Source organism: Lissotriton vulgaris, unplaced genomic scaffold (genome assembly GCF_964263255.1).
Source record: "Lissotriton vulgaris unplaced genomic scaffold, aLisVul1.2 SCAFFOLD_3920, whole genome shotgun sequence".
NCBI classification, from domain to species: domain Eukaryota; kingdom Metazoa; phylum Chordata; class Amphibia; order Caudata; family Salamandridae; genus Lissotriton; species Lissotriton vulgaris.
Window position 1 is genome coordinate 20821 of NW_028254031.1, and position 72089 is coordinate 92909.

Below are 72089 nucleotides of genomic sequence, written 5' to 3' on the forward strand. Positions count from 1 at the left end.
CAAAAAGATGTTAATATTTCACTTCTGCTCTTGGATTTTCGTCACAATAAAATACACTGAACATAATCTTCACAAAAGTTATTTACAAAAGTTTAAGCTATTGCCATTATAAATTAAAATCACTTTTATTTAAGTATTAATTATTTTAAAAAATTAAAAGCCATTGTAATTTGTAATATCAATACAGCTAAGTCACGTAAATACAAAACATGTTGCATTACAAATGCTATAGGTGTCACATTTGCGAAAGTTATAACTATTGGTATTGTAAATGACAAAGCTATTAATTTAGCTATTTTCAAAACCAACACATAAATAAAAAAAATTGTCATTTACAAGACCAATAGCTCAAACTTTCCTAATGCGAGCCCTATTGCATTGCAAATGCTTGTTTTTATATCTGGCAGTGCTTCCTGTTGAGGTTTAATTTTCGTGACAGGCGCCTCATTGCCTACTTGTAACTATTCTCTGACCCTGCTTCAAGGGTCAGAGCAGGGTCAGAGAATAGTTGCAAGTAGGCAAGGAGGCGCCAGGAAGCACTTACAGGCTTACAGCAGCAGGTGCCCAAGTTGAAGTTAATTTCTTTGTAACCCTTTGTAAAAGGTTACAAAAAATTAGCTTCAACTTTTGCACCTGCTGCTGTAACCCTGTAAGTGCTTGGCTGAAAATTCTCCCCGCTGATTCGCAGATTTTACCGTGAATTTCGCGAGATTCGCTGAAAATCCGCAAATTCCACGAGCGGAACAAATTTTCAGCCCATGCTTACACAGAAGTGCCATGCCAAGGTGTCAGCTGACTTTTGTCTGTGGTAGGGTAAGACTCTTGGAAGTGAACTTAGTTCCTGGACAAACCTCAGATAGTCATTCTGCCAAAGGAACAGAAACACCAACCCACACCAAAGGCCTTTGTCCTGCTCAGGGAGAAAATTTCACACTTCATCACGGAGGCTATTCAACTTCCAGGTGAAAGCTGGAACTCATGCTCATAGGCCTTCAGAGGCTTAAGGTGGTTAAAAGATAGCTTTCTAAAAGTAGCCTTTCCGTATAATTGTTAAAAATTGATTCTACCATTAAATCAGATTTGAAATAACTACTAAAGGGCCTTTAAATTAGATTTCTAGCTGTGTCATAACTGACGTTAGCATTATTAAATGTAATAATGTAATTCAGTGTCTTCCTGTGGGGCGTGGCCACGGAGGCCAAAATGGCGGACATGGATTAGATGAGCTCTGCGGCGCGATCCCATAATCTGCATTTTTATCCTCAACCCGACGGCCATCGACTCCACTGATTGACCACAGAAGCTGTCATCGGAGCTGGGAACCAGCTGCAGCATGAGCGACCTCCGTGGGGCCCATGGATAGGTAGCTCTCAACAGCAGCCCGCTCTGAAGCCACGTGGCCATTGGTATCCGCGGAAACACACAGCCTTGTTAGACTGTTGCCGGACGGGGCTCTCTTCATCCCACCTCACAACTCCCTGCTCTGCACTCTCCCCTTGTTCGTCCAGAGAAGAAAACTTGCTGTATATTGGTCAGGGTCCCAAGGCCTCTGAAGCAGCGACTGCCACGGTGTAGCAAATAAAGTTCTTGAATCCAGTAAGTATAAATAGGTTTGATTTATTGTAGGTTAATAAAAGTTAAGTAACAATAAAATGATCTATAGATGTAATAATAAAAACCCTACCAGGAGCAGTTCTTCTCTCGCTCAGCCTGCCTGCCATCAACTGCCTCTACTCAGAGCAGTCAGGTACCAAACATTCTACGGTGTCATAAACATTCTACCAGATGCAGTGGCTAAGCAAAGGGGAAATCTATGCAAGGGAAATGCAACAAATAAGCAAGATGTAACACACGGCCTGAGACATTCGCCCCCTGTGGTAATTATCAACAAGTGGGGAACACCCCACATGGGTAGCATACATCTCTCTGGACCAGCAAGACCTTTCATCACGTGTCTGGGTGTGGGGCTAATGCAATTGTTTGATTCACCTGGTCTGCGCTTGGGTTGACAGTAGGTCTGGAGGCCTGTATTACGGGACAGCACAAACTGTAGGTCCTACATGACGCATTCTGGCCAAACGGCCCACATTACATAGACTCCAAATGGAACCTCTGCTTACACGATATTTCTTCACTGGGGCTCCCTTCTGGTGCACACCATCTGCAGGGGTGTACTAGTGTCTTTTACTGACCACTGTGGACTACACAGATGGACCGCTCCGAGGTGCCTGACCGGTGCCTGACAGGGACCTGACTGCCCTCAATCAAATATTGCGGGAGCCTTAACCTGATGACGTTGGCTGGAGGCCGCCGCTGTTTCTACCTTCCCTATAGGGCACAATACCAGACTGTTTCCAGGACCTGTTGTGGCCTACATACCTGTTTCTCCCCTGACACCATCTGCCGCTCTGGGCTTCTCTTGCTGTGGGGTGTCGCTGCCTGAGCTGGCACCTGCAAGCCAGCCTAAATCCGGAATATGCCACTGAACCCTTAAGCAAAGCTGAAACCACAGATGCAAAGATGTAACTCCTCCGATCCGGTGCCCAGCTCGTACACTCATGACCACTGATGCCGCTGTTGGGTGTTCAGCAGCCTGCAGAATCCAATCTTGCCTCAGTTCTAGGTAAACTTGATGTGGTGCTTGCAGGAATAGATCCCTGGAAAATAAAATAGATGCTCTAGCTATAGATCTCACACTATTGAGAGGTTATCATCGGAAACTCTAACACAGCGCTCACTTAAAGGAACAATCACGGGCAACTATCCAACCTCCAAGACCTGGCTTTTCGATCAGTAATTTATGACAATTTTCATTATGAGCCTCCTGGGAAAACTAGGGATTATTTAGCGCCGAGACGCCTACGGGTATTCGTTCGCGCTTAACAAATTGTACAAATAAATAAATAAATAAACACAGCACATGCAGTCCCACCTGCGTACACTATGCTAGGAGGTACGCACCCAATTGCAACATCTCATTCTGAGAAAGTATTTATGATGCCTACTTGTGGTTCTAAAATAAACAACTATATATTTTTATGTACAAAACAATTGGCCTAGAGTTCAGTTCTCGAGTGTGTGAGACCATTTGCTGACTGAGTGTGTACATCAGATGCTTTACACTGTCCTCTGGTACTGCCTCACTACTCGACCAAGCTACCACTTTAGAAGTTATATGTAACTTTAGCCTCTGCCATACCTCTGGGGACTGTGGACTCTGTGCACACTGCACCTTACTTTGGTCCAGTATATACAGAGCCACTTTCTTACAATGGGCGCCTTGCAGGTCCTTTCTGCCAGGGACTCCTTTTAGAGACAACAGTCTAAAGGCAGCTCTAAGCCACTTGCCCAGAATCTGCCTAATCCTACTAAAGGCAGCAACAGGGCTATCACCAGCAGGGTTGTAGGGGTTTCACAAGAGGCTCCTTTATGGGGGATAAGCTCTAAGGGCAGAGGCACCCCATTAAGGAGGCTTACCCTATATCCCCCACCACACAAGACCTGTCGGTGGAAGTTTGCAGCGTTTTCTTCCCTGCAAGGAGATCTCCCCTGACCAGTGACTCTTGCCCGTACTGGAGCACGGTTACTGCCTAGAGCTCGTTGCCACCCCACCAAACATTCCTCTTCTCACCTACACCCTGAGACCGACACACCTTACACTGCAACACTAGGAGGTTCAGGCGCTCCTGTCCTAAGGAGCCATTGAGCTAGTGCCCATGACCAACAGGGCAAAGGCGCCTACTCCATATACTTCCCCATTCCCAAAAAGGACAGAACTCTCTGGCCAATCCTCGCCCTCCACCCTCTCCATAGATCAATCCTGCCAGAATACTTTCACGTGTGCAAGGTGAGTTCATGGCCATTCTTGATCTGAAGGACACCTACTTCCACATCTAGATTCATCCATCTCATCTTTGCCACCTCCACTTCACAGTTAGTGGCCAGCACTTCCAGTACTACCCTTCGGAGTCACTACTGCCTGAGAGTCTTTACCAAACATTTAGCGTTAGTATGTGCTCACCTCCGAAGTAAGAGAAATCACATATTCCCCTACCTAGATGACTGGCTGATCAAGAACGCAAGCAGACAAAAATGCCTGACTCACACTCGAATCCCTCCTACGAAGTCTAGGTTTCATGGTGCATGCCAGCACGCTTCACTCTCTGCCGCTATGGAACAGCAAAAACCTTTTGCAAGGTGGTCGATATGCAGACCCAATTCTGCAGGTGACCATCACAATGAACACATCGCTAGCTGGCTTGGGGGCCCATCGCAACAATATGAGAGTCCAATGTCTTTGTTCAATGTGTTTGGCCACCTCATTGCAGGCGTCTACACATCAACCACTTGGAACTGTTAGCCATTTATCTAGCACTCCAGCTTTTCTCCAACAGATCCAAGACAAGGTAGTTGTGGTTTATACACACTACACAGCCGTGTTCTACCTTCATAAACAAGGAGACACATTCGCACCCCACCTGTCATCCCTAGCACAACAGATTTACAGTTGCACCATCTACCATTCACCTCCTGGCACAATGCCTTCCGGAGTGGACAACAATTTTGCAGGCCTGCTCAGGAGGACTCAGCAACAAGCCCACAAGTGGAAACTGCACCCGCAAGTCCTGCTTCATTACTTCCACAGGGGGAGCTCCCCAGACAAAGACCTTTTTACCTCCGCAGAAAATGCGTAATGCTAAAACTTCGCCAACAGGTTTCTAAACACCCAGTCCAAGGGCAGTGCTCTGTGGATGAACTGGCAACGGATCTTTGCCTACGCTTATCCTCATCTCCTCCTATTCTGTTTGGTGAGGAAGACAACCATGATTCTGAACCCTGCTAGAGATATCCATTGTTCCACCTGAGTAGCTCCTCAACAGGCCAAACCTACTTCCTCAAGACCAAGGCAAAGTCCGGTACCAAAACTCCAGGCACCTCAATCTAGTGATTTGACTCCTGAGGTCCTAGAGTTCGGTTACCTTGGTCTGCTCCTGGAGGGCATGAACATTCTCAGAGAGGCTCGTAGCCCACCACACACTTGCTGCACTGCAAAGTGGAAGTGTTTTGTGCACTACTGTATACCAAACAACATCAATCTGTCAACCCCTCCAGTGACATTATTTGTAACTCCCTACATCTTCAAAGAACAGATTTGGGTTGCACATCCATCAGGCTGCATCTAGCTGCCATTGCTAATATATGCAGAACAGAAAGTATTCTCTCCTCTTCAAAATCCCTGCAATGAAAGCATTCGTGGAGGGCCTTATGTATGTTATTTTATTGCAGGTGCTCTCTTGTCCTGGTTTGGAACCTTAAAATTGTCCTTACTAAACTTCCGGGACTCCCTTTCGAGACACTGCATCCTTGCCCCATTCAGTTCCTGTCCTGGAAGATTGCCTTCCTCATATCAATCGCGTCACTTAGGTGTGTCAGTGAGTTGCAGGCTCTCATTCTTTAATAATCTTTTTTCCAACTCCATAAAGACAAAGTGGTTCTTAGAAGCAATCGTAAGGTTTTGTCCAAAGTGGTCTTCCCTTCCCACCTTAATTTGTCTATATTATTCCCAGTGTTTTCCCTCAACCTGACTCTGTCGCTGAAAGGGCTCTCCACACACTTGACGTTAAGCGTGCTCTTTTGTATTACACAGTCAGGACCAAATCGCTGTTTGTATGTTTTTGCCAGCCTGATAATTCCATCCCATGTCAAAGGCAGTAATTGGCAGACCTGCTATACTGACACTAAAAGCGCCCTACCTTCCCGACCCAGGCCACACTCCACTCGCAAACAGGGAGCTACCATGGCGCTCTTGGGCAGTATACCCTTTGCTGATATTGTGGAGCTGCTCTGTGGTCCACTCCGCACATATTTGCAAAACACTGTGGACGTTCAGGCAAAGTAGCAGGCTTGCGTTGGTCAAGCTGTCCTCAAGACATTGTTTCAGACCTTTGCACCAAGCACTGTCTAGCCACCGCTTAAGGGTGTACTGCTGTACAGTCTTTGCGCAGCATGTGTTTCTACAGCCACTCATGCAATGAATAGAATATGTGCTTAGCCAGTAAGCATCTGTTCGATGCTTGTAGTGCTTTAGATTCACATGTGCCCGCCCACCTTCCCGGAAGCCAGTGGATGCTGCAGATATCTTTTAATTTTAATGTCTTTCTTTTCTACTTGCATGGTCACTTAACTTCTATACTCACTACTCCATACATACTCTCACCTGCTGGGCGAAAAGTAAATTAACAATGGAGTTAGTGACATGTCGGTGAGTGGCGCATTTACCGCCAGAGGAGTTACTGAAACCTCAGGACTCAAAAGCTTTCATCGAAGAAAAACAACTTGCAACATCTGACCCAAACACTAAATGGCAGGAGTATGTCCAGCATGGGAATCTACAGCACTACATGCCAAGGACAGGTGCTTACAGGGTACGTTGCATTTTTCCTTCTGTATGTTACCCATATTTAAAAATACAGATAGGAAACATGATGGTTTTCTGTCCATATTTATGTATAAAAATGAGTTCAAACTGAAAATCGGGAGCCCTAGTTATAATTATAATACGCAGTGATTAGGTTTATGCCTCTCTGGGATATTCACATATACCTGTATTCTTTTTTATAATCAGCAGTTATTGGCATCATGACTCTGCAATATTCACACATGCAAACACGCACGCATACACACACACTTTGATCTGTTTTATAATCAGCAGTTAGTGGGTTTAAGACTGCAATATTCACACACACAAGCATACACACACACACTTAGCTCTGTTTTATATTCAGCAGTTAAGGGTGTTAATGACTGCGATATTCGCACATTGATTTGTTTTATAGTCTGCAGAATAGGGGTTTATGACTGTGATAGTCACCCACAAACACACACACTTTAATCTGTTTTATAATCATCAGTGATAAGCAGGAGTGCTCGTGTGTATGCGTCTGTGGGATGTTCGCCTACTTGTAGAACAATTGTGTAACCAGCACATAGAAGGGTTTCTGTCGCATGATGAGCAGTTGTGGTGTTCATGCTTAACTGGAATACTTGCCTACGCTTAGAACTGTTTTCTCATTTCAGAGCTTGTAGTCGACAGTGGAGGTGCAACGGCTGGTGTTAATGCTGATGAAGAGACGCAGGCCAATGCTGTCCAGGCCTATCGAAGACGAGAACGCTGGAGCAGTCCTTCAGGTGCAGACATTGTGCTATTTAGAATTGATTCAATAATCTGTGCAGAAGACAATTTAGAAGTCTTTTAAATCTTGTATAGTGAGCGAGAGCCAAGGTGTTCAATTGGACTACCCTTTTTAGCTCATACTTTTTTAAGGTGACTGGTTCTGATTCTCACACTTCAGCCTTTAGGAACGACCCGCTTGTTAGTACCAGTGCTACAATATATGAGAGGTTTAGTTAAGTGACAGAGGAGCTAGGGGCCAGTTTATAATTCCAACAGATAGCAGGTAGGTTTACAATTGGAGACATGTTCCAGTCTCCTGGATGTGGCATCAGTGGTTTGTGCAGATGTGTTGTGTGTGCACCCTGATAGTTCAGAGCGCTGCAATATGAAAGCAATTGGTGGATAATGTTTCTGTTTAAAAGCAGGCTTTACAACTCTTTATAATCTGCCTAGGTGCTTAGGGGCTGTACTAGATCGAGGTGTCCAATGTTGGTCTGCCTAGGCCAGACCTAACCCAAATTTGAAAATCCTAATGAGGATATTAGGGAAATCTGGAATGGATTTAGCCCTCGCGGATCAGTGCTGCTCACCCCTCCTTCAGCTATAGGTGAAGGTCGCTGCTACAAAGAAGCAGTTGACACGTTCTAGTTCGAAGAGATGATTTCCTGCTTTCTCCATCCTCACATGGATACTTCTGCAGTGTGGTAAATATTTGATTTACCGTCTTAATTTCTATGCAGGTAAGTACTTAAACAAAAATAACTCAATCGGAAAGAAAGAGGCAGAGTCCGTGGTGTTAGAGTTCTTAGGGGTTTTATTCCTTAAAAAGGAATGGTCATGGTACCAGATCGGATATCGGGTTCCTGCCACCACTGGGGTGCAGGAAGGGATAGAGCAATATTTTATTGACAATACATAGCTTATATACTTAAATCATATAATGAATACCAATACAGTAGGCGTAACAGCTGGGAGAAACAAGATAAGAGCACACACGTGGTAGTGATACGTAATTAGAAGGCGTGAACTAGGCGTGAACATAGAGGCGTGTGCTAGAAACGTCATATGTAAGTGTCACGAGTAGGTGGGTACAAAGCAGAATTTGGCAATGTCAGCAGAAATCTGAGGCCTGGATGCGCGCGCAGCTGCATGACGTGTGATTGACGTGAAACTGGAGGGTGCAGGGGACTTGACATTTACACTGGCGGAAAGAGACAGAAGTCTGGCATGTCAGATCAACTCGTACCTCTATCATATCTGGTATCTGATGTTTAGGAACCATATTATCTAGAAGGAAAAGGTCTCTGGGGCAGAAGCTATTCTATACTGACTGTGAGTGCGTGTATAAGCGTCTAAGTGTCTGCATGAGATGCGAGGGGGCATGGGCCTACCATAGTAACAGAGGCTATGAATTACTTGCACGGAGACAGTGAGGCCGGGCCCTTTGCTCTGCAGCTGGGGGGATGTTTACTTAAACTAGTAGGTAGGAATGCATTTTCGAGGAGCGGAACAGATAATTCGAAGGTTGAATTCAGTCTTGGCAGGCAGCAGGCTGAGCTAAGCGCCGTTAGCCGCACAGGGAGTAAGGCAGAGGTCACGGGTACAGAGGCAGCCCCGGCTGAGGCGTTCAGAGTCAGAAGGCAGAAAAAGGCTCGATGGCAGAATTCAGGGCCTACTTCGCCAGAGCTGAAAAACGTGTAAAGTACACCACAAAAAGACGTTGGCATGGCATACTTAGGAACGGAATATTCAACCCATTCAGGGTGGGTCTGAAAGAGGACATGTTAACGTTGGATGCAAATGTATTTGCGTCTTCATAGCTGGCACAGGAGGGAAGTTACATGCACTTTAAGCTCGTACATGGAGACGGTGGGGTACACGTTAGGGAACATTTCTTGACCATAAAATTTATATTTCCTCATTCCCTCCTTGTTCCCTACGGACCCTTCATGATATATCGATCCTCATGAATCGATCAGTCTGTTCTTGTAACATCATTTGCTCTTCCTTCTTATTTTCGCGTTTTGAGTGAAAACTGGAATGTGCAATGCACGATGTGGCGCACAGACCACAAATCGCTGGCCCACACTGTAGGCACAGGCAGCAACTGAATACTATGACAAGGGCAATGCCTAGGAAGGATAGGATCTTCCATCCCCAAGCGGTCAACGTTGTCCAGAACCAACCGGACCAAGTCCAGGTGCCTGGATTCTGATGTATCAAACTTGCAATTTTATGAAGACGTGTAATAGCTTGGTATACCGTTGGCGCGTTTTCTGGAATGAAAACACAGCAACTTGACCCGATGACCTTACAAGCTCCGCCTCTATCTGCCAAGATGACGTCAATAACAAGACGATTCTGAAGAACAACAACCCGCATGGCGGACTGCTCCTCTGTTAAGTTGCCTAGAGCGGAGGTAGTTTCATTCACTACTGCTTCAAGTGTTCTAGTTAATCTACGTATTAGTTTACTATTTTGGACGGGGCCTGTGAAGAAAAAGAATCCTTTATTGAAATCTGTGTATTGCTCCCATGCCGTTTCAGTATAGTCGACAATCGGGAGATCTCTTCGGAGTCTATTCTTTACTAGATTTGTATTTCTGTGATAATCAGGAGGGGCTAGAAAAACAGGTGGCAGAAGGAATGCAATGTAACAGGTACCATCCCAATCTAGAGGTAAGCGTATGTATGCAGTATGGCCACAAACAAAATAGGAATGACGAGTAGCTCTAAAGGAAGACTTGCCTTGATCACTGAATTCGACCACAGTAGTACATTTACTATGACCTAAGTGTACTGAACCCTTCTTTCTGACACATAAATCACCAGTGACTGGTAATACTGACATAGCAGGGAGAACTGGTGCAGCTTCGGATTCGACAGTAAGAATCATAAGGTTAATTGTATAATTACCTAATCCATATACTTCATTTTCTAGATCAGTTCCTATTCTAATGGGGAGTCCCTTCTTGTCAGGGTAACAGGCATTGAGCAGAACTAGGTTCAGGTTTCCCCAAATCCAATTTCCCTCGAAAACAGCAATATCAGGATTTAAAGAATTAATTAATCTAAACCATGCACCACAGGAGCCATTGTGAGTGAACGGGTACGGAAAGAGAGGCAGAACTCCCTTGTATTTCTGATAGGGAGGGAGTCGGCCACATATCCAACAGTTTGTAGCATTGTTAGTCTGATGGGAGTGATGTAACATACTAATGAATGTATTGTTGCGCAGCGCAAGTCTGTAAGATAGTTCATGAGGAGGTAATTCACTAAAAGAATGTTCGGCAGTGACATTGAAATGAAATGAAATGAAATGAAAATTGCACTTGTATAGCGCTATCTACCCGGAGGCCTCGTAGCGCTTATGACTGAAAGCTTACTTAACGCAGGCTCGGGCAGATCAGCAGGGTTTAGCATACAAGTGGGTTTTCAGAGCTTTCCTGAAGGCGAGATGATTAGTGGTTTCTCGCAGGGGTAAAGGAAGAGTGTTCCAAAGCTTAGCCGCAGTGTGTGAGAAAGAGCGGCCTCCCCAACGGGCTTTCTTGATTCTTGATTGTAGAGAGGTGTGGCTCACTGGTTAGAGGCGGCAGACCCGAGTGCAGAGAACGGCCCGGGACCAGGGTTCGATTCCCGACGCGGCATGGTCTTGGACCAGGATCAGCGGACTGATAATTCTCGCATCGGTGCCCACTCCGACCAGGGAGCACACTCGGCAACTCTGGGCATTAGCTTGCCTCATCTCTACAACGGCCCCCACAGACGCCAGGGATGCCTGGTTTCACCCTGGAGACACCCAAATGGGACCATCTCACAGGGAAAACCAGGACGGGTTCCCCAGCAGTCTACAGCGCCGGGACACTCGGGTAGAGTAACTGTGCGCTATACAAGTACCCCACATTTACATTTACATCTAGTCAAGGTAGCCAATTGGAGGGTCCCGGATCGTAGGGCGCGGGGTGGAACATAGGGAGTGACCATGGGCTGTAAGATTGCAGGGCCTTAGCGAAAAAAGGCTTTGTGTAGAATACACATGGCCTTGAATTGAACTCTGGCCGCTATGGGGAGCCAGTGAAGTTCCCTTAGGGCATTCCTTGCTGACTGCCAGCGAGGGAGATTGTAGAGCAGCCGGGCCACACTGTTTTGGGCGACTTGGAGCTTCTGGGTGACAAAGGATGGGGCTCCCATATAGAGGGCGTTCCCATAGTCCAGGCGAGATAGTACGAGGGCCTGGACCAGGATCCTCCTTGCTTGAAATGGAAGCAGAGGGAGCACTTTCCGCAGCATCCTCATCAATCCAAAACATGTAGCGGATGTTTTTATGGCTTGGGCTGAGAAGTTCAAGGCCGTGTCAAGCCAGATCCCCAGGCTTTTTATTTGGGGCTTGGGGGCAGGAGGTGGACCCAAACATGGTGGCCAGATGGATGCAAAGACAGAGGGCGAAGGATTACCCAATAGCATGACATCTGTCTTCTCCCCATTTAGTTTTAAACAGGAAGATTGCATCCATCTGGCAACAGCCTCTAGACAGGGGCCTAAGGTGTTGGACGATCCCTCCGAGTGGTCTAACGAGACCACCAGTTGGGTATCGTCTGCGTAGGTGACAATACGCACACCGAAGGGTTGGACTATCCTGTCTAGGGGTTCCATGTAGGTGTTAAACAGGGTGGGGCTCAGGGATGAGCCCTGGGGAACCCCACACCTGAGTGGGTGTTTAGGTGACACCACCTCGCCCTCGAAGACCTGGAAAAAGCGGTCAGCCAGGAAGGAAGTCAGCCATTCCAGGGCCGCGCCCGACACGCCCATGTCCGCCAGACGTTGTAATAGCGTGACATGGTTTACCGTGTCGAACGCGGCGCTGAGGTCTAATAAGATAATGGCGACTTTTCCTCCCCGGTCTAACACTGCTCTTGCCTCCTCTGTTACTGCCAGAAGGGCGGTTTCAGTCCCATGTAGAGGGCGAAACCCTGTTTGGGAGGCACGTAGAAGGCTATTTGATTCCAAATAGCTCATCAAGGTGTTATTTACGTGCCTCTCCAGCAGTTTGCTTAGCCAGGGAAGCAAGGAGACAGGACGGTAGTTCGCCAAATTGGACTGGTCAAGATTGGGCTTCTTCAACAAAGCCCTCACCATCGCACTTTGTAAGCAGATTGTTCACGCTTGAAGATAGGGTAGTATATGGGAAGCAATATACTGGCAACAATAATCAGAAGACTTAGAAAAAACATAATCAATAATGTCACTATACAGTGACTGCGGAGTGATTTACAATATGTACGTTTCTTGAGTTGTCTCTCTCTCTCTCTATCTCGATCTAGGGGATACATGTCAGAAACTATTTAACCGATTCACCTAGGGGAGGACTTAAACAATTAAACTGTCTGACTTGCTAGATCGAAGTTTTGTTCGATACTCTTCTTGGGGAGTTTTCTCTCTTTTTGCAACTTTGAAGTCTTTAGTATCGAGGCAGTCCTTTGAGGGGGTGGACGAGTCAGTTTCTGGCAACAGTTCATTACATTTTTTTAATATGACTCGTGTGGATCCACCCCTTTCGGCCTTCCACTTTGATTGCGGTCCTTGTGGTAAGAAGGACGATCTTCGGCTCCTTCCAGCGGGGCTCCAGCGGGCTTTTCCTGTCGAAGTTGCGAATTAACACCGTATCCCCGGGACGGACATCGTGTGGCTTTACATCAGTGTTGTCGGGAAAGGCTGCAGCAACCTGTGAACGACATTATTGGAGTGCAGACATCAAGGAGGCAAGGTAATCTGTCAGCATGTTACAATCAACATCAGTTATTTTCTTAGGCATGGGCGTCCCCCACATATTCGGTGGTCGGCCAAAGACCACTTCATACGGGGATAGTCCTGATCTCGAATGGGGGACCATTCTCATATAGAACAGTGCAACGGGCAGGGCGACTATCCAGTCGACCCCTTTCTCTTTACATATTTTAGCAAGGCGCGTTTTCAGTGTCTGGTTATGCCTTTCTACAAGGCCAGCGGCCTTGGGATGTCGGACACAATGGAATCTCCACTGATATCCTAGCAGGAGGGAAACCTGTTTCATGAGCTCGGATGAGAATGGCTGTCCGTTATCTGAGTACACGATACGAGGCAAGCCGTACCGTGGGAAGAATTCTCGAACCAGCTGCCTGGCAGTGGTCGGAGCAGTGTAATCTGGGACTGGATATGCTTCGGTCCAACGGGAAAGTGCACAAACAACTACGAGGACGTACTTGAATCCTCAACAACGGTCCATCTGGATATAATCCATCTGGAGGACTTCAAAAGGGTGATCGGGAGGATGGAATCCACCTTGCTCTACAGGGACGCTTTTACCTGGATTGAACTGACAACAGATCATGCAAGTACGCACTTTCTGTTTTGCTGCTGCTCGTAAGTGTTTGTTGTACCAGAGATTCTGTAAACTGTCTAACATAGCTTTTTCTCCTAGATGTGCTGGACTATGTGCTGTATTTATTATGACTTGAACCATAGAGTCGGGGAGAAACCATGTAGATTTTCCCTTCGTCATCCAACCTTGATCTGTCTGAATCCCTCCTAGTTCAGTCCATTTCTTTATTTCATCTGGAGTAGCATGTGTCTGAATATCGATTACATCTAGTGTCGGATCCCTAACTGCCATACAATGTGTCGGTACTATGATCTTTGTCACGTCAGTTGTCTGGGTGTGAGTCAATGCTGTATGTTTTGCTGTTTGGTCTGCCAGGTCGTTACCCTGGGAAACAGAATCTGTAACTTTAGTATGTGCTTTACACTTCATGATGGATATGCCTGAAGGCAGATGTATTGCTTCTAACAGTGCTTGAATGAGGGGACCGTGTTGGATCTTGGCACCGTGAGAGGTCAAAAACCCTCGTTCTTGCCATAACACTCCGAAGTCGTGTACGACTCCGAAAGCATAACGTGAATCTGTGTATATGTTAACATTTCTGTTCTTGGCTAGTATACAGGCTCGGGTCAGAGCGATGAGCTCCGCTGCTTGAGCAGACAGTGTATCAATACGATATGTTTCTTTAACTTCAGTTTCAGTGGTCACTGCATACGCGGCCACTAGTTCTCCTGTGTTTGTTCTCATACATGAACCATCCACATAAAGTGTCAGGTCTGGATTTGTCAGTGGAACATCTGTTAAGTCTCGTCGGGGCTTTGTTACTGCATTAATGATCTCTATACAATCATGCGGGGCTGAATTAGTCATACTCGAAGGTAACAATGTTGCGGGATTCAGAATGCTGCAGCGTCTGATTTCTATGTGTGGCTGGAATAGTGTGGCTGGAATAGTGTCAATTCATAACCTGTCAATCGTGCTATAGTCAAGTGTTGAGTCTGGGTTCGGTTTAGAAGAACCTCTACAGAATGTGGAACTTGTACTGTTAATTGATGTCCTAAAACAATTGAGTCGCTCTGTCTGATTGCTAGGGCTGTTGCTGCTACTGACTTTAAGCACGCAGGGAGTGCCTGGGCTACTGAATCCAATGTACTTGAAAAATAAGCGCAAGGCTTATGTGATCCCGCTTGAACTTGAGTGAGGACAGACAACGCTGTACCATCACGTTCTGTAACAAAAAGTGTAAAAGGTTTGCTGTAACACGGTGTCGCTAAAACTGGTGCTTGGCATAAAGCTTTCTTTAATTCCTCAAAGGCCTGTGTATGTTCCTGAGTCCAAGGAAGGACAGTCGAAGTCGCTGCCTCCTGTGTTGTCAACTGAATGAGTGGTTTAGCTAGAAATGCATACTGAGGAATCCATTGTCTGCAGTACGAGGTGAGGCCTATAAAGGCCCGCACTTCCTTTTGTGTCTGGGGTTGTGGCATATTTACAATTAACTGGATACGGTCAGGAGTGAGCTGTCTCCCCACTTTGGACAGCAAGTGACCCAAGTACACAACTTGCTGAACACAGAATTGTAGCTTCGAAGGAGACACCTTGTGTCCCTTGTCGGCCAGAAAATGTAAAACTGTCAGGGATGCTTGTTCACATTCGGGCTCACTTCGTGCGGTGATCAGCAGATCATCGACGTATTGCAGTAAGGCGGTGTTAACTGGCATTTGAATACAATCAAGTTGTCTTTTCAGTGCTTGACTATAGATGCTGGGGCTTTCTGTGAATCCTTGAGGTGCGCGTGAAAATTTGAAACTTCGTCCATTTAAACTGAATCCGAAGAGGTATTGGCTCTCTGGATCAATGGGCACACTGAAGAAGGCGTTCTTGAGGTCAATTACAGTAAAGAACGTTGCTTCTGAGTCAATAGCCGTCAATAGGGAAGAGATGTCAGGAACCACAGGGTACTGTGGAACGATGCATTTATTCAGTTCTCGTAAATCAATCACCAGCCGATATACTGGTGGTGCATTGGAATCAGTACGTTTAAGAATCGGAATGATAGGGGAATTACAGATATTGGAGTCGGTCTCTACGACCACTCCTTGGGCAATGAGCTCTTCAATGATTTCCAGTAAAGCCACTACAGCATCGGGTGGTAACTTGTATTGTCTTATTCTCGGTAAAACAACTCCTTGTTTGAGTGTAACACGGTATGGTGTGATGTGCATGCAACCTACATCGGTCGGGCCTTGTGCCCACAGGTGTTCTGGTACATTTTTCAATCTGACATCAAACTCTCGTAATACATAGTGACCCTTAAAGTCACGCAGGAAAAGTCTAACTCCTTCCGGAGAACAACATATCACAGCTCCTAGAGCCTTCAATGTTTTGATACCTAACAGATTTTCTGGACATGATTTCGTAAGTAACAAGTCTGTAACACGTGATAATGGACCCACAGCCAGGGGGACGGGTTTCGATACCTCATTTACAATAGGCTGTCCTGAAAAACCAAGGGAAACATTCTGTAAGCCTGAGAGGGGTGCCCCTGGGACTTCATTATGGCTGATGGTTGTGCGGCTTGCCCCTGTGTCAATTAAAAACTTTCTGTCTTTTCCCAATACTTGACTGTGTACATAAGGACCCTCTTGATCTACAGGAACCTCAATGAGAGGCAAGCCAACCTCCCTCTCTAGGCTGTTTCATGTGTATCGTTGATAATCGGGATAATCAGATTGGGCATACTGGCACATCTGCCGTGAAACTTGCTGCGTCGCGGCTATGGGCTGTGGCTGTGGCTGTGATACCGTTGCGTTTTGTCCTGTATGTGGTGGGGCATGCATAGGTTGTGCATTCTGTGAAGTCTGTTGCTGGCCCTGGTCTTGTCTAGGCGGATGCGGTCTTTCCTTAGTTTTACCTGTTGCTATATTGTGTTTCAGGACTGGGCATTCATGTATGTAGTGACCTGGCTGCTTGCAATAATTGCATGTCCCTTTAACGGGAGCTGCTGCATTTCCTGTCTGGGCCGTACCCTTTCTCTGGCCGTCGGCTGGAACCGACTGGGCCACTAACATTTTCATTTTTGTGTCTTTCATGCGTCTCTGTTCATGATCCTGTTCTTCTCTGATTCTGTTCTGATGGTACTGTAACATCTGTAACATCTGGGATGGCGTATTTGCTTGCCATGTACTCTCAACCTTATATACACGGTTCTTAACTGATGTCAAGGAATTCTCGACTAATTTCGTTACAAAAAGATGCGGGTACGACTCGCTACCTGGTTTTAGGCCACTATTAATAATGAAACATTTCTCGAATCTTGAATAGAAGTCACTAGTATCTTCATCGTGTTTCTGTTTACAGGCTGAGATTGCGTCCCAGTCTTCCTTTTTAGTGGTCAGTAATCTTGGTAGAACCTGTACTATCAAACCTGGTAATGCTTTAGCTTTCTCCCCAAGGCCTAGCCCTGGAGTACGAAGTTTTTCCTCGTCTTCTATTTCTGTCCATATAATCTTTTTGTCTCCCACCTCCCATTCTCTTTCCTTGAGTTTCTCGTAGATGCCGGTGGGCAACAATACCTTTAACAATTTCATAACATCAGTATATGTGTAATCTCCCATCAGTAACATGTCTTTAAGTTCTCTGTGAAAACCTGCAGGGTCTTTATCGTGACAGGGCACTAGTTTCTTCATCTCCAATAGTTCTAACTTGGTCAGAGGTGTGTATACATACACACGTTTCAAGGTATTATCGGCACCCATAACTGGATGTACTTCTCGTAATGGGTTCTGCCTTTCAAAACGCTCCATATGAAACATTTTTCTGTCTGGGGGCGGAGCGGAAACATATTGTGGGCCTAAGAAAGTGTTGTATCTGTGCCGTTGTTCTAGAATTATTTGGATTAACTTGGTACTTAGGCCTCTCCATCTATCCATGAGTAGTGCTTCTAATGTATCGTGTAAGGGACCTGGATCAGAATGTTTATTTCTGTATAACGTGAGGAGGTGCTGAATCATATATATACCTGCTAATTTCTGCTCGTCTGGGGATAGGTTCAGAAATGTCTGCGCTACTGTGTCATCATTGTATATATTAGCATTGTCAGCCCATAGTACTGCTGACCGGGCTAGTTCTTGTTCATCCATAGAATTGAGTACATGGTACCCCATTCGTTCTCGAAGCATTTTATCAGTGTCTTGAAACAGATATTCAGGAGAATTCGGTTTTGATATGCCAGAGAGAAAAACTCTCTTGCTTTCTGGACGAATGCCTTTCCTAAGGTAAGTTCCCTTACCTACATACGCTATCGTATTGGTAGTTGTTTCTGGTTCTTCAGGTCCTTCCTCCTCCTCGGAGGAGGCATTTTCTTTTTCTTTTTCGTGTATTTCTATTACTGTTTTCCTTATTTTCTTGTACATACTAGCTATACAATTCACTTTATCATGTTTTCCTTCGGCTATATTTTGACCCCACTTGTTTAGTGCTTCCATTTCATCCTGGTCTGTCTCAGGCCTGTCTCGGTCTCTTATTAAGCAATTTATGAAAAAACGTAATATATATGCTTGAGTGTCAACTTTCTGATGTGCCAGGGCCTCCTTAATACTTTCAGGATTTTCCACAGTCTGGACAAAATGATATATTCTATCTAGGTGATCAGTCATCCCTGAGAATAACACTAGATAATCTGTAGCTTGTCGCAAGCGTAGTGATGCTATCAACATTCTATCGTCTTTGCCGGGTACTGGATCGTATCTGCAAACTGGAAGGGGTTCTTTGAGTATGTCGAGACGGGGTGATTGGAATGTAGGGTGCTTCTGCATGTCCCTAAGGTGTAATCTGTGTGTTGCTGGCGGGGTCTGGAAACCCCCGGTCGCACCTCCTGAGGCGGAGGCTTGGGCATTTTCCCTCTGTGGAGTCTGTATGTGTACTTGAACTTGTCTCTTAATAGGATCAGGCAAAAACGGATTTGGTATCTTAACCTTAGGTGTGGGAAGTGGTGGGGGTGGAGGGACAGGCTGTCGGACGGGGGAACTTTGTTGCGGTAATGGCGGGATATGGTCTTGAGGTGGGTTGCCATCTCCGTCACCGTCAGTAGGCGGGGCGCGTGAATTGGTGTAAGCGGGTGCTACATCATCTAGATAGGAATTCAGAAATATGTCTTTAGTAGTCCTGTGATTTACTTTAGTTGGAACCAATGGTGGCGGCAGATCTTTCGGTATGTCTGAAGTGGCTTCAGGCGAACCCTCGGCCACTAAGTACATGCCATTTACAAGATTGTTTCGTGCGCGGTCTACTTGTTCTGCTTTTACTCGGATTCCTTCATTAACTAATTCATTTTCTCGGACTTTATCCGACGCCTCTCTAAGTCTGTCTTCTTTTCGTAGTTCTTTCTCGGCTCGTTTATGTGATTCTTTACGCCATAATTCTATGGCATCTTTCTGTGATTGTCTGGCTTTCTTTCTCCATAGTGCTTCTTCTACTTTCAGGATGCACTCAGCATCCCACGTTCCTGTAACGGGCCATCTGTGTTTTTCTTCTAGGTGCTTAGTATAATCGGCCCATAAATCTAGATACAGTATGGCGTCTATGCCATGCTTATGGTACATGAAATTTCCAGGCGTGTCCCTAGGGGGGATAGGAATTTCTTCCTCTAGTATCCCTTTCCTAGTTCCTATCTGCTTTAACTTATTGAAAAACTGCATCTTGTTTACTTAGTACTGTATATTCAATCCTTGCTACTTAACTCTGAACACAACTAGTTACACAAAAACACAATAATGTACATTAAACAATCACTCATACCACGACATTAATCACATGAAAAAACATTTTGAACATATATCTCTACCCTAGATACTGGATGTACTGCTAAACAGCACAGATACACTGTCGAAGATAGTGCAAGAACTTGAATAACTGATATACTGCTAAACAGTACAGATACACTGTCTAAAACAGTGCAGACCGCGTTTGTGTACCCAAACCCGTCTTTACCGGATACATAATAATGCACCCGTCTAGATACGTCCCAGCAATGGTACTCACCGGGAAGCACGGAATCGGAAGGCCTCGGAAAACTCGACTGGACTGGACCGGACTGGACTCGACTCGACTCGACTCGACACGTGGATACTTCGGAAACTGGTGGGCCTCTTGACACCTCGGACCTTGCTTCTTTCGGCTAGGCTCTGGTCGGGATCCTCCGCACTCCTCACCGCCTCGTCTGGGTGCTGATCGCAGTCTCCGTCACCTCCGTGGGCCAGAGGGAGATACAGGAAATCCTGCGGGTACGCGTAGTTCCGTCTTGACTGATGGCAGGGGGCAAAGCTTGCAACGCACCAACCGGCGCGTGGGGTGGGGGAGGGGTCCCTGTTCGGGCGCCAAAATAATGTGGTAAATATTTGATTTACTGTCTTAATTTCTATGCAGGTAAGTACTTAAACAAAAATAACTCAATCGGAAAGAAAGAGGCAGAGTCCGTGGTGTTAGAGTTCTTAGGGGTTTTATTCCTTAAAAAGGAATGGTCATGGTACCAGATCGGATATCGGGTTCCTGCCACCACTGGGGTGCAGGAAGGGATAGAGCAATATTTTATTGACAATACATAGCTTATATACTTAAATCATATAATGAATACCAATACAGTAGGCGTAACAGCTGGGAGAAACAAGATAAGAGCACACACGTGGTAGTGATACGTAATTAGAAGGCGTGAACTAGGCGTGAACATAGAGGCGTGTGCTAGAAACGTCATATGTAAGTGTCACAAGTAGGTGGGTACAAAGCAGAATTTGGCAATGTCAGCAGAAATCTGAGGCCTGGATGCGCGCGCAGCTGCATGACGTGTGATTGACGTGAAACTGGAGGGTGCAGGGGACTTGACATTTACACTGGCGGAAAGAGACAGAAGTCTGGCATGTCAGATCAACTCGTACCTCTATCATATCTGGTATCTGATGTTTAGGAACCATATTATCTAGAAGGAAAAGGTCTCTGGGGCAGAAGCTATTCTATACTGACTGTGAGTGCGTGTATAAGCGTCTAAGTGTCTGCATGAGATGCGAGGGGGCATGGGCCTACCATAGTAACAGAGGCTATGAATTACTTGCACGGAGACAGTGAGGCCGGGCCCTTTGCTCTGCAGCTGGGGGGATGTTTACTTAAACTAGTAGGTAGGAATGCATTTTCGAGGAGCGGAACAGATAATTCGAAGGTTGAATTCAGTCTTGGCAGGCAGCAGGCTGAGCTAAGCGCCGTTAGCCGCACAGGGAGTAAGGCAGAGGTCACGGGTACAGAGGCAGACCCGGCTGAGGCGTTCAGAGTCAGAAGGCAGAAAAAGGCTCGATGGCAGAATTCAGGGCCTACTTCGCCAGAGCTGAAAACGTGTAAAGTACACCACAAAAAGACGTTGGCATGGCATACTTAGGAACGGAATATTCAACCCATTCAGGGTGGGTCTGAAAGAGGACATGTTAACGTTGGACGCAAATGTATTTGCGTCTTCATAGCTTGCACAGGAGGGAAGTTACATGCACTTTAAGCTCGTACATGGAGACGGTGGGGTACACGTTAGGGAACATTTCTTGACCATAAAATTTATATTTCCTCAGCAGGAGGGTTGTTCATGATGACAGTGACGCCTTTGAGGTATGGTTTTATTTGTTTACATATGTTCTTATTTGTTTACCCATAATAAGTGAGTTTTGACATGTGTTTTGTGCATTCTTAAACATAACTGGGAATTTCAGTGGTTTTCCACGTTTGAGCCTCATTCACAGCTTACCTTTTAACTGTGTTTTTTTTTCCAGTGAACATAAATATGTGCACGAAGCTCGGATCCTATGACAACAACAGCGCTCACTCCAAGGTGCTCAGTTAATTTATTAGTGCCCATTCACTATCCAATTTGGTGATGCGGTTGGCACTATGGCCTTAGTCATGGATGACATTGGCAAACAATACGTCACTATATATATTTACACCAATGTAAAACATTTGAAACATACTATGTGTCCATCACACGAGCAACCAGGGCACCATCTTGGAGTGTTCCTGATTCACCGCGCCAGATTACTTCTCTCCATCTGGGGGTGATCAGCGTTCATGTCCCATACATTTTCCACTGCATACTCATTTTGGTTAAAAGGAGAACCGCTGCCAAATCAGTCAATGCATTAATAGATCGGTTTTGTTGAGTACAGTGACGACTCTTATCATGCCCCCGTGGGCCAAGTCTGCTGCCACTCTTGTAGGTGAAACTTAGGTTAATCACATCTTAATGGATCAATGCCAGTCCATACTGCTGGCTCAATAAATATATGTGTGTGTGTGTATGTATACATACACACACATATATATATATATATATATATATATATGCATTAATAGATCTGCCTTGTTGAGTACAGGGATGACTCCTATCGTGCCCTAGTGGGCCAAGTCTACTGCAACTGATGTAGGCAAAACTTATCTCAATCGGTTAAAAAGCTGTTTCCCATGTTAATCACATCCTAATGGATTCAATGGCAGCCTGTACTGCTTGCTCAAAATATATATATATATATGTGTGTGTCTGAATATATAAATATATATATATATATATATATATATATATATATATATATATATATATATATATATATATATATATATATATATATATATATATAACCTACTGGGGGTCGCCAGGAGGTAGTTATAGTTAGGATTTTTTTCAATGTTAAATCTCAAAATTCTATTTGGAATAACTTTGGCGCCGGTTGACGAATCTGCTTGAAAAATTCCTCAAAATGGCCTCGCGGCGCTCCGCTCCTTCCCTGAAAATGTGGGGGGGATTCGTGAAGCGGGGGCGAGATAAAAGGGGGGTCCCAAAACATGTTTTCCCCATGTTAATTTCCATAGGGCGGTCGACCTCACTTTTAGCCCGAACGGCTGAATGGATTTCCACATAGCTTGGCAAAATTGTAGGGACTGGAAGCCCGATGTGCCTTTGCTATGTCTCAAGATATGTGCTCCAGTGGATTTTGAGTAGTTTAGGTAAAAAAAAAAATATATATCTATAGCAGCGCCCCGGTACGCGCTCCGGGGAGCGCTCCGGGCTCGCCACGCGACTTGCGCACAGAAAGCTGATTGGCTCTCGGGTGTCTGTAAACATTCCAAACAGTCAGGAGCGGCCGCCATCTTGTGTCTCGGTAGGATCGAGACACAAGAGGTGGCAAAAACAAAGGGTGAAATGACCATAAGGGGGCAGGGGTAGACCCCCCTGACCCCCTAGGTTTGATGTGGGGGTCATAAAAGGGCCGCGCGGGGCATAAAATTATTTTTATTTTTTTCGATTTTCGCGGGGGTAGCGCCCGGTACGCGCTCCGGGGAGCGGACCGCGGAGCGTACCATGGGGGAAAAAAGAAAGACAGTTTTTTTAAAATGTAGCATTTTCATATAAATTGGGGGTCGTTCTGAAAAGAACTGTTTTTTTTCTTCTTTTTGTTGTTTTATATTTTTTTTGTTTTTTGGACCATTTTTTGATTTTCAGAACAATTTTATATTTTTTTGTAGTTTTTCTGGGGTGAAACAAAAGACAGGGAATTGCAAACAGCTCAACTGGAGCAAAAAAATAGAAAAAAATTAAAGTTGCTTGCTGCAGTGATGGTTGTCTGCAGCTAGATTAAGTAAAGTGATGCTCTGCTCACCATATGATATTGTTTTGTTGCAATATATGCAAACAAATTTAAATTTTGAAAACTTGGTTTGGACATTAGGGACCATCTCCCTAGCCTCTGCACCCGATGGAGTGAGTTGGTTGGAGGTGCTTGAAGTAGAAGGATGGGGAGGGTTCTTGGTCAGTTCCCTGACTTCTGCTCTTGAATGTTTGGGTGCATCCTCTGCATATGCCTTATCATAGTGTGGTTCCCAAACGAATATTTCTTGTTTGGGTTCCCTCTTGACAGTTCTTGGTCACAGATGAGGCAAGTCACCTTTGCTGCATTTACCTTTTTGGCACCCCTTGGCATCTTGAAAAACTCCCAAATAAAATGTTCCTTTGGTCTGTATGGGGAATTGTCCTCAGGCAGATATTGCCTCTCCTTCTGCTCCTCTTCGTCCTCCTCTTCTTCATGACCACCAATGTGGTCTTGTAGTGATCCTTGTGGTGGTAGTGGAGGTGTTGGTGGTGTAGATGCACCTGCTACTACTGAAGCCATTTCTCACAGAATGCAGGTCTTCTTCTCTCAAACAACAAAGTGAAAATGAGGAAAAAAGGTGGGGTCTTTCATCATTTGGAAAACAAAACTGTTGTGAACCAATCAAAAGTGTTATTTTCAGGTCACATGACCCGACGTGCGTACGCTACGTGCCCAGGGGCGCGTCGCGTAAGCACGTTGAATGCTTCCGGGTGCGTTTACGCCGTGCGTATCACGCGGACGCGGCTACGCGATACGTCACGCTCATGTTTTCGATCGCGACATTGGCTCTAATGGGACGCTTCCCGGTTCGCGCACCGGGGCGCTTCAAACGAGTATGCTCTCCGGGGCGCTCACCGGGGCGCGCACCGGGAGCGCTCCGAGGCAAAAATATATATATATATATATATATATATATATATATATATATATATATATAAATGAATAAATAAAATAAAAAAATGGGAAAAATTGTAGGGACTGGTAGCCCGATGTGCCTTTGCTATACTCAAGTGGTTTTTACAAAAATTACCTTTGAAAAAAATATATATTGTGCTACATTGGGCTATGTATATGTTAGAGGCCAAATGTAGCCCAATGTAGCCCAAAGATGGCCACCAGAGACAAAAAAAAACAAATGTAGCCCAAATATCAGCCATATGTAGCCCAACTATAGCCCAATGATAGAATGTACCAGAGCGTTAACAGTCTTACTTATAAAGTGAGACTTATAGTTAGGAATTAGCATTTAAAAAACCTATGAAATTCACTGAAAAAAACATAGGTTTCACACCAGTTATAGTTAGGAATTAGCATTTAAAAAACCTATGAAATTCACTGAAAAAACCATAGGTTGCACACCAGTTATAGTTAGGAATTAGCATTTAAAAAACCTATTAAATTCACTGAAAAAACCATAGGTTTCACACCAGTTATAGTTACCTGGAAATTTTACTGACATAAAACCATTGGAATTCCCACGTTATAGTTAGTTGGACTCACTATAACTTGCGCGCCTGCAATGCACTGCTGATGACATCACATATTACATCACTCATGACATGGTCAGTGACATCACTCATGACATCACTGATGACACCATCCTTGTGACAGAGTGACTGACCTCCTTTTACTGTAAAGTAACCCTTGAAACACATATTCAAAAATAGAAACTAATATTTACAAAAAAGTGGAAATACCTATACCAGCTGCCTTTCACATCGTTCCACCCGAGTGGGCTTTTGTTCATTGCGCAACATTATACCTCAGCATTTCTCTTGGGCTATTATTGTAACTGTTCTTTTAATATATTGTCCAGGTAAAGATTATTCCAAAATGAACCTAACGGAAATGATACAATATCGCCCAAGTGGGCCAGTAACCAGTCTGTATGTATAATTGGCCTTTGGTGACCTTTTAAACGATATCTCCCTGTGTGTGGTATCACGTGTTGTGAACCTTACAACTTTTCCGTGATGTTTGTATCTTCCTTGACCTGTAAATGAGAGAGCAACCCATTAAAATGTATACTTAAATCAGATCACGTATACCTTAGATTAACCAATTACTTGCAGTTGCAGCTTAGTTTTTAAAAACAAAACAATCTCAATAAAACAACCCTGGACTTCTTCTTAACCGAGATGGACCGCTAGTGCCTCATCACCATTGTGCCCTGATGGGTACAGTGTATGATATTTAATTATCATCCTAGACTCCAACTGTCTCAGTTCTCTCAACCTGTCACCTCCTCTTTCTCGTCTCGGTATACAATCTAATACCACAAATGATAAGAGGCTTGTGTTCTGCTTGTGTTCCTTGAAAAAATGTCTTGCAATGGGATATTGCTTGTCATGATGATTGATTGCCCTTAGGTGCTCCAAAACTCATTTTTTAGCCTTGTGAATTGTACTGCCAATGTAGTACAAGTTACACGGGCACCTAAGGGCATAGACTGCATACTCAGTTTCACAGGATACATGCTTTTGGATTTTGAAGGGACTACATTCGGCCGATAGTTTAACAGATTTGCAACTAGTACTATATTTGCAGGCTTTGCATTTCCCGCAAATAAAAAACCCTTGCACTTTTTCACCTGCCATTCTATTTTGTTTAGGCAGCATTGCTGGACTGTCCATGTCTTTAACAGATTGCGCTCTTCAAAATGTTATCTGCGGTGAATTGCTTATAGCTTGTTCTAAATCAGGGTCTGTTCTTAATATGTTCCAATGTTTTTCCAGACATTTCCTTATTTCACATGCCTTATTGCTATATGTAGTCACAAATCTTATTTTCTCTTGAGAGGAAACATTCTCCCTGACCTTCAGCAACTCTGTTCTTTCTCTTATTTCCACTTTACTGCAAGCAGTAGCAATGCATTGATTGCTGTATCCCCTCTCTTTGAATCTTTTAACCATTGTTGTACACTCATTTTTGTACCCCTCCATGGTGCTGCAATTTCTTTTCGCACGGTGTAATTCTCCATAGGGGATACTTTGAATTATGCTGTTTGGGTGACAGCTCCGAGCATGTAGCATATATATATATTCACTGAAAAAACCATAGGTTTCACACCAGTTATAGTTAGGAATTAGCATTTAAAAAACCTATGAAATTCACTGAAAAAACCATAGGTTTCACACCGGTTATAGTTAGGAATTAGCATTTAAAAAACCTATTAAATTCACTGAAAAAACCATAGGTTTCACACCAGTTATAGTTAGCTGGACATTTTACTGATATAAAACCATTGAAATTCCCACGTTATAGTTAGTCGGACTCACTATAACTTGCGCGTGCAATGCACTGCTGATGACATCACATATTACATCACTCATGGCATGGTGAGTGACATCACTCATGACATCACTGATGACACCATCCTTGTGACACAGTGACAGACCTCCTCTCAGTGTAAAGTAACCCTTGAGACACATATTCAAAAATAGAAACTGAAATTTTTAAAAAATGGACATACCTATATCAGTTACAACAAGCAATTCTGTACTTCCACTATCTATATACACATCCACTCATTCACCAACAGTTCTATATAGTCACTCATACATATACTCACTCATCATATGAAGAGATACACCTATACATCCTGTTACACACCAACATTCATCCAAAAGTTACTCACACACATATTCACACGTGCAAATAAACTATTGAACAACCATTTATTTGAATATAGAGTTATACACACACTTCCACCTTACTTCTATTGAAAATTACACATATTTATTCTCTTAAACAATCACTTATAGAAACACATACTTATTTAAACAGGAACTCTTACAATCTCTTACTCTCACATATACTCACTTATATACATCAATATTCATATATACTAGATTAAAACATATGTAGTTACTGATAAAGACACTAGTGAGACAGTCATTCACTCACTAACAAACACATATAGACACTCATCCACCCATACAGTCCTGTACATATGCTGTCTTCAAAACACATACAAACAAAGAGTCAGTCACTCATGCATCTATGTGCTAAGTAATACCCCCACCAAACCATATAGACACTCAAACTGATACTAATAAAAATATCAAATAACCCATATACATACGCATGTAGCTACTTATCAACACATGTAGCCACTTATAAACAAAGTGAAACACTAATATATGTATATAAATATTTAAACATAACTCACTAATATTTATTTTTCAGACAGACACATATTCACTGGATGGTGTCATCAGTGATGTCATGAGTGATGTCACTCACCATGTCATGAGTGATGTAATATGTGATGTCATCAGCAGTGCATTGCACGCGCAAGTTATAGTGAGTCCGACTAACTATAACGTGGGAATTTCAATGGTTTTATATCAGTAAAATTTCCAGCTAACTATAACTGGTGTGAAACCTATGGTTTTTTCAGTGAATTTAATAGGTTTTTTAAATGCTAATTCCTAACTATAACCGGTGTGAAACCTATGGTTTTTTCAGTGAATTTCATAGGTTTTTTAAATGCTAATTCCTAACTATAACTGGTGTGAAACCTATGGTTTTTTCAGTGAATTTCATAGGTTTTGTTAATGCTAATTCCTAACTATAAGTTTCACTTTATAAATAAGACTGTTAGCACTCTAGTTGTTCTTTTTAACACTCTGGTACATTCTGTCATTGGGCTACAGTTGGGCTACATCTAGTTGAAATTTGGGCTACATTTACAATTTTTGGTCTCTGGTGGCCATCTTTGGGCTACATTGGGCTACTTTGGGCTACATTTGGGCTCTAACATATATTAAGCCCAATGTAGCACAATACATATTTTTCTAAAGTTAATTTTTTTACAAACCACTTCAGAATAGGGCTACCTGTCCCTACAATTATCCCATTTTTATTTTTTTTATTTTTGGGGGGAGCGCTCCCGGAGCGCGCCCCGGAGAGCGCCCCGAAAAGCGTATTTCTGAAAAGCGCCCCCGGGCGCGCTCCGGGGAGCGTCCCGTGAGCGCCAATATCGCAAACGAAAACATGATCGTGACGTATCGCGTAGCCGCGACCGCGTGATACGCACGGCGTAAGCGCAGCCGGAAGTACTCGAGCGAATACGATCGCACAACGTAAACTTCCGACGCGCTTACGCTGCGCGCCCCCGGGCGCGCCCCGGGCGCGTAGCGTAAGCGCGTCGGGTCATGTGAGCAGAAAATAACACTTTTCATTGGCTCATAACAGTTTTAGTTTCATAATGATGAAGCCCCTGGTCTTGTGACCTGAAAATAACACTTCTCATTGGTTCAGGACAGTTTTTTTTCTAAATGATGAAAGACCCCACCTTTTTTCCTTATTCTGACTTTGTCCTTTGACTGAGGAAGACCTGTTTGTTGCTCTCTCTACTTTTTTGCTCCAAATAATGGCTTCAGTAGTAGCATCAGCTGGTGCATCTGCCCCACCACCACCACCACAACCACCAAGAGGACCAGCTCCAAATTATATTGGTGGTCAAGAACAGGAGGAGGAGGAAGAGGAAGAGGAGGAGGGGAGAAGAAGATGGCTGCCAGAAGAAAATACACCTTACAAACCCAAACCACACATTGTATGGCAGTTTTTTTCAATCCCAGAGGGGAAAAAAAAGGTGAATGCGCCCAAGGTGACTTGCCTCATCTGCAATGATGAACTTTCACGGAACAACCCAAACAAAAAATATTCTTTTGGTAACTATACCATGATTCGGCACATGACCAGAAAGCACCCAAACAACTACTCTCGTGCAGAGTTCAGGGAACTGGCCAGTAACCTCCCCCAGTCATCAAGGACCCCCTCCCAAAGAAACCAACCCACTTCATCAGAACCAGAAACATCCGAGGTGATGCCTTGCATTCAGCCGAGATTTGCTGATTTTAAAATCACTTGTTCTGCATGTGGCAAGCTTATCGCCTATGGCGAAAAAAGCGTTAAGCTCATCGTCCTTGCAGGTGATAATCACAAGTGCCCCAAAAAGAAGTAATTTTTTGGGTTTTTTGTTTTTTTGCTCCAGTTGAGCCAGTTTCAATTCCCTTTTTTTGTTTCTCCCCCTAAAAAAATACAAAAAAAATATAAAACTGTTTTGAAAAGCCCAAAAAAGTTCAAAAAGTTCAAAAAACACAAAAAAAATATAAAACAACAAAAAGAAGAAAAAAAAAAGTTCTTTTTAGAACTACCTCCAATTTCTAAATCAAAACTTCATTTTTTAAAAACTCTGTCACCTTTTTTCCTCATAGTACACTCCCAGGGCCGCTCCCCGGTGCGCGCACCGGGCGCTTCCCCCGCGCAAAACGAAAAAAAAAAAAATATTTTAAATGCCCCGCGGGGCCCTTTTATAGCCCCCACATCAAACCTAGGGGATCAAAGGGGTCTATCCCTGACGCCTTATGGTCAGTTCCCCCTTTGTTTTAGCCACCTCTTATGTCTCGATTTTACCGAGACACAAGATGGCGGCCGCTCTGGACTGTTTCGAATGTTTACAGACACCCGAGAGCCAATCAGCTTTCCATGCGCACCTCGCGTCACGCGCCCGGAGCGCTCCCTGGTGCGCGCACCGGTGCGCTGCTATAGATATATATATTTTTTGGAACCTAAATTACTCAAAATCCACTGCAGCACATATCTTGAGACATAGCAAAGGCACATCAGGCTACCAATCCCTACAATTTTGCCAAATTTGGTGGAAATCCATACAGCCGTTCGGGTTAAAAGTGAAATCGACCGCCCTATGGAAATTAACATGGGGAAAACGCGTTTTGGGACCCCCCTTTTATCTCGGCCCCCGCTTGACGTATCCCCCCCAAACTTTCAAGGAAGGACCGGAGCTCGACGAGACCATTTTCAGGAAATTTTCAGGCAGATTCGTCAACCGGTGCCAAAGTTATTCCAAATAGAATTTTGAGATTTAACATTGAAAAAAATCCTAACTATAACTACCTACTGGCGATCGCAGCGTGATCAAGGGCTTCCCGCCCGAAACGCGTCGCTGGTTCTGTTTTAATCTGTAAATAAAAAATACCATCTTTGCTGAATTGCTGGTCCGGTCCTCTTCCTTGCTGGCGCGGAGGCGGTGTCTGCGAGCGCAGAGCAGGCTGGGGAGGAATCTTTTTTCATATATATATATATATATATATATATATATATATATATATATATATATATATATATATAAACCATAGGTTTTACAGAAGTTATAGTTAGGAATTAGCATTTAAAAAACCTTAGAAATTCACTGAAAAAAAACATAGGTTTCATGGACGTTATAGTTAATTGGACATTTCACTCATATAAAACCAGAGAAATCCGCCTGTTCTGGTTAGTTGAGCTAACTATAACTAGCATGCCCACAATGCACTGCTGATGATGTCATATATTACATCACTCATGACATGGTCAGTGACATCAATGATGACATCACTGATGACATCTCAAATGACATCACTGATGACATCATCCAGTGACTGTGTGTTTCTGTAAAGGTTAAATATGGTATATATATATATATATATATATATATATATACATGCCAAGGTGTATTGAAGAATTAATGCATTTACAAATACCTTAAGAGATTATTTAGTAGGTGCGTGACTGACTGTATAAGTGGGTAATTGAACGTGTCTTACTGAATGCATGGGTTAGTGACTAAACAGTGTAAAAGTCTGTGTTAGTCTCTTCGTTGGTGTGTAAGCAACTGCATGGGTTGCTGAATAACTACATGAGTGTCTAAATAAGTTATTGATTTATAGTCTGAGTATCTCTATGAGTCCCTGAGTGTCTGTGTGGGTGGATGCGTGGGGGGGTGTATGAGTCTGTGCATAGATGTCTAAGTGGATGATTCAGTGGTTGTATGGATTATAAAGTGCATCTGGGGAGGGCTGTATGGGTGAGTTAGTGTGTGTATGGGTGTGTTGGTGAGTGAATGAATGTCTCAGTGGTATATCCGTGAATAACTACATGTGTTATAAGGCACTATATGTGAGTGTTGGAGTATATAAATGAGTATAAGTGACACTAAGTTATTTGAAGAGTGTGTGGCTAAATATGTGTCTGCTTCTATCGGTGATTGTATAACACAGTAAATATGTGTTAGTATCTGTATAAATAAGTGATGTAGTATGTCTAAAAATAACAAAGGTGGTGTGTATAACTGTATACATGAGCAAATAGGTATGTAGTTGATTATTTGCTTTACTAACTAGGTGTGTGAGTAACTCTATGGATGAGTGGCAGAGTGTGACTGCATGTATAGATGTATGAGTGCATATTATAGTCCTGTATTGAGGAGTAACTACAAGTGTAAGTGAATATATGTCTGTGTAGACCTATGAAATAGTGAGTGGTATGTTGTATATGGCATTCTTGAGTGTACGGTTTCAAAAATAGTACTCTGCAATTTAGAATGCGTGTGTCAAAGTTTATAATAGGGAAGGTGCACGGGGGGGCGGAGCTTGCCGGCGTCAATGGCGGACACGTGAGCGTTTGGCTCCTCGCCTATGCCCCTTTAATATCCCAAAATAACATCCTTCAAAGTGCCTAGCCCGGCCCTAATACCTCTGTGCTCCCCCCGGTGGCCCCCGGGACCTTGAGGAGGTGTTCGGAGATCCGGCCGACTGCGGCTTGCGGAGACGTAAAGAGAGTCCCCCAGCGGCCGCGGACTGGGCCTGAATCCGCTGCCTGTCCTGAATAGCCAGCCGAGCGGCGTCACCCGGCGTGCGGCTCGGGCTGTGCCGCAGAAGCCGGTGGCTCGGATCCTCCGCCGAGTCCCGAAAAGTTAGTTGGCGGTGACCAGCGTCCTCCCCCCTCCTGATACTACTCCGCCTCGGATATTGGGGCATTCACACCGGCGGTGCCTTTGCTGGCCGCCCAGTGGCAAAGTCGAGCAGCCGATTGAGGTGCACCTCGGGAGACTGGCACCGGCGGACCGCCCCTGGCCCGGTCTGCACTGGACGGAGTACTTGGCGGCGAGGGAGCATACGTGCCGGGCAGGAACCTGACTGGAGGAGTGCTGCCTGGGGCACGGTGACGCCGACGGGCAACTCGGGGACACTGCCAGATATTCGCCGCTGCCCTGAGCTATAACTGTGAGTACACAGTTGGGATCCGGTGGTTTGGTGGAGCACAAGACTGGGACAGCGCTTGCTGAGGGCCCCCGCTGTTGAGCCCGGTTCTCAGCCGAGTGGATGCGGAAGTGAGCGACCCCGTGGTTGCGTGTGGAGGCAGCCTCCAACAGTGACCAGTGGCTGACTGCAGGCTTTTATAGTAGCCGCCATCTTGGGATCTGACTGCACTGGCAGTTGAGCGGACTCTGGGGTAATCGTGCACTGCGACAAGGCTGGGCCCAGGTATAGATCTGCAGCAGCGCTGGGCCGTGTCGACCTGGGCGGCGGCGGTGATAGTGGCGACTGCGGCTGAGGGCCCTGACGATGGCGGCCTGACCCCTGGGACCCTGAGGAGAGGTGGGTCCCCTGCACTTAGACAATCTCCATACTAGGCTGGATCCCTGGCTTAAGAGGTTCGATACAGAGGGGCTGTGTAGTGCTGTATAGACTTTGCGAGTTCGATGGGGCAGTGATTCTGCTGGCCGCCGCGGGCCACCAATCTGGTGCTGTGTGCAACAGGACTCCAGGAACTGCCGTCCCTACTACTAGGTGTCCCCACTGGAGATCTGGCCTTGGACACGGGGAGCGTGTTGACCTCCGAAGCGCGCGGCATACCACTAGAATACTCCTACTGGGTACAGACGACGGCGCGGCGGGCCTCCTTAATGTCCAGCAGGATAGCCATGGGGAAGAACGACAGAACGCAGGCTAAACTCTCCTTTGAGCAGCGTAGGACCAAGACGAGGGAGGTGCCAGCCACAGAGGCGCTGATCTCCGAGACCTGCTGGTCTCCATGGAAAAGGGAATACAAGACAGTATAGCGGCCATTGAAACCAAAATTGACGCCCTGACATATCGTATGGATCGCATGTCGGAACATGTTGACAAGCATGCTGAACGTCTCGACATGGCGGAAAGACGGCTGACGGAGGCGGAAGAGGCGCAGTCGGAGTGGGACAAAGACCGAAAGCAGTTTGGCAGACTTCTACAGGTGATCCAAGACAAGTCAGAAGATTTGGAGGCGAGGTCACGGAGTTCCAACATTCGTATCACGGGAGTGGCGGAGACCACACAGACTGGTAAAATGGAGCTCTTCGTCGAGAAACTCTTGAAGGTGCTACTTGGAGAAGATGTCTTTTCACCCATGTTCATTGTTGAAAGGGCTCACCGCACCCTGGGTCCTAAACCTAAGCCGGGCGCGCTCCCCCGCCCCATAATAGCGAAACTTCTGAACTATCGGGATAGAGACACGGCGCTTCGCCTGGCCAAGGACAAAGGCAAGCTGCAGTATGAGGGCATGGACATCTCCATCTACCCGGATTTTACCGCTAAAGTGCAGGAGGAAAGGAGGCAATTCGCTTCATACAAAAAGCAGCTGCGGGAACTGGGTTTGGACTACGCCATGATGTATCCCGCAAAGCTCCGGATCAATGGTCCAGAGAGCGCAGGGACGAACAGAGGAGCAGCTACGACAACACTAATGCTGCCTCGCAAATGGATGAGCAAGACTGAACATGCAGTGACAGCGTGCCTTGGGCGAGACTCCGTTAAGTTTGGTACACTTCCTTCTTGTGGGCTTGCGCAGCGCTGGGGGCGGTGGGCGGCAGCTTTGGCCTGTGTTGGCGGCTCCCACTGGACCATGTGATGGAGGAGCCAAGTGGGCACACTGGTGGGTGAAAATGCGTTGCTTTATCTCTGTGTTTGGAATAGCTGGGAGGAATCCTTACCCTGGGCTGATGCTCCGCGTTGCGGATCTCATCACATGAGTGGGTGGCTGCAGAGACAGAGGACTCCGGGGAGCCCTGAGTCACGGGGGGGGGTGAGGTGGATCATGCCATTGGACTTGTTGTTCTGGGTCTAGCTTATGGCACTGAACCACCTGCTGGGGCCAGGCACAGGGGCGCGCTATCTTTGCGGTGTTGGGCAGTTGGGATACTGATTCTGGCTGGCAACGTCCGCCCCAGTGCTTTTGGCTGTGAGGCTCCGGTGTGAGCCAGTTAAAGGGCTGGTTTGAGTCTGCTATTTCTGGGATGAAGGGGGGTGGTTATGGGCTCTGTCTGACCTGGTTGGGGGTGGTCGGCTGTGGGCGGGTTGGGGATTGGTTGGCCGGGTTGGGGGAGGCCAGCTTTGTGCGAGGGGTGAGTTATGTTGTGGAATGTAATTGCTGTTTAGATTGTGGGGTTTTGAAATCAATGCCATGCAATGTGTTGCCTGATGATAAGACAAGCGTGAGAACATGCCATGACAGAATTGCTATCTGCGACCTATGGTGTTCACAGTTGGGATGACTAGCACTAATGGAGGAGACACCGCACACACCCCGCTGGAATTAAAGATGTTGACGTGGAATGTGCGGGGGCTTAATGATTACCGTAAACTACGTAAGGTCCTAAGTTACTTGCACAGACACCATGTTGACCTAGCTCTCCTCCAGGAGACCCACCTCCCATCCACTAGCAGGATGTTGCAGGCCTGGGGGCTCGGGGGACATATTGTGGCTGCAGGGTTCACGACACAATCCAGAGGCGTGCTTACCTGGGTCAGCCCTACCTCCCAACTAAAGCTGGTTCCACTGGCATCTGACCCGGAGGGTCGGTTTGTTATTGCTAGATGTGTGGGTAGGGGCCTTGATCTGTTGGTGGTTAATGTCTACGGCCCAAATTATGATTGCCCTGAATTCTACACAAATCTTTCGGCGCAATGCAGAACATTCGCTTCTACCAGAGCACTGTGGGGTGGTGACTTTAACTTTGTATTTGACCCTGCCCTGGATAGGTCTTCGGGGCCTGCCCGGAGGCCCGTGGCCTCGGCCGCACACATGAAGGCGGAATTAATTAAATTGGACCTGGTGGATGTGTGGAGAAGCAAACACCCCACGAAAGGTGGCTTCACTCACTACTCTGCATTCCACAATATTCACACCAGAATCGATTACTGGCTAGTGTCACAGGCTATGATGGATAACGTTCGGAGGTGCGAGGTGCTCCCCCGTACTCTCTCGGACCACTCCCCCATACTGCTGCATCTAGTGACCCCAAGGAGGATTATCCCCCCCTTTACCTGGAGGTTTCCCCCTTACTCCCTGCTGGATGAGGCTTTTCGGGGCGAACTGGCGGACAATATTGATATGTTTTTTGAAACAAATCTGGGGACCATCGACATCTTTCAGGCCATATGGGACGCGTTTAAGGCCTACATCAGGGGCATGGTGATGTCCAAACACTCGAGTGTGCTTCGGTCGATTAGTCGAGATTTGACAACACTTGAATCCCGACTGTCTGACTTAGAGGGACAACAATTGGGTGATCCTGGGACGAACATCGGTTCCCAATTTAAACTCCTGCTGACATAATACCATGAGCTAGCCGACAGGGAGATGCTACACATGGGAAAATATGCGACGGCTCGAACTTACGGGGAGGGGGATAGACCGGGGGCACTTTTGGGATAGACCGGGGGCACTTTTGGCTAGAATGGTGCGCGGCACCAGAAGACCTCTGGTGGTGGACGAACTTCACACACCGGAGGGAGAGGTAATCTCGGACGAGGAGGAGGTCCTTCAAACATTTCGGCAGTACTATGCCGAGCTGTACAAGTCCAGATGGCTACGAGTTGAGGAAGAGATAGATGACTACCTCGAGCATATCGCCATGCCATTCTTACCGGACTCAGACAGAGAATTCTTGATGTCCCCCATTCAGGAGGACGAGATACTGGAGGCACTGGCGAGCATGCGATCAGGTAGTGCACCGGGCTCCGACGGATTGACAGTGGGCTTTTACAAGACGTTTAAAGACAAGCTAGTCCCGCACCTGATCACCCTCTTCGATGATATTTGCGAGGAAGGTACAATGCCCCTCTCAATGAGGGAGGCCCTACTCGTTGCCATTCTAAAGCCGGGGAAGCCCCCGGAGTCCTGCGGTTCATACAGGCCGCTCTCCATGTTAAACGTGGATGCAAAACTCTTTGCTAAAGTGCTGGCCAACAGCTTGGCGCTATTGGTTCCGGACCTGGTAGCCCCTGAACAGGCCGGCTTCGTCCCCAACAGGAACCTGACGTATAATATCCGCACAGTGCTAGGGACAATGCAGCACGTGCGTCAGGAAAACACTGCCCTAACAGTTTTCCTGGATATGGAAAAGGCCTTTGACTCTGTGGAGTGGCCTTTCATGATCAGAGTTCTTTGGAAACTGGGCCTGGGGGAACCGTTCTTGCAGAGGCTGGGGGCCCTGTACTACCAGCCCACGGCGAGGCTGAAGATAGGGAACAGAGTCACTGACCCTTTTGACATCAGCAGAGGTACCAGGCAGGGGTGCCCTCTCTCGCCCCTCCTATATGCACTGGTTGCGGAACCACTGGCTTGTGCTATTAGAGAATACCACAGCTTGGAAGGTATCAGCTTTCCTACATATAAAATAGGCATCTCAACGTATGCCGATGATACCCTTCTGTACGTCCGCGGCCCGGAGTCGAACCTATCAGCCGTTCTGCGAGAGGTTGTGCGCTTTGGCGCTCTCTCCGGGCTGAAAGTGAACTGGGATAAATCAATCGCCTTCCCCCTGACGCCCGTGACGCAGCCTTTTGATATGGAGTACCCCCTGAAATGGACCACTGAATCTGTTAGATACCTAGGCATACAACTGCACACTGACCCGGATGTTTTAGTCAGGGACAATTATGGCGTAGCATACACTAAACTTGTAGAGGATGTGGATGCATGGTGTAAGCTTCCGCTATCCCTCATGGGCAGAATAGCTATCATGAAAATGATTGTACTGCTGAGGTTCTTATTCCTCTTCAACAATATTCCGGTGGTCCTATCGAAGGCTTTTTTCAAACAACTTACGCAAGTGCTTATCAGGCTGGCGTGGGGGGGCAAGCAACCTAGAGTTCAGTGGGCGACGCTGATGCTCCCTTGTGAAATGGGGGGCCTGGGAGCCCCCGATATGGAAAGGTACTACCGTATTGCGCAAGCGTCTCATTTACACTTTTGGATCCATGGGGACCCGCGCATACCACATGTGACGCTGGAGCGCCTGTTTGCGGAGCCTCTCCCCCTCCCGGCCACCGTCTGTGTTCCGGAAGATCGCTCCATTGGCCAACTAGACTCCCTCAAGTCTACCAATCACGCATGGCATGCGTTGTCCCGTGCGCGTGACTGTCGATTCCTGTATTCGCGGAGTGCGAGCGATGCCACAAGCCGGTTGCAGACTTTATCCACATGGCGTGGTACTGCCCGGGCATTCTGAAATTCTGGGCGGAGGTTTTCACGGAGCTCAATGCGATATTGGGCTCAGAGTTGACTTACGGCCCAGCGCTGGCTCTGCTGGGGTACTCTAAGCCACTCCCGGTGTCTCAGCGTCGACTAGTTGATATGGCCTTACTGATCGCTAGGAGGTTGGTGGCCCGGTGCTGGATGAGCGGGCCTCTCCCCACCAAGAAGAGATGGGCGGGTGACTTACTCTACTGCTGCACTCAGTCAGAACTTTATAGTGAGCTACTCCCCACTAGAAGTAGGCCTAAAAACTTCTGGGGTCTCTACCAGGCATACATGCAGCAGGATGAAGAGGAGAACTCGGACGACGCTGAGGCGCTGGACCACCCGGAATTTCCGGAGGGTAGGGTGGAGCAGATGCCATAGTATTTATTGGAGGAGGCTATGGGAGGGGGGCGTGCGGTGAATAGTAATAGGATGAGCCGGGTCCTGTCCGGGTGGCCTGGGTTGGGGAGAAGGGTTCCCGGGGTATTCACTGTAGGTAGTGAATATTAGCATACTGTCACCTCCGATAGGAGTACACCACCAGGAGCATTATTGCAGGCACACGGGGGGAGGGTTGGTTGGGGTAGTTAGTTTGTTTCTGGACTGTTTTCGTATTTCTAAGGCCTTAGACACAAGCGATCACCAAATGCTTGCTAGCGCTACCGGTCCAATATATCCTGCTGATTGGTTGTTACTGAGCAATGTTGACTTTGGAGGATTGCTGCTATGTACGCCGCCTGGCCCCCGGGATGCCGGCTAAATGGCTGTGTCCAACATAACTGAGCTAAGTGATCCAGTCGCACTGTTAAGTCTGAACATGCAATATTATGTGCAGTATGTCTTTAATAAAAAAAAATAAAAAAAATAGGGAAGGTGCACTGTTAAAAGAACCTAATCATTAACATATCCAAGGAAACACTGACCCATTGTCAAATAGCCACACTACAACGTGGCACGTCATTTGTACCAACGTATCAATCAAATGAGCCTGAAACCGAAGCCAGCTTATTTAAAGTCATGAGGAACATCAGACTTAAACATTTTTTCACCGATGTGGCCCCCGAGTCCACAGGAGAAACTGGAGACACTCATATGGGCTTAAGGAGCAAAAGCTCATTCATGGCACCAGTTAGTCACAAAATATTTGACTCCTATGAGACCATCATGATGAACGAAATTAAGGAACTGTTTAAGAAACCTGTTACAAAAACACCAATTTTACCATCAGAGAAAGGCAAGCGATCAATCAAATTGTCAACAATCAGAATATAGTTTGCTGCAAAGCTGACAAACGAGGTGCACTCGTGATAAAGGATTCAGACTTCTACAAAAGGAGTGTTGGTGAACATGTACACAATGTTGATTTATACATGAAACTACCCCAGGATCCAACAAGGGAATTTGCTAAAATATTAATAACCATTGTGGAGAATGCCTGCTCAATGGGTGTGATCACTGATAAGGACAAAAAATATTTGATACAAGAATACCGGTGGAGCCCCAGTTTGCATATTCTTCCCAAAATACACAAGGATTCTAAAAAACCACTGTTCCGTCCAATTGTGTCTACGAAGGGATCCATCCATGAACCAATTGGAAGGTACTTAGACAAACATCTACAACCAATAGTGAAAGAAATAATTACTTACATATGCAACACAACAGATTTCGTAACCAGATTAAACGGCACCACTTTGGATCCTACCATGACAATAACTTTATTCACCATTGATGTATGTGCGCTCTAAACATCCATTCCGCACAACAGAGGCATAGAAGGAATTGAATTGTTTCTAATCAACCACAACATCAGACAAGAATTGAAGATCTTCGTCTTAGAACTACTTCAATACACCTTAAATCATAGTTACTTTACATGGAACGACTTTTTCTTACAATTAGCCGAATCATCTATGGGCAATTGTGCGGCTCCCAGCTAAGCTAAATTGTTTATGCATCGTCTGGAACTGGACAACATCTTATCCAACTCGAGATGGAATGAGAAGATCCTGAGATTTTGGCGCTATATTGATGACATCTTTCTCATATGGAAAGGGCCTCTAGATGAGATTAAGGACTTTATTACATTCATCAACAATATAGACGACCACATTCAAGTCACACATTCGGTCAGCACAGAAAGTATTTCATTCCTAGATGTACTAGTGACATGCAAAAACAACAGAATTGAGACAGATGTATACACAAAGAGTCGAGACAGGAACAATTCTTTACATTTTGACAGCTGTCATCCGATGTCCTTAAACGACATCTGCCGTATTCTCAATTGTTAAGAATAAAAAGAATCTCTTTACAGGCCAGTACATGCGTGGAGAATCAGAACAAAACGCTCGCAAAATTCAAGGAAAGGAATTATCCAGAAACGGTTTTGACCAGAGCAAAAAAAAGGGCAGGAACAATCAATAGACCTGAATTACTAACAACTCGATCAAGAGAAACAACCAGCAACAGACCAGTATTTGTGTTCAAATTTTCAACCAGGAGTTATTAGGTAAAGAAAATCATACAACATTTTTTTGGTGTCCTGGGGACCTCAGGACACAAGTGGACTTCATCCCCCGAGCAGCAGTACGCCAGGAGGTGCGTGTAAAAAGGGGGCGTTGCCCCAGACCACTCTCAGCAATCCATCTGTGTGGGACTTCCTAGAGACAACAGGAGGGCTAGTTGGCCCCCAGGGACCCTCAGGAGGCAAGGGGACTTCATCCCTCAACCAAGAGCACTCCAGGAGGTGCGTTTGCAGAGTGGTGGAGAAGGAGAGCATGGCCTGTGTCCACCTCTCAGCAATCCCACTGTGTGGGGCTTACTGAAGGTAAGAGGTAGGCTAGTTGGCCCCTAAGGACCCCAGCAGCGAAGTGGACTTTAATCTCCATCCAAGAGCACACCAGGGAGCGCGTTTACAGAATGGTGGGCAAAGGGGGCGTGGCCTGCTATGAGAACTTAGCAATCCTGCTGTGTGGGACGTAATGGAGGTAATAGGAGGGGTAGTTTGCCCCCCAGGACATCCTTGGAGGCCAACTACTTATCTATTACCTCCAGTAAGCCCCACACAGTGGGATTGCTGAAACGTTTTAGGAGGCCATGCCCCCCTCTCTTCATCACTCTGCAAACGTGTCCTGGCAGACTACGGGATGAGGGATGAAGTCCAATTTACTCCTGAGGGACTCTGGGAGCCAAGAAGCCCTCCTGGTACCTCCTGTAAGTCCTACACAGCGGAATTCCTGAGCGCTGATCGGAGGCCCAGCACCCTTTCTCCACCACTCTGCAAACGTGACTACTAGTTAAAGAAGTGTTTGCAATGTAATAGGTTTTGCATTTGCGAGAGTTAGAGCTATTGGCTTTGTAAATGTAAAAGTTTTTACTAAAGTTTTTTGGAGTGGAATCATGTGGTAAGTTGTGCGGTGAGATTATGTGGAAAGAAAGTATGTGGTATTTAGTGTATAGGAATTATGTAGAGTGGGACTGTGTTATAGAGAGTAATTAAAACCAACTCCTCATCCACCAACACCAATCAGAGACCTGACACCAACCACCTAAAATGCATCCTGCTCAACACCCGCTCGATCCACAGACACGCCATCGACCTCTGGAATCTACTAGACACCATCTCACCGGACGTCGCCTTCCTAACAGAAACATGGATGAATGCCACTTCAGCCCCAGACATCACCATTGCCATCCCGGAAGGATACAAGATCATCCGCAAGGACCGCATCAAGCAAACAGGAGGAGGCATCGCTATCGTCCATAAGAACTCCATCCGCATCTCAACCAGCTCAGACGTCAACCTTGCCAGCGCCGAACACCTCCACTTCCAAATCCACACCGACCCCAAGACCACACTCAGAGGCACCCTCCTCTACCGGCCTCCAGGACCCCGTGCACAATTCAGTGATGACATCACTGACTTTATCACCCCACACGCCCTCCCCTCCGAGGACTACATTCTATTGGGAGACCTCAATTTTCACCTGGAAAAGAGCAACGACAGTAGCGCCACCACCCTTCTGGACAATCTTGCCAACCTCGGACTCAAACAACTTGTCACTACCCCCACCCACATTGCAGGTCACACACTCGGTCCCATCTTCACCTCCAGCAAACATGTCTCATTCAGTCACACCACAGCTCTCCATTGGACGGACCACAGCTGCGTTCACTTTACCTACAATAAGACCACAATCCACAACCATCCTCAATCCACCCTGCGAAGAAACTGGAATAAAATCACCATCGACCAAATCTTCTCATCGCTTCTTCTAAACCCCCCCGTCCAACCCTCTAACCCCGACCAAGCAGCCATTAACCTCACCCAATGGCTATCCAACAGCGCCGACATCCTAGCACCGTTGAAAAAACGTCAAAGCAAACTTGGCAGCAAAAACGCCTCCTGGTTCAACGATCTTAAGAAATCGAAGAAATTCTGTCGCTCCCTCGAGAAGGCCGGAAAAAAGACCCAAACACCAGCACCAGGGACGCCTTCAAAAACGCCACCCGCATACACCACCAACTAATCCGGTCTGCCAATAAAGCCGCATTCAAAGACCGACTAGATAACAACGCCCACAACAGCAAGGAATTATTCAACATCGTCAAAGAATTTACCAACCCATCAGCCAACTCCAACGACATCACCCCCTCCCAAGCCCTCTGCGACTCCCTAGCTTCCTTCTTCTACAACAAAATCGCAGACATCCACAACAGCTTCGACAACCGACCCGGAGACCAACCCACCCAACCTTCTGCAGGACCTTCACCCCCTTGAACATCCTCAACGACTGGAACCCAATCTCCACTGAGGACACCATCCGCCTGATGAACTCCATCCACTCAGGATACCCAACTGACCCATGCCCTCACCACATCTTCAACAAAGCAGACTCCATCATAGCACCACACCTCCGAGATGTCATCAACTGCTCCCTCAACACCGCCACCTTCCCTGAAAGCTGGAAACACACAGAACTCAGTGCCCTTCTGAAAAAACCCACTGCTGACCCCACCGAACTAAAAAACTACCGCCCCATCTCGCTTCTTCCATTCCCGGCCAAAGTCATCGAGAAAGCCGTCAACAACCAGCTCGCCGCCTCCTCGAAACCAACAAATCCCTCGACTCCTCACAGTCCGGCTTCCGAGCCAAACACAGCACGGAGACCGCCCTCATCGCCGCAACAGACGACATTCGAACTCTCCTGGACAATGGAGACACAGTCGCCCTCATCCTCCTCGACCTCTCCGCAGCCTTCGACACAGTCTGCCACAACACCCTTCTACAGCGTCTCAGAAACATCGGTATCCAAGGAAAAGCACTGGAATGGATCACCTCGTTCCTCACCGGAAGAACCCAGCGAGTCCGCCTCCCACCATTCAAGTCAGAGGCCACTGAAGTCATCTGCGGCGTGCCACAAGGATCGTCACTCAGCCCCACCCTCTTCAACGTATACATGAGCCCCCTTGCGACCATCGCTCGCCAGCACAATCTCAACATCATCTCCTACGCTGACGACACTCAACTGATCCTCTCACTCACCAAAGACCCTAACACGGCCAAAATCAACTTACACGAAGGAATGAAAGAAGTAGCCGAGTGGATGAAGCACAGCCGTCTGAAACTAAACTCAGACAAAACAGAAGTCCTCATCTTAGGCACCTCCCCCTCCGCCGGGGATGACTCTTGGTGGCCAGAGGCCCTTGGTAAAGCACCCATCCCGACGGATCACGCACGGAACCTGGGCGTCATCCTGGACTCTTCACTCTCGATGACCAGACAAGTCAACGCCGTTTCATCATCTTGCTTCAACATTCTTCGCATGCTCAAAAAAACATTTCGCTGGATCCCCACCGAAACTAGAAAAACGGTCACCCACGCACTGGTCATGAGCCGCCTGGACTACGGAAACACCCTATACGCCGGTACCACCGCAAAACTCCAGAAAAAACTCCAACGCATCCAGAACGCTTCAGCCAGGCTCATACTAGACATCCCGCGTAAAGAACACATCTCTGGTCACCTGAAAAACCTCCACTGGCTCCCCGTAAATAAGAGGATTACTTTCCGCCTCCTAACCCACGCACACAAAGCACTTTACGAACTTGGACCCGAATGCCTCAACACACGACTGTCCTTCTACACCCCCTCCCGTCAGCTACGATCCTCCAACCAAGCCCTTGCCACTGTACCTCGCATCAACAAAACCACCATGGGAGGTAGATCCTTCTCCTACCTAGCAGCTAAAACCTGGAACTCACTTCCCACTAACCTTCGCCTTACTCAGAACCACCTAGCATTCAGAAAGCAACTTAAAACTTGGATATTCGACAAGTAATTCCCCACCCTTTATCAAGCGCCTTGAGACCCTATGGGTATGTAGCGCGCTATACAAATCTCCTGACTTGACTTGACTTGTTGTGGACTGGTAACCTCCGGTTTAGTCTTCCTCGTTTCCATAGAAGCTCAACTATGAACTCAGTGAGAAAAAAAAAAGGAATCAATGAGGAGCACTTGTGGACCTAGTCAGAGGTATGAGCAGGACCACTGGAATTATGCAACTGTTTGGCTGCACCGACTTTCGCACAATTATACATATTCCGCATTAGCCACATAATCTACCGTCTGCTCCCTAATCTGCAGATTTGAACACAAAAAACCTTGTTTCTAGCTCAAACAGCACAAATGTTACCACAAATGAAGCTACAAGTGTTAAAGCGTGTTGGAAGACCCTTTGCAAACCTAGAATGGTCACCTGTTACTTATTGCTAAATGTAGGTGTTAAATTGGCACTAATGGTGGGCAAGCCACTCTTGCCTCTTTCTGTACCTCTGTTGCCTCTGTCTGCACTTCTCTTGCCTCTTTCTGCACCCCTCTTGCTTCTTGCTGCCCCTCTGTTGCTTCGTTCTGCACCCCTATTGCCTCTTTCTGGACCTCTCTTTCTTCTTTTTGCACTCCACTGGCCTCTTGCGGCACCTCTGTTGCTTTTTTCTGCAGATCTCTTGCCTCTTTCTGTACCTCTCTTGCCTCTTTCTGCACCCCTGTTCCTTCTTTCTGCACCTTTCATGCCCGTTTCTGCACCTCTCTTGCCTCTTTCTGTACCTCTGTTGCTTTTTTCTGCACTTCTCTTGCTCTTTCTGCACCCTTCGTGCCTCTTTCTGTATCCTCTTGCCTCTTTGTGCACCTCTCCTACCTCTTTCTGTGCTCATCTTGTCTCTTTTTGCACCTCTGTTGGTGCTTTCTGAACTGCTCTTGCTTCTTTCTGCACTTTTTTTGCAAATGTCAGCCTCCCTCATGCCTTTTTCTGCACCCTTATTTGCTATTTCTCCGCTTCTCTTGCTTATTTCTGTACTTCTTTCTTCTTTCTTCACTGCTCTTGCTTCTTTCTGCACCTCTCTGGCATATTTCCGTACCCCTCTTACCTCTTTCTGCACCCCGTTCCCTCTTTCTGTATCTTTCTTGCCTGTTTCTGCGCCTCGCTTGCTTCTTGCTGCACCTCTGTTGCTTCTTTCTGCACTTCTCTTGCTTCTTTCTGCACCCCTTTTCCCTCTTTCTGTACTCCATTTGCTTCCTTTCGCACCTCTCCTGCCTCTTTCTGGACTCTTCTTGCCTCTTTCTGCATTTCGGTTGGTTCTTTTGTGCTGCTCTTGCTTCTTTCTACACCTCTCTTGTACATTTCTGCACCCCCTTGCCTTGTTCGGCACATGTCGTTTCAACTTTCTGCAACTCTCTTGCCGCTGTCTGCACACCTGTTCCCTCTTTCTGCACCTTTTTCCTGTTTCTGCAACTTTTTTGCCTCTTTCTTCACTTCTCTTGCCTCCTTCTGTACCCCTGTTGCTTCTTTCTGCACTCGTCTTCCCTCTTTCTGCACCTCTCTTGGTTCTTTCTACACCCTTCTTCCTTTTCTTGTGTCCCTCTTGCCTCTTTCTGCAGATCTCTTGTCATTTTCTGTACCTCTGTTGCCTCTTTCTGTGCCTCACTTGCCTCTTTCTGCACTTCTCTTTCTTCTTTTTACACCTTTGTTGCTTTTTTCAGCAATTCTTTTGCCTCTTTCTGCACTTCTCTTGCTTGTTTCTGCACCTCTCTTGCGTCTTTTTGCACCTCCGTTGCCTCTTTCTGCACCTCACTTGCTTCTTTCTGAACCCCTCTTGCCTCTTTCTGTACCCTTCCTTCCTCTTTCTACACCTTTCCTGCCTGTTTCTGCACCTCTCTCGCCTCTTTCTGTACCTCTGTTGCTTTTTTCTGAACTTCTCTTGCCTCTTTCTGCACCCTTTGCGTCTCTTTCAGCACCTCTGTTGCATCTTTCTGCACTTCTCTTCCTTCTTTCTGCACCCCTGCTGCCTCTTTCTGCACCACTCTTGCCTCTTTTTGCTCCTCTGTTGGTTCTTTCTGCACTGCTCTTGCTTCTTTCTGCACCTCTGTTGCCTTTTTCTGCACCTCATTTGCTTTTTTCAGCAATTCTCCTGCTTCTTTCTGCACTTCCCTTGTTGTCTTCTGTACCTCTCTTGCGTCTTTCTGCACCTCTGTTGCCTCTTTCTGTACCTCATTTGCTTCTTTCTGCATCCCTCTTGCTTCTTTCTGCACCCCTTGGGCCTCTTTTTGCACCCCTGTTCCCTCTTTCTGTACCTTTCCTGCCTGTTTCTGCACCTCTCTTGCCCTTTTCTGTACCTCTGTTGCTTCTTTCTGCACTTCTCTTGCTCTTTCTGCACCCTTCGCGCCTCTAGTAATCTTATTCAAAAGTGTAAAAGTACTCACAAGTGTAAGTTACCTTTGTGAATTAGGCTGTATATCTCTGACTCCAGTTGCGGCAGACTCGGGAGTTTTATGGAGTGATTTTAAAAAAGCACAAGCAGAGTCAAACACTGAAATGAGCATGTGGCTTTGTTTAGAAGGGGTTGGTTGATGTGCAACGGAGGGTTGGCAGCCCAAGTGGGTTGGGCTTGGTTTGTCTGAGTGGTTTGTTCTGTCTTCACATTAGAGGGCAGTAATGTTTTGCTCGAGGTGTCCTATTTAGGAGTCTCATTGTGCTTGCATGTCACAAGGTGGGAAAGGCTTCCTCTGGGTGGCCTGTTCGATTGGCTTGTTCTGCAGTTCTGCAGCTTAGGTGGCGGCAGTGGTTCTCTCTGGGTGGCTCGTTCAGTCTGCATGTTATAAGGAGGCACAGGCTCTCCCTGGAAGGTTCATTCAGTAGGTCTGCATGTTACAAGGTGGCGATGGTTCTCTCGGGGTGGCTCGTTCTTCCTACACATTACAAGGTGGCAGTGGACCTCTCTCGGCACCTATGTAGGTGCTTAGTTCTGCAGGTCTGCATATGTTAGGAGATGTCAATAGCTCTCTCTGGATGGCTTGTCTGACTGGCTTCCTGTCGCTCCACGTTAAAAGGTGGCAGTGGCTCTCTGGCTGATCTGTCTCAGTGGTTCCTTCTGCAAGTCTGCACATGTGAGAAAGTGGTGATGGTTCACTCCTATTAGCCTGTCTGGGTAGTTTGTTCTGTCTGCTCAAGTTAGGCTCATTCTGTAGCTTTCGTGGATGGCTTCATTGAGAGCTGAACTCTTACCCATTTCCCTGCTTCTTTTCACAGTCTATGTCTGCCTTCAGGCAAAGTATTGTCCTCTCTCTGGCCCCATGCTGTTATTGTCTCAACATAAAGAATGCCTAATGTCTTCGCTGCTTACCCTTACAACTCTTTAATCAGTCAGCCAGTCGTGATTCTACCACCTGGTACCCATGATCCAGCCACAAAGTGCTTGGTTGTGTATACAGAGCTTGCGCTCTTACTGCCTATCGATACACTCCTGCTGTGGAAATGATTGATGCACCATTTCCCTTCCAGAAAGCTAACATTCATTTATTTCAATCTTACAGGAAATGGATCGATGAAGAGCAACATGAGTACCTTTTTTCAATATCATGAAAAACCTGGAATTTTCAAATCTGTGGCACAAAAGAGGAAAGTAAACATGGTCCAGAACATTTCTGAGATAAGACATTCCAATAGCCAGATGCCACCAGCGAGTACTCAAGAACAAGGAGGAGAGAAAAGTGCAGATTGGCCAAGAGCTTGCAGTGCTCTGCAGAAGTCGACACCCTACGAGTGGAGATTAGACAAGAGCTGTGAGAGTACAGTGAAAAACAACAGTGTTCTCTGTGAATCAACCACACCGCAAAGTAGCAAACCATACACACATGCTGACAGTGAGCAAACCAGCCCGAAGAGCTGCTATGTACAATATCATCAAGAACTCAACTTACAAGGAAGATATGCATGTACTGAATGTGGTAAAAGCTTTGGAGCGATGTCAAGTTTGCTCATACACAGGAGAATACATACAGGGGAGAGACCTTATCATTGTACCGTGTGTGGAAAGAGCTTCAATCAAATAGGAGCTTTAAATAGGCACCAAAAAATGCACACAGGAGAAAGACTGCATCGGTGCACTGTATGCGGAAAAGGATTCAACCGAAAGGACTACCTGCAGGTCCACAAGAAAATACACCCAAACATGGTAGACAATTGTGAGTTCCATCTAGTGGAAATTATGTAAATACCAAAGTGTGGACCATGAGCGAATATGGGAGCACATGGAGTTGTTATCGTCCTTTTACCAATGCATAGAAAAGAGAGTTATAAGAGACATCCAGATAGAATTAAAGACAACTACACATATATGGCTCAGAAGAAGAAATGGTATTGCAATTGATTGTCAAGTCTTCCCCACAAATAGTGAGAGGAATAAGGATGGCCAGTGATGATTGCAGCATCTGGTCTAAACCGTGAAGTGTATAAATCGTTCTAGATGTGTTGTGGCTCGTTGATTTTGTGACCGAACTTAGAAATTGAGTCTATGAAAGGGACTAGGTATGGACCCCATAAAGAAGCTAAGTGTTAACAATAATCTGGATTTACTTTGAGAGAATAGTAGCAACCGTTGTCTCTTGATGAAGGTCCTGACCTGGTATACAAACAAAAGAAGCTGAGTGTAGAGTTGCCATCCCAAGACTACAGTGTGTGTTAGATGTACATTACCAGAAAAACGTCAGAGAAATGTGAGGAAGGAGGTGGGTGGAATGTTATAGGTATACCTAAAAACCAAGAAAGCAGATATACATCACTCCCTTTACAAAAACACAGTGAGTATAGGTCCATCATTGTAGGTTTGGAAACAGGCTTTTACTCAACAAAGAGCGAAATGCGCAGTCAATTTTACAGCATTGCGTAAAAAGAACCGGCAGTGTGCCCCACTTCTTAAAAACCTGAAAAAGACGTATACTTGACTCCGTCCTTGGAGGTTATGGCTCTTTTCTTCCAGTATCAAACAAAGTACCAGATATCTTTTAACCCACTAGTGCAATCCATCTCCACGCAATAGCTAGATCTAACTCTTAGCATGGGTATTAAGAGGTCTGCCGGCAGCTTTTCTACAGGGCTGAGTCTATCCACAGACTGCCACGCCCACTGGCTAAAGTGTAGACACTAGAAATGGCCGCCTGCCACTCCTTATAGCACTAAAAACTCCTGAAAACACAGCTAATAGTTGCCCTGCCCACTCACATGTGTCCAAGTCTTATGTGGTAGTCCTAGAAGGTTAAACACTTACTGTTTTAGGCCATGGGCATTGTTTTGGGGCAGTGGAGCAGGGAAACAGCGCTTCTGTCCAGCTGTTGGACCTAGGTGGAGCCACCAATTCAACTGAGGCAGCTCCTATAGCCATGTTAACCAACTTGTCGTAAAACGAGGATAGTGGAAGATAGCAGTTGGTGTTGCCTTCCATTGGTATCTTGCAGCTGGATTTGAAATCAGGCTGATGGAGTCTAGAGACCTGCTGATGAAGATCTTGGTAGTAGGAGAAAGTCTTCTCATCTGGTGACCACTTGGCAGAGGACAAAGCCCGCAGATGTGGTCCAGGAACTAAGTGATGCTTCAAAGAGGATGTGAGAGTAAAAAAAGAATTGTTTGTGAAGTAGTATTGATGTAGCAGGGAACCGACCACAGGCAGTGTATGAAGCAGTGCAGATTATGTGACCTCAAGTCGTCTTTGGGAAGAGAGGCTCTGTGCACAAAACCTTGAATACATTTTTAATCTCCAAAAACCTTAACATTCAATCCAATATTGCTGCAAAAATGACCGACCAGACTATATAGTAATTATCCCCTCCCTGAAGTGAGATGCTGTCCGTCACCTCTTTACAGACCTGCAATGGCCACCTCTTCTTAAAGAGATCCAGTTCAGAGCCCATGATGTAAATTAGGATAGCTCACCAGGAGGCGCTGCTGTTTTAGAGAAGGTAACAAGGCACCATTGGTGAAACCTGGGACCGATTGAAGAACCAGAAATCTGGAGTCCATCAATACTGAGGCAAAGATATTGTTGGTCTGCGCTTGTAATCACTCCCATGTCCACACAAAAGGAGGGCTGTCCATGCAGGCGACATTTCATCTCTCTGGGCCTTCGACTGCCCTGATCATGTCTTCCATTTTGGCCCGGCTCTACAAGTTGAGCCTTGTCTGGTTTTGTTGTTTCTTGTGGTGGATGTAAAGCGGTGAGTTTAGTGTGTATATTTTTTATCTTCACTGCCAACTCATTTGCAGATCAAGTGCCCTTAGGATAACCTTCCGGTAGAAAATGCATTTCTAAGTTCAACAGGGAACCCTTAACCCTTGGGAGGCCATAGCCACATCTTGGTTCTCGCACTTCATTTCAAAGGGTGGTAGAATTGCTATTCTTCTTCTGTGGGGACTCGTCCAGCTCCACCTTTCGAATCTCTTTGCTTGCAGTCCTTCCGCCCCAGAATAGGCAGCTCAACAGGGTCTGAAGATGCACTGTCTGTCGAGTGGCTCTCCTGCCAGTTGTGTATGTGCAAGCCATGATGGTCATGAATAAGAAATATGGGTAAGTGTCCCCCTGTGCTAAGAGGAAACTGCTGGCGCGTCGGGCTGTTTGTTAATTGTTTTACCGAAATCACTCCCCATTTTTATGTAAAACAAAATAAAAAATTCTGATGGATACTTTTAGCTGCAGATTCTTCGCCTCTGGAACCCATCCAAGCCCCAGACTGGATCTGGAGACTTCTTCCAGCAATGCTCCTGTGCATCAGTATGTGGCGCAGTATGGCATTGCGGCGACTCTATACTGCCCTATAACTGACAGAGCGAAACAGCATATATGTGCCACTCCCGCGCATGGACGTTAGTTCCTTTCATTATGCACCCTTTGGCACAGATCTGGAGCTCCACTCCATTCTTCCTGCAGTCACAATGAGCAAGGGAACAAAGTCCCCACTGAACACCTAGATTACAGGAAGCAGATGTCTGACATGGACCTGCACAAGCTGCGTCTGTGGAGCTTGGGCTCCGATCAATCAATCAATCAGGCGTTTGTTTAGCACTACTACTCACCCGTAAGGGTCTCAAGGCGCTGGGGGTAAGGGTGTGCAGGTTCCAGTCTATCAAGGAGGGGATCCGTCGAAGAGCCAGGTTTTGAGGTTTCTTGCGAAGATGGGAAGCAATGTTGTCTGTCGGAGGTGGAGCGGAAGGGCGTTCCATGCTTTGGCCGCGAGGAAGGAGAAGGAGCGGCCTCCCGATCTGGTCTTTCTGGTGTGGGGGACCACCGCGTAGGAGAAATCATGAAACTGCATCACTTGACAAGTGACCTTTATGCACTTAAAGTTGATTCGGAAGGTGAAGCAAAACTATAAGAAGAGGTTGAGTTAATGCATTGGTCCTGCTTCCACTGCAAATCATGGATGGCGATGAATGTGTTGACTGAGATCCTTTAGCCAGGGCCAGCTTCATCTGAGCCGTTCTTGAAGCCCTTACGGATGCTCGCCTTGATACATGTTCTAAGCCATCCTCATGCCCGCCAGTGGTTTGACCTAACCAAGCACCGTAAACCAGAAAGCTTGATTGTTCAAACTTTAAAAGACAAGGTTAATCAAAATTACTTTCCAACCAATCATCCCGATAGGTAATCCAAAAACCTTGATGCATTCATAAACAGAATATTTTCTTCAGCTAATCTAGCACCCAGCTCTATCAATGGAGTTTGCTCTCTTGGTAAGTACACCAAAGCCTCATGGGACATGGCTAGTGAAATCATGATGGCGTCCCAGAGGACCTCGGGCCTTGTTAGCCCAAATGGTCCATGATGGTCAGAACGCAGGCAAGTATGCACTCTGATCTCACCTGGACACTAGAGAGCGCAATGGCAGGGTCATTGGAACTGGCACCTTGCTCAGAAGGCACGCCCGGACGAGGTTTGTGGAGACCTGCAGCATCCCTAATTGACATGTTCTTCGATAGCTCCAGACTTTTCAGAGACGGGGCTTATACTGCCCTGGTGTGATTCAAAGACAGTTGTGCAGCAGCACAATCCCTGGGGTTATTGATACTAGCTAAACAGTCCCCCACCAATAGTGAAGCCCTGGGGGGCTCGCTCACAGATAATGCCAGACCTCCCAGTGTGCACTGCAGCAACCGTCCCAGCCCTGTCGATGCCATGGGCGTGGGCCTGGCAAAAACCACTCAAACCAGGAGGGACCGCAATCCTCCAGTTCCTCTTTGCTTGCTGAGGCGGCTACAAAGCTGCTTTAGTTTGTCCTCACAGGTTCATGCGTAGCTGACCAGTAGAAGGCAGAATAAACCATTTCCGCCCTGACTTGAACCCATCATGTCAGTCAGGTGGGTCTTACAAATTGTTCAAAGAGGCTGAGCCCTACCTCTCATTACCTCCCCACTCCATCTTCTTTCAACACCAGAGCAACTTTTGGAAGAGCACTCCACAGTCCTGGTTCAGGAAGTCAATCTTCTGTCGTCTAAGAATGCCATGGAGTGGGTAGCAGAGTGAGAGAAGGGAGAAGGATACTGTAACTTCCTCATTCCAATGAAAGATTGAGGCCTCAAACTCATGGGGGACCTCTGCCCTCTGGATGCTAACTCTGGTTCAGAACCTTCAGGCTCTAGCCTCAGGACACTAGATGGTGTCTTTAGACTTACAGGACATATATTTTCACATTCCCCTTCCGCAGTCTCACTGGCGTTACCTGTGGTTCAAGGTGGGCCAGGAGCTTTTCATTATACTGTGCTCCCCTTCAGCCTTACCATGGCACCTCAGGGTACACAAAAGTGATAGTAGTGGCAACTGCCCAACTTCCGATGTCAGGAGGACACATATTCCCCTGCCTCAACAGCTGGCTACTAAAGGAAAACGCACTACAGTCAATCGCAGACCACCTACGGACAATGGTCATACTCCTCACTTTGTTGAGTTTCACCGACAATGAGTCAAAGTCCCACCTGAGCCCTGAGCAGAATATTCCATTCATTGGGGCAGTTCTGAAGACTGTGGTATTTAAAGCCTGTCCACAGCCTCAGGGAGGCCAGAGCATTCAGGATTTGAACCCGACCTTTAGGAGTCAATCCTGGATGGCTGTGAGGCTCCTTGTGTATCCTCCTTATCCCGAACACCGGATGGCACTTATGGGTCCTGTAGGTACATCCTGACTAGATTTATTTGCCACTATCAAGAAACTAGTGTCAGCAAATCTATTCCTTGTAGTCCTGACAAGATACTCAGTAGTATTCCAGCTGCAATGAAAGGAAGGGCATCTGGATGTATTTACACCTCTACTGCTCTTGCCTCAAATTCTAGGGAAGATCAAGACAGACCCGGCCCAAGTCACTCTCCATGCCTTGGGCTGGAATCGGATAGTGTGGTACCCAGAGCTCCTTAGTGAGAGTATCCTCCGATGCGACCTCAGATGGACCTCCTGCGTTTGTTTTGCCAACCGAGGTAGTTGATACCATTCTTGTGGCCAAATGTCGTTCTACAAAGTCTATCTTTGCCGTGCACTGGGAAGAAAGAGTTGCTTGGTGAGGTGCCTGAAACATTGGCTCCTTCTCAACTGGTGGGTGTTCCCTTGCGTGCTCGTTCATTAGTCCAGCAAGGCCTTGAGGTGGGCACAGTGAAAGATTGTCTGTCTGCTCTTTTACCCTTTCTGTGTTTACTTGACCTACTATCTTTAATTCACTGGGTGTGATGCGTTTTATAAATGGTTTGATTCACGCTTCCCCCAAATAATTTGTGAAGCCTCACTGGACCCAAACTTGTTCTTGGCTCTAGCATCCAACCTGCCAAGTCCTAAATCAATAAATGAATAATCACAAATGCGAGCAATAGATGGCCAGGTCACTACCAAACCATCAGTCATCTATATAGCTTTTAATGTAGCAGCCTTCAGTCGTCCAGCAGAAAGGCTGTAAGTGCCCTTTGGGAGAGAACAAGGACACCAACTCTACATGACTGCCTCTGTAGATTATGCACTATTCAGGAAGTGGAAAAGATTGCTTTCTTGCTAACAGTAAATCCTCTGATTTTGACACATTATGGGTCCCTTTTCTAGGTCATCTCGCCACAGAGTTCAGGGAACTTCCACCCCCTGATATCTTAGGGTGCTTGGAATCATCCCAACACAATCCACTTAAATGATACGCGTGAGAGGAACGGACTAGCTACAGTGAACTCTCAGAACATGAAGACATAGAGAGGAAACCAGGAGATGCAATTAAAATCTAAGAGAGTAATTCGACAGAGGTGGGGGGGAAAGAAGAGTGGGTGTTATCCAGGTTAGAAACAGGGGGAGGAGGAAAGATCTTCTTTTATTGCTTGACAAAAGCCAGTTATTGATGCCAATTCCGCGTCAGCCTCCGTTTGAAGGCATTTAAGGTGTACTTTGAAAATGTATTATACTGATTTGTCATATAAAGATCCTGCAGAGGGGGTTAAATGAAACAACACTTAGTCCCCAACATGAGAAAATTGTGTTAACAAAACATTAACAAAGTGTGTTAGCATCTCTAGTTCACTGGAAGAGACCGCTCTTCCATAGCAGGGATTGTTCAGGTAGACTCACCGGCTAACTTTGCTCAGCTTCACTTCCACATTTTTTTAAACTATAAACACTTTCATAGATGCTTGTGACTTGTCAGGTCATTTAGCATACTTTATGGAGTGCAATATTATTCTGTTGCAGATTGATTTGCTTTTGATATCTAAGCACAATAGCTTAATAAATGATTTTATATTCAGATATAAAGGGTCTGGCGTCTTAACATTATTACTCTAGTGGATTGAATGTGTTGCTTCGCTTGTCTGATTGAGAAGTCCTGTACTCGGATTCTGGTATCAGTGGTCCGAGGCCTGGTAACTTTAATGAAGTAATTCTTTATAGTTTGTGTTTGGTTTTTATGAGCGGAATTGTTTTCCCGAACCATAGCAAGAACTAGAAGTACCCATCTCATTCTCCTCTGGACCACAGAAGTAAACCCATCAGACAATCTAAAATTTAAATCAACTTTACTCTTTCTGTGTGCTCAAACAACCACCATATCTTTATTAAAAACAGACAACATACATTTCAAAAACCTTTTTCAGTCTTTATTTCTCGTTGTAGGCTTGAAGAATTTCCTATTCAGACCCAACAATCTGGCACATGCATCAACAATGTCATTTGAGATTCCTTATTAGCGACAAATAAGGATTCGCTAGTAAGGAATAGCAAAAGGCTATGCATTGTGACTCACAAATTGCGATTCGTAATTAAGGAATTCCTCCCCATTCATTCATATGGGCCTAGAGGCCCATAGGAATGAATGGGAAGACATTCTCAATTGGCGATTCTCAATTAGAGAATCGCAAATTGAGAATGCAATTTCAAGGGTTTAGGGTGTCAAAAGGACACCCTGTTGCACCCCTGAAATCTGCATATGAGTACATCTTGCACACACACTTGCCCCAAGGGCATGTGTGTGTGTGTAAAATGGAACTTTGAAAAATGCACTTTAGCGCATTTTTCAAAGTTTTTGCTAATTACCATGTCATTCAACTTCATGGTAATTTGCGCCCCGATTAGCAAAATCGCTAGTTTTTTTACTTGAATGCATTGCATTTAAGGAATCTCAATTTGTGATTCCTTACATGAAATGGCAATTTAAGTAATCGCAATTTAGAGATGACTTAAATTGAGATTTTTGCAAAAATACCGTCGTAAAGGGGCAGATTCTGACAATGTGCCCGTTTGCGACCGGTTTTTGCTTTGATGCATGTGGGCCAATGTCTTTTCTTTCAGGCAATTAACTTCTTATGGGAAAATGCACGAATATGCAGTCTCTGGCCTAGCAGATTTAAAGCGCTAGTGTGCTGTATTTAATTTACATGGTGATATAATCATTTGTGTATCACCAAGTAGTGTCTTCATTTGATCCTATTAAAATCTTTGTTTCCATCACACTTCAGAACTACAAAAAATGTGCTTCAATTTTGCTTTCCTAACTGCTGAATGTGTATAGTTCATTAACAGGTTTTTAATGGCCTCCTATAGTCTTTCCTTTCAACACTCTATACCCCACCGAGATTGTCAGATTCACTTCACTTCTCTGACTGCAGAGTGTGTGGTTTGAAACAACCATTACTTCCCATGTAAAAACATTTTTTAATAAGCAGCAATTTGTCAGACAGCTTGACATCTGACCGATGCCTTTGAAGCGCAGCAAAAGGGACACGATAAATACAGAATTTAAAGGCATCTTTATTAGTTGGTCTTCCATGACCCACCAAAAATCAGCTTGCGAGCCACAGTTTAAGAAACGCTGACCTAGACTGTATTGATTCCTTACCAGCCCACATGCATCCTTTTGCATCAGCCCAGTTAGCAGGGGAATCTCGATTGGTTTACAAGAATAGACTGCTGTAACATTGGACAGGTGGGTCCTGGAACTAGGACAACAGAGGATGAACCTCAAGTTTATTGAAGCCCCTATCGGGCTCATCTTGTGGACGGTGCACCAACTCCTCAGTCTGCTGTAGAGGGTGCACCTCATGTTTATTGAAGCCCCTATCGGGCTCATCTTGTAGACGGTGCACCAACTCCTCAGTCTGCTGCAAGTCCCGGATTCTCTTGCTGCAGAAAGGAGACCCTCAAATTTATCACAAAATAAGTAATTTTATTATAAGTCGTTTCTTGTTGGGACTAGTTTACGAGATGGACATTCAATTCTAGAAATGTACCAGCTCAAAATGTACCTGTGTCACTTTAAATGGCCACCTTACAGGACATTCTCCAGCTTCAGAAGCTTAGAGAATTTGCATTATATTTTCAGGGTGCATCATTGCTATTAAATCATTAAAATCGTGAAGGACTACTTAGAATGCCCAGTTTCATGCCTTTTCGCTCATATAGTGCTAATTAATTCCCAGTTCTGAATAATCACATTTAAAATATATGCATGGCATCACTGAAAGATTTTATTTATCAGAAGTCACCAGCGCTTCCCTTACCTTTACGATGTGCCCATCAAAGTAAAGAGCTTCCACGGAAGCCTACATTAGACTTTTCTGAAGTATGGTGGCTCAATCTGAACATCGACAACCCGTTTATCCTAATCCATCACTCTCGTTCCGCTTGCACGCGATTATGGACTCTGCAGTATGAAAGCTTACCCTTGAGCAGAACAAATGCTCCAGCTCCATTCCTCTGGCTTCAGTCCTTAGGTCAACAGCTAAGGTTTTCATCCATTTCCCTCTGGAAAGAGTATTATTGTCCATGCTTATTTGTTTTGCCTCTGAAAGCAACCTCTTCAGGAGTTGGTAATCAATACATGCAGATCACAGGATCCTTAAGCGGAATGGGTCTTAAGACCCAAATTGACATTTGCTTCCTCCGTGGGCCCAAAGATGCACAATAGTTATTGGATTTAAATTCTAGCTGCAAGGCGCATATTTAGTGATTACAACCGATGTAGCTATGGATAGAGGTGCTATCCCCTGGAGGAATGCTCCTCAGATGTCAGCTGGCACCTCCGTTGTGCATCTATGTCCCTCCAAGTACTTGGATCCGTGTGTCTGTTACTTTTCTCCTGAAAAAGCATATCCAATGCACTACCCTATTTATCATCCTGTACCTCCATCAATATCTTTAATCTACATATATTTACCTTCTTTGTTCATCTATATACTTTCAATGTACTTATGGAGCTATATATTTATAACTTTCTTCTAATTTGGCATTTCCAATGCACTATCCTATTTCTCAGCCTATACTTATCTCAATATATCCTCTGGCCCAACCTTCTGACTCATCTCAAACCTCTTTCTACTATTCATTCCAGTGCACTACCCTATCTCTCACCGAATACATCTATCAATATATCCTCTACATCCACTCTCACATTTACCCCAAACACCATATCACTACTATGATCCCCAAAATAACCCTTTCTAGACTCTCTCCTACTCTACCCTCCGTGCATCATCTGACACCTCTTTTACTGTACCGATCCCCCAAAACAAACCTTTCTAAACCCTTCCCTCTGACTCTTCCCCTCCAAAACCCCTTTTTACTCATCCAAAAGCCTCCTCCTACTGCTATGACCTAAAAATTGAAATAAAAAAAAACTAAAATAATTCACTCTTTTATCCCTCCACTATACTTTTCAATTAAAATAACAGACTAACATGTACACTTCTCAAATTCCATTTTCCACTATACTAATTCACCACTAATCCTTTATGGGTTCCAGAGTAGCGTGCTACTCCCCTATAAAGTGTTTCAACACCCCATCAGGGTTAGAAGCGCTATATAAATGCAAACCTTTTCCCCTTTTCTACCCCTCCCCAACACTTCTCAATCCAAATAACTGACTAACATATCCACCACTCAAATTAATTTCATGTTTCACCATACTAATTCAACATTAATCCTTATGGGTTCCAGAGTAGCGTACTACTCGCCAGAAAAGCACTTCAACACACATCAGGCGTAACAGGTGCTATATGAATGCAAAACGTTCTTACCCTTCTATCCCTCCGCTATCCTTCCGAATCCAAATAACTCACTAATATCCACCACTCAAATTAATTGCATGTTTCACCATACTAATTCAACAGTAATCCTTATGGGTTCCAGAGTAGCGTACTACTCGCCAGAAAAGCACTTCAACACCCATCAGGCGAAACAGGTGCTATATGAATGCAAAACGTTCTTACCCTTCTATCCCTCCGCTATCCTTCCGAATCCAAATTACTCACTAATATCCACCACTCAAATTAATTGCATGTTTCACCATACTAATTCAACAGTAATCCTTATGGGTTCCAGAGTAGCGTACTACTCGCCAGAAAAGCACTTCAACACCCATCAGGCGAAACAGGTGCTATATGAATGCAAAACGTTCTTACCCTTCTATCCCTCCGCTATCCTTCCGAATCCAAATTACTCACTAATATCCACCACTCAAATTACTTTCATATTTCACCATACTAATTCACCACAAATCTGTTATGGGTTTTCCGAGTAGCGTGCTTCAACACCCCATCAGGGGGAACAAGCGCTATATAAATACAAACCTTTTTTCCTCTTCTATCCGTCTGCTATCCATCCGAATCCAAATAACTCACTAACCTATCCACCACTTTAAATTTACTTGCATGTTTCACTATCCTAATTCAACACTAAACCTCTATGGGTCCCGGAGTAGCCTGCCACGTGCCGAAAAAGTGCTTTGATGCCTCGTCAAGGGTAGTAAGCGCTATACAAATGCAATTACAATACAATTATCAAATCACCACATCATTATCAGAATAGGAGTTGTAGGAAGCTGGCTTCGTATATGTTGCACACATTCAAGTATAGCACCAATCCAGACAACGCTTATGGTGTTTTAGTGGTTTAGACAACCTTAGAAAGCTCTCCAAGTGGTAGCTGTGGAGGGCAGCCTGAGGCTAGGAAGAGTGTAGAGCAGCTTGTTTAACCAGTATCTAATCTTATAGTGCAGCTTAATTGACAAAGAGCCACACAGTGTAGTTATAAAAATTGTTATTTATTACAGACACTCACTAACCCAATGCAATATCTCTTACCAGGAGATATAATTACAATACACACAATAATTCGAGTATACGACAGGTAAGTAGCACGAAAATACAGTGGGCTCCAGGGGGAGACCAAACCATATATAAAAGTAGTGGACTGCGACTAACGACCGAAGTTGGGAGTGAACCTAGAAGACTTAGGAGTGCTGGGGACCAAGGAACCACCCGAGGTAAGGACCCAAGAACTCCATGGAGGCCATGTGCTAAGTGGATACTTGGAAGACACCCCATGGAAGATGGACAGTTAGACAACTAGATGTTCTTGGCAAATAAGCTGGAAGAGTCTGGAGGAATCCAGGGGTGGATTCAAGAAGAGTAGTACCTGCAAGCAGAAGGGGCAGAGTCTAGGTCACTCAGGAGTGACCAGGGGGCACGGGCGTCGAGTGACCACCCGTGTCGGCTGTTGCAGGAGAGTTGACAGTGCCCTTGTCTCTGCAGCTATGTGGACCAGCTGAGGATGACCAGGAATACTGTACGAGCAGTCCCACATCGGATTGTCAGGCGCCAGCCTATATAAAAGATAGGCTTAAAATTTACGAACCTAAGCGCGCCCTGAGATCCTCCGATTCCCTCCTGCTATCCTGCCCACGTTTCAAACTGGCAACTAAAGGATGCAGAGCTTTTTCAATCCAAGCCCCCACTATCTGGAACAAGCTACCAGAGGCGCTCCGTAGAGAATCCAACCTTCTCCGTTTCAGGAAAACCTTGAAAACCTTACTTTTCAAGGACTCGTTTACATCCCCGTAGTTAAGTTAACATCTTTTATCTTCACTTTGTCTCTTGTTGCTGTACTTTGTCAGAAGCGCTTTGAGACCTGTCGGTGAGTTGGCGCGATACAAAACCCAGTTACAAAAAAATTACAAATTGTCGATATCCAGGGGGTCGGTGTCCAGCAGGAGCACCAAGAGGCCGTATCAACAGCAAAACGTGGAAGAAGACGACAAGGTACAGTGCTGGGACCAGCAAGGTCCAAGAGACTCACCACGTTCAAGTAAGTCAGGGTAGGACCCGAGCAAGCAGGGGAACCAAGGAAGACCCTCGACGGGCCTGAAGATCTCTGGAGAGCCTTAACAATGGCCAGCCAACACAGGGACTCCATTCCAGTGGTGTTGACAAGGGATCCTGGCCTCAGACTCAGCTTGAAGACCGTGCAGGCCTCGATGAAGTTGTAGAACAATCATCTGTGTTAGCGACCCGGTTGAAGATCAGGATTAGCAATCAGTCAGATGTGTTGTGGTGCCTGCGTATGCATCGGAGTGACTCCTTCACTACAAGGGAGATTCCTTTGGGTGTTTTTGGGTGTCCACAGGACCTGAAAGGGACCTGTATGGGGCGCAGACACTGGCAGTGCAGCGGACTTGCAGAACGAACCGATCAGGAGCTGATGGAATCTTCCCGGTTGCAGTCTCCATTCCGAAAGCAAAGTTCAATGTGGTCAGTCCGACGCGGTCAGAATGTTCAGACGGTTTAAGAGGACGCGGAGTTTGATCTGAATCGAATCCCACAACGAATCTAGCGACCCACCCTCATGTAAGCCCTTAAGTACCCTAAGGAATGGGTTGGGATGATTCAGGGGTCCTTCCCAGAGGAGGGGCTGGACAGTGGGAAGGATACTCCCATGTCCTTTGTCCAGTTTTGTGCCAAACTGGTTTGAGCTGCAGTGCTTTGGTGCGACAGCAGGCCGCAGGGAGTCTTCTGGGTTCAGTGAGGAGGGCAAGCCTCAGGCAGTCTCAAGGGCGCAGGGACTTTGGAGGGCAGGTCATACAGCGTTGCATGTCTGTAGGGCGTCTCATGTCTGTAGGTAGTCTCATGGGTGCAGGGAGTCAGGAGGTGAAGCCGCAGCAGTGAGGAGGGCAGGCCGTAGGCAGGGAGTCTCATGAGTGCAGGGAGTCAGTGGCGAGGCCGCAGCAGTGAGGAGGGCCGGCTGTGGGGAGTCTTGTGCGTGCAGGGAGTCAGGAGGGCAGGCAGCAAGGAGTCTCATGGGTGCATGGAGTCAGGCGGCGAGGCCGCAGCGGTCATGGCGGCAGGTCGCAGGGAGTCTCATGGGTGCAGTCAGGAGGGCAGGTCTTAGGCAGTCTTAAGGGTGCAGGGACTTTGGAGGGCAGGCCTCAGGCAGTCTCAAGGGTGCAGGTACTTTGGAGGGCAGGCCTCAGGCAGTCTCAAGGGTGCAGGGACTTTGGAGGGCAGGCCATAGGGAGTCTCATGTCTGTAGGGAGTCTCATGAGTGCAGGGAGTCAGTGGCGATGCCGCAGCAGTGAGGAGGGCAGGAAGTCTCATGGGTCCAGGGACTGGATCAGGGCATGAGTCAGGGATGGACGCCGTCCACCCCCTTTTTTCACAGGATGGCTGCCAAGAAGTTGGGCCCCACTGTAAAAGATGCTGACTTTGTCCCGGTGTAATTTGCAAACACCTGGACAATTACAGCAGCGCCTGCTCGTTATCTGCTTTCGATCCGCAGCAACCTGCAGGGGATCGGTGGAGCTCTCTTATTTGTGACTCCTGCTAGGCCCATAACAAAGGCTGAGTCTGAGGGGGTATCAGGCCTCCTTTTGTTTGAGTCTCCTGGCTGGCAGCAGTCAGGACCATCACACAGTGAAGGAAATGCAGCAGAGGGGAAACAAAGGCTCGCACTTTGGTAGCACTTCACACATACTTAAGAGGCAGCTTTTCAGTTTGCTCAGGCTCTGTTCAGGAGACATGCATGCACAGTAAGAAGCTCAGATGTGTTGGTTTTTCTCAGTATTTACACACAATAAATAGCATTTATATTGCGCTTAGTAACTCTGGGGAGGTGTTGTAATAATTTAAATTTCACTATTTTTTCTTTTAAAGCACTATGGCTAGAGGAAGCTTTACGCTGACAAAAGGCAATATTTTTTTTGTGTAGCGTACAAAAGTGTGACTCTTCTGCCTAAATCAGTAAGGTTACCAAGTATACTTGAAATGTGTTCCAATGTACTCATGATACGCCTGCTAAACATGTATGTGAGGGCTTCAGATCTGATGTCACTTCCTTAAGATCTGATGCCACTTCATGTGATGCCACGCACTGTGATGCTATGCGCTGTGATGCCAACTCCTGTGAGGCCACTTCCTGTGATGCCACTTCCTGTGATGCCACGTGCTGTGAGGCCACGTGCTGTGAGGCCACGTGCTGTGATACCACTTCCTGTGATGCCACGTGCTTTGATGCCACTTCCTGTGATGCCACGTGCTGTGATGCCACTTCCTGTGATGCCACGTGCTGTGATGCCACTTCCTGTGATGCCACGCGCTGTGATGCCACTTCCTGAAATGCCACGTGCTGTTGTGTCACACGCTGTGATGCCACTTCCTGTGATGCCGTGTGCTGTGATGCCATGTGCTGTGATGCCACTTCCTGTAATTCCATGTGCTGTGATGCAACTTCCTGTGATGCCACATGCTGTAATGCCACTTCCTGTAATGCCACGCGCTATGATGCCACTTCCTGTAATGCCACGTACTGTTGTGTCACATGCTGTTGATGTGTTTTATCTAGGACCCCGATCAATATTGTGACCTCATGCCCCTATATGGCTATAATCAATACATATCCCTATAATGGCATAACAATCCGAGCCATATTTCAGTAACTCGCCTCTGCAGTCCATGACACGCAGAAGCCACTTCCTTAGATTCCTAGATAGCACACCGAGTTCTTTCGACATACCAAATCCCCAGCAACCTGGGAAAGCCCCGCTTGCTTTATTTTGATTAGTAATAGAACTCCTGCGAGCACTGTAAGAACGACCAGTTCTTAGTGACATCTTTATTGACGTCTTATGTCCAAAAACTTACGTCAAACTCTGCACCTTTCAGGTATAAATATACCAACGTTGCCTTAAGCAAGCACACGGTGGTGGTGAATACTGGAGCAGAACAGCTGTCCCCTTGCAGAGAGCCCAGCAGATGCGAGAAGCCCAGGGACGCTGCCCCTCCTCCTTGACGTGCTGAGAAAGACGCTGTCTTTTCTCCTGCCGAGAAGATCCAGCTCCGGCATTTCCAGCCTACCCTTGCGGGTGACTGGGATATCGGGTCCTGAGAGGAGATACCAGACCTCCTGCATTCTATTCCAGAGGTACGGTGCTGACTAAACCCTTAGAGAGAATTCTTGAAACAAACTCTTGGCAAAACCAAATTGCTACTTACTTACTCCCTCCCACGTATTAGGCTTAGGTCAGGTACACCGGGGTAGGCGTAGTTAGAAGCACCAGTTGAGGTCGTTAGCTAATGTATATATGAATGTATATATTTTATTCATTTTAACTATCTTATGTCTAAGAAACCATATCAATGCTTTTACAGTATTATTTCGTAATCCTCCTTTTACTGTACGCACTTTTCAGAATAACAAGTCTTGCAATTGTGGCAATTCATTTCCAGCCTACCCTTGCGGGTGACTGGGATATCGGGTCCTGAGAGGAGATACCAGACCTCCTGCATTCTATTCCAGAGTTACGGTGCTGACTAAGCCCTTAGAGAGAATTCTTGAAACAAACTCTTGGCGATTGAAATAGGCACCGAGGCGAGAATTATCGGGTCCGTGGAATTTTTTGAGCCCAAGACCCGCCGAAGCGGGGAATTGAACCCTGGTCCCAGGCCAGACCTCTGCAGCAGGGTCTGCCGCTCTAACCATTGAGCCACACTTCTCCACTCCAAATTAAGTCTAACATAGTCAGTAGAGACCTAGAAGACCGCAGTCCTACGTCTACACTGCTGTTTGTTATTCCAATGCGTAGGGCCTATAGGGAAAATAGGAACTACATTACATGGCACCCAACGTTTGGTAAGGCGATAAAACTAACGCAAGACGTTAGAGTAACTCAGTCGTGCTTTTTCACACAGACCCTTTCTCCCGTAAATACTCCAATAGACGTCTGGAGTGGGTGAAAGGTTAAAATCCGCCGGAACTTAGTAGGAAGAGATTCCTATGTAGAGTTTCCGGTTTAGTCAACGTTGAAGGATACAGTGTTCCAAAATATTGTGCACCTAATCTTTGTTTCCTTGGAAACCTGTTCTGCAAAGCTTCATTAATACAATGTCAGAAAATAGCAATAACAATGGAACCAATGAAGTCGCAGCAGACGCGAATCAACAGGGTCCCGATGTTACAGGGATTAATGAACCGGGTGCGATTATCATCCCGGCAAACATAAGAAAATCTATAACTTCAAAACTTATAGAAAACGGACTGACATCACGAGGTGGTACAGTCATTTTCGTGATAGAGGCACCCGAATATCGGCAGACAGAGGTATTCTATTCTTGGATAAACTTTCCAGCGGCAAACGCTACAACACACGAGTTCCACTATTATAAAATAGAGGAACCACCGGATGAATACGCTCCTTTCGAGGAGATTGAAATCCCATTAAAATACCAAGAGCACCTGCTCTGGTTTAAAGGCGCCCTAAAACATAATGATCACATTACCAGGCTCGGTCCACTAGGTAGACCAGGAGCAACGTGGCCGGTTCGAGCCAGCTTCACACCACATCCAGACATTGATAAAATGTCAAAAGAAGAACTTTTAGCACAGCTAAAATTATTAATCAAAATACACAGACAGTTAGTCCAATATGTAATGCGGACTGCAACAGTCCAATCAGCTGTTAATATTCCACAGCTGACCCCTCATCAGGGGAACACAAATAAAATTACACCACAGAACATACAATCATGTCTTGGAAAAACTCCCACAAAACGGGAACAAATTCCTTTCTGGTTAGCACAGAAAATTACTCAAATAGAGGCAGTATTCCCGAATACTACCCCTATTGAGAAACACAGAATTCTGACTATCTGCCTTCCAATGGGGGTCGCACCACATGTGGAGGACTGTGAACCTTGGGGTACAGTCTTTGCTTCCATTTACACAAAAACACATGGTGTTCACTGCATGGCGGTAATACCAGATGTGCTAAAACAAATTCAGAATGAATACGGTCCAGAACCTGCTTTAACTCTTGGTATGAAATTACTGAACAACTTCAAGCAGGTTTATTTATTTATTTATTTTATAGTTTTGTAGAGCGCGTAGTCACCCGATGGGTATCCCAGCGCTGAACCTTGTTACTCACTGAGGGTGTAGTCAGGGGGATGCCAGATTAGGGAAAGAGTAGGGTCTCGGCTATATTACTAGCCAACATAAAAGGAGAAGCAGCATCTGTGGCGATCCGCCAGAAATTGAAGGAAACAGATATAACAGATCAACCAATTGAGCTTGCCAGAATTATAGAAAAATGCTATGAAGAATTAGGTAGAGATAGTTTGGGTGGGAAACCAGTAAAACCCCAACTACTCAAAAATCCTGAAAAATTATTTATTAAAAATAATCTAAACACTCCTAAAAAGAGCTGGGATGGAAATAAACAATCCACTCCCATAGAAAAAGTTTTCCAGTCCAGAGGAAGGTCTCCTCGACGGAGGGAAAGAACTGCGACTCGAGAACACCAGTCTCCCCAGAGGGAGCACTCTGAGAAAAAATATAACCTTAGAACTAGGGATAACTTGAAGAAGCCTGATAGATATCAAAGTATTGATACACGTCCCTCTCGATCTTTTTCGCAGAAATCGGAAAAAAGAGGACGGTCAGACCCAGGAGAGCACACCAAGTCCAAAGACAAGGAACCTGCTCAAAGTAAATAATTACAATTTCCAAGAAAGAAGGTAGCCAGTATTAGAGTAATAGAACATGCCGAGAATACTGAGGACACAGCTGAAAAACAGGGAGTGGGCACAGACGATGCTAGACAGTGCAGCAGAAATCACCATAGCTCGCAAGATCCTGATGAGTCATCTGGAGACAGTGGACACGAATGAATACATTCAAGTAGAAACTGCTGACACCAGAGTTAGCGAACCTCATAAAATATACGAAATAACACTGCGTATAGAGGGTGATAAGACTAGGAAAATGAGGGGTCTATTTTGGGATAACCTCTCAAAAGGCTATGACATCCTGTTAGCTGAGAAAGATTGGCACCCGGAGTTTGTCAGGGAGTGCCCTCATGGCGAAGAAATGATTATGCCTGCCTTCTCAAATCACATTCCAATTCACACTAAATATATATATGCAAGGAATTGGGCAGTAGCCCAGGCACCAGCATTATATAAGAATAATGTAGGATGGGATGAGGAATCTCCTCCTCAAAAAATCCAGATAAAATGTCAACCAACTGCACAAAGGCAGTATCCAATTAAGCAAGAAGCTAAAAAACAGGTCAGGTAGATTTTAGATCAGCATGCATACCAGGGGGTGATTGAAACATGCACCTCTCAAATGAACAATCCTTTGTTTCTTGTCTCCAAACCGGACGATTCGTATCGTCTAGTTTTGGACTACAGACACCTTAACTCATGTTGCAAAACATTTGCAGTACAAAATTCGCATAGTGCTGCACTAATGAATAACATAGTTTGCAAAAAATATAAAACAACATTAGTCATATCTAATGGGTTCTTTTGTCAAAATATTGCACCAGAAAGCAGATACTTGATCGCTTTCTCAATAATGGGGTCACAGAAAAATTTCTGTAGACTCCCACAGGGATTCAAGAACAGCCCAGGACTATTCTCAGCCAGAGTAACAGAGTTACTACAAATATATGATGATGAGGCATTATCTTATGTCGATGACATCTATCTCACAGACGACGACTTGGATACTCACTTGAAAAGGGTGAACACCATAATACTTGGGTTCGCTGAAGAGGGTTACAAATTCAACTTTAAAAAGTCAAGAATTGCCCACCTGACAGTATTATTTTTAGGATACGAATTATCAAGTGAAGGAAAAAGCCTAGCGGACTACTTCTTAGAGAAGTGTGCTGTACTCCAAGCACCAAAAACGCTGAAGAACTTACAATCGATTCTAGGCTTCCTGAATTTCAGAAGAACTTACATTCTAAATTATGCGGAGAGGGTTAAACCTCTCTACGAATTAATTAAACCTGATTTTAAACCAATCAACTGGACTCAAAAACACACAGAAATTTTGAGATCTCTGCAAACAGACATGTTGGCAAAAACAGAATTAGAAACACGTGACAATACACGCAACCTTGTAATCCGAGTCATCCCAGGAAGATGCGGATTCACGTACCTGACGTCTAATGAGGGAGAAACGGTACCAATAGCTTACAGATCTCACTTGTACACACAAGCAGAAAAAGCATTCAGTCTCATAGAAAATACTGTGAAAGCAGTGCAAACTGATATAGCGAAAGAACGAGAACTAGCACAAGGCAAAAGGATCACTGTTCTCACAGCAGAATCCGCCTTCGAGGCACTATTCAGCCCAGTAAACCTGCCTACAGTGTCACTGGATCCGAAATGGATACAGTGGGAAAATTCTCTTGCTGCAGAAGACGTGAAATACTATTTCGCCCAGCACATGAAAAAACTGAATGATTTAACTTATGAAAAAGAATATCCTCTGCCAATTGAAATTCTTCCTCTATAACAGTACTCCTGTATAATCTATACAGACAGATTTGTACAGCATTACAATGTAGAAAATAAATCCTACGATGCAGCCTGCGCGATTGTTAAAGGTCACTGGCTGTGCGGTAAATTCAGACCGAAAATAACAAAAACTGAATCACTTAGAAAATGTTCGGCTCAGCGAGCTGCAATCAGATCCTTAAAGATGGCGCTTGAAAATGCAGAACTTGAATTCCCGACACAAATCGTGTGCGATTCGCATTTTTGCGTCAACTCTTACAATAATGAGTTGCAGAGCTGGGTTCAAAATGATTACAAAGATTACACAGGTGGCACAATTAAGCATAAAATGCTTTGGGAACAAGTATTTCTTTTATAGAAGGAACTACAAAAGACTCACGTGATACACACTCTTAGTCATCAACGTGATGGCGTTCACGTTGCAGGGAATTCATTGGCTGATGAAGCCGCGAACGCAGCTGTACAAACGGCTTCCGTAGCTGCTATCACCCGGTCAAAAACAAAAATAGACAGCGATATACTACAAGCTGTCAGTGCGTCAGTAAAAGATTATAGAAAAACACTCCCAAAAGGCTTTCCAGAAAAGTACTTATATTTAACAAATACGAATAATGTTCCTTTTGTTCGAATCCCTGGAGTGGGGGATAGAGTAATTCCAAACATGGAACACAGGTTAGGACTAATTACAGCGGCACATGAAGGGCTTGCTTCTGCACACGCTGGCATTTCCGCAACAATATCATTATTAAAACAGAGATATTGGTGGCCCCGCATGAGAATACAAATTAAGAGATATGTATTAGAATGCGAAATATGCCAAAGAATAAAAGTATCAACAGTAAAATGACCAGCGCAGACACCCCTTCTCATCTCAGATAAACCATTAGCATGTGTTTACCTGGACCACTGTGGTCCCCTACAAAGGGATGGCAACTATAAATATATCATTGTCACAGTGGATTCCTGTACGAGATTCATATGACGCCAAAACTGTTATAAAAGATCTGCGAGTCTTTATCGGCACATACGCAATTGCCATGTTTCATTCTGACCAGGGTCCTGCTTTCAGCTCTCGAGCTTATAAGGAGGCCATGACCAGTATGGGCATTGGGTTACTATTCTCTTGTCCATTTCACCCTGAGGGAAACAGTGTAGTGGAAAGAAAGAACCGAGACATAAAGCAATCTATAACAGCAAAGGTATTAGGTTCGGGTGATTGGTGGGTCAAACATTTAATAAGTGTACAACGTAGTCTTAATAATTTGCCAAGAAATTCTCTAAAAGGTTTCAGCCCGTACGAACTATTGTTCGGAACTAGAATGCATGTTCAGGATCTTGAAAGTCAGGCTTCAGTGGTAAAAGATAAGAATAAAGACTTTGACATCAATGAACGTTTGGCTGTTTTACAGGACTTGAATGAAACAAGAAAATCCTTAAGCAACATACAAATAAAGCAACAGCCAACTACCACTGAAGACACACCAGCAGTCCCAGCAAGACCTGAATTTGAATTGAATTTAAAACATTTGTAAAGCGCAGCGTTCACCCTACGGTTTCTTGGCGCTATGGAGACCTATCTGGATTCCAGAAATTGGGGATCTGGTCAGAGAGAAAATAGCGGTGAAGAAGGAATTTGGGCCGTCTTACAGAAAAGCAGTACCTGTCTTAGCAATCAACGGAACAAGATCAGTAGTACTACCGCCCCTTGCTGGTAAAAAGGAGAACAGAGTTGTATCAATCGACCTGGTAAAACCACAATCATGTGGCCTATAATCAACAGGAGGCCAAGTGGACTCCAGAGAAACAACGGAATACCCAAAATTGCAAAAATCCAAGAGGTTCAAACTGAAAGACTAATCACATTTGATAAACCTGCAGTGCACAGAGAAGGACTATGCAATAATGCCATGGAACTCGCACCTCTTGAAACACAGATTGAAACAGTTTGTCATTAAACTCCAGTCTACAATGATGTGGCATCAGAATGTGCTAATGAAAAGCAAATGGAGAAAACAATACCAACAATTGACAGAACTGCCTCTGGATACTTCATTAACTTCGATAACTTTTCTGAAGATCAAAACGACCCTGAAGTGATGCCAGAAACAAAGACTTTTAAAGGAAAGGCAACAGAACTCTTTCATCAAATCAAAGAAATATATCTAAATGCACCATTGATTGAGCATTGGATTATATCAGGGGTACTTATACTCCTACTATGCCTAATTCTAGTTTTAATTTTAGGAAAATGTATTACAGTTCAATGGACACAGCAAGTCAGAACATCAACTTAGTTCTGAAACCTCACAAATCATCTCACGTCAAGAAAAGAGGACTATCATCAGTAAATGTCACAGCCATTCCAATACCCGGCGGGGTAGTGTGGGACAAGACTGACTATCAAGTATACGGCCCGATCGAGATCTTGAAATATCCTCACCAGTTCAAGGTTTCATTAAGTGACTTTGTAAAACCAAGTACATTCTCTGATGATTGGGATTTTGAAAGTATAAATAATATGATGTCGGATTTAGTGTTGTCAGCAAAATTTACAGAACATGATTATTTACAAGGTTCATCTAATTATGAACAGATGTACTGTTTTTCACATTACGCAGACCATTACTGCACAACCTAGAAATGTTTTTAAATATAACCAATGGGAACATTGTGCAACTCCACCTAAAAGCAGTTCAAAAACATTCTATGAGAAATTCGAATACTTCTCAGGGTTTAACACAAGTGATGCAGAAACGTTTTATTATAAACTGTTGGATAAAACAGAGACGAAAACAATGCTGACAAATACTAAATTGATATATTCAGAAGCATTTTATGAAAAAATGATTACATTTGGTTTTGATTTCTGGAAAAATAACATTGAAACAAAAACCATCTGGGGTACAAAAGATTGGCAGGTACAAGGCCTAGAAGCATTATTTCGAGCCTGCATGATCCCAGAACAAATAATGTTCTTGAATAACACAATTCAACAAACAACATGTCTTGGACTAGCCAAGATTAAAGACCTTAACAAACCGTCTAAAGCCAATACCTGATAATGCAACCACAGATACTGAAATAGACGTATCCCAAATTTTAAATGAAAACAGAACACATCCTGATTGGAAAAAGTGGTTAATCTGACCTACTGACACGAATAACCGCCAAGATAGATTCCTGAACAAAATACAGGGGTTAAAAATGACCAGACCAGACCCTAGATACTCCCAGAGACAACATCCAGGGATAGTAACAACATACAGTGTAGGGAAACTGTGCCTTGAATGGCTAGAATCATCCACACTGGCAGAAATTAAGCAACACTTATCTTTACTTAAAGATGGTGCTGATTTGCGCGATTTCATTATGGGACCACGCAAACAGCGTCAAAAATGTTTCATAGCGGCAAGTGTATATGCGGCATACAACGAGGCATGGAAAGTAATGCAAATTGAAACAGCAGAAAAAATACGAGAAATTGATCGTATTAATTTGGAAAAATCACTTTCTGTTGTGGACAATGAGTTAATGACTCTGTCCTCCAGAATATATTCACTGGACAGTATTGTATCATCTGCCATCGATATAATAGATAAAGACTTGCTAATGTTACAACATGGCCAGTCGCAATTGCGTTCTAATGTACAGCTAGGCTGGACACTGCAAAATCTTCGTTCAGGCTATGTGCCATGGCTTTTAATCAACACAACGTCATTGTTTTCCATCTTTAACCTTACTGATAAACAAATCAGTTTGGCACAGAAAGGAGCAGACTATACAATCCTGAGCATCAAAAAACTTGAGAGATTACCATTGACAATGTCAGAAAGTCCTGTCATTGAATGGATAATACACTGAATTATCACAAGTCCGATAACATTCCGATTTAAAAATTGCCTTGAGTATATACCGACAGGCCAGTATGAACGATTGGGTAAAGGGTACATTAAGTCATCATGGAAATTACCATATACACACACATGCTATAGTGACAACGACAAAAATGTATTTCTTAGTGGTGAAAATTGCAAACATTCACTAAGCGGTATACTTTTGTGCCAGGGTATTAATTTACATGGGGCCTGTGAAGAGATTTCAAACAACCTTTCATGCCACCA

General features: G+C 45.4%; 1 protein-coding gene across 1 annotated transcript; it reads left to right on the plus strand.

The window, feature by feature from the left end:
* Positions 1 to 7077: 7077 nt before the first annotated feature.
* LOC147660680 (uncharacterized) lies at positions 7078 to 48137 on the plus strand (the record flags this gene model as incomplete). The annotated part of the gene is made up of 2 exons (XM_086951540.1): positions 7078 to 7188; positions 47423 to 48137. Coding segments are annotated over 2 exons (791 nt in total), but the record flags the coding sequence as incomplete, so codon positions are not given.
* Between the last annotated feature and the right edge of the window lie 23952 nt (positions 48138 to 72089).